At 40.3% G+C, this 72,057-nt stretch overlaps 1 protein-coding gene across 2 annotated transcripts; it reads left to right on the forward strand.

Moving 5' to 3' along the window:
* Nucleotides 1-30,293: 30,293 nt before the first annotated feature.
* On the forward strand, nt 30,294-53,586 carry PRDM1 (PR/SET domain 1). Of its 2 annotated transcripts, XM_004372430.2 has the most exons (7): nt 30,294-30,579; nt 32,131-32,370; nt 38,953-39,072; nt 42,771-43,023; nt 48,240-49,348; nt 49,862-49,990; nt 50,399-53,585. In XM_004372430.2, the coding sequence occupies exons 1-7, from the start codon at nt 30,538-30,540 to the stop codon at nt 50,972-50,974; spliced, it is 2,469 nt and encodes an 822-aa protein (XP_004372487.1). In that variant the 5' UTR covers nt 30,294-30,537; the 3' UTR covers nt 50,975-53,585. The 2 variants fall into 2 exon arrangements, with proteins under 2 accessions (XP_004372487.1, XP_004372489.1); XM_004372432.2 differs by lacking the exons at nt 30,294-30,579; nt 32,131-32,370; nt 38,953-39,072 and adding an exon at nt 42,241-42,554 and having other exon boundaries at nt 50,399-53,586.
* The last annotated feature ends 18,471 nt before the right edge of the window (nt 53,587-72,057 follow it).

A 72,057-nucleotide genomic window follows, 5' to 3' on the forward strand; every position in this document is an offset into this window, starting at 1 on the left:
GCCTTCGTCAGTATGAGTAAGTTTTAGAAGCTACAACAATGCATGTGTCTGTTATTTATCTTGTGAAGGTGCCCAATGTATGCAGAGACCTGGTACATGAGAATGCAGGCACATTGGGTGTGGCCTTTGTATTCTGAATGTGGATTCAAGAGTGCTCAAGACATGAATTCAGCAGTGCACGTTTAGTACAGCCAGAAAAGTACAGCAGAAATTGCAGACGGTTGCTTGTGTTAAGTGCAATTTATCCTTAGAACTAGACAAGGAAATTTGTATTTCCTGTTTTAATTAGAAGGGACTTTCACAACATAAGAATAAAAGGCATACTTTGCCCCAAAGACACGCATATGCTTTATGTAAAAATAAATACATTGTAAGTGTGAGAAATTGCTTGAAGATGGCCATGATATTGAGAATATGCCGTGTATTTACTTTAGAGTCATCTAAGGTTTTCTTTTCTAGTAAGGTTAAGAACCTCAAGAATTTTTATGAGTCATTTAGAGAAAAGCATATTCAAGCACTGCTGTTCATGTTATATTTGTATAGCAAGGTGAAAAGATGTCTTTTGCCTTATATACCTCCGAAATATTTTCAGATACATGCAACTTTTTCTTGTAGACCCTGAGAGGTAATGGTCTTTAATTTTTCACCACAACTGTTGGTTTGGGATGCATACTGGGTGGAGTATAAGTTGATAGGAATATATATGTGTATGGGTGGGTGTGTGTGTGTGTGTGTGTGTGTGTTTACAGACAGCCATGCATCGCATAACATGTTCAGGCCATGTTCAACTGCATCTACATCCATGGTCCCATAAGGTTATAGTAAAGAAATCACGATTGGAGAACTGGACATAGCAAGTGCAACCCGTGCATCTCGTATCTCTTTTATACCAAGTGATTGCACTGCCAAGCGTGTAATGGTACATTACATATATAACCTATAATACATGTGTCTTGATAGTCATAATAAAGGTCTATGTTACTGGCTTATGTATGTACTCTTCTGTACTTTCTGTCATTGTTTCAATGTGAACTTTGTCTACTTACAAATAAAATGCTTACTGTATAACAGTGTATGCGTCAACTCATAGACAGCAGCATTCAATTTCACGTATTGCGTGTCTCTTGAGTGTTGTGGTGTTATCTCTGTTTAATTTTCTTTCGAAAATATTACTGTGAAGTGCCTCATGGCTCCCAAATGCAGCAAAACCAGTGCTAGTGATAGCAGCAGCAAAAGGCAAAGGAGAAGTGTCGATTTGGAAGTGAAACGAAGGTTATTAAACAACACAGAGGTGGAAAATCAATGAATGCTGTTGCTCACAATTTAGGCATGTTCAAACAACGTCCAAATCACATTGCATCCTATTTCACAGAACGAATCATGGCATTAAGTGACGTATGACTATGTGTGTGTGTGTACGTGTATATGTGTGTGTGTATATATATATCCATATATATATATATCCCTTAATTTTTAGGGTAATTTACTGGTTTATTGCACAATATTGATTTTTCTTTTCAATAAATTAACTTTACATATATCTGCAGATAATGCTAAATTCACTGTGTTTCAAAGGAAAACATGTCAAAAAACCATTTTAATTGGAGTGACAGGATTCCTAGCAGAACCATAATCAACTTATAAAATGACACTGATTGTAATAAGCACTAGATTGTTGCTTTATTAAAGCTCACTTTTCATTCCCATACCCCTCGTACGCTAAGAAACCATCTTGTTGTTGCTGTGTGCTGCTAATAGATACTGACTCATAGTGCCCTATATGATGGAGTAGAACTGCCCCCATAGGGTTTCTTAGGCTGTAATCTTTTATGGGAGCAGATTATCAGGTCTTTTCTTCCACGGAGCAGCTGGTGGGTTCCAACTGCTGACCTTTCAGTTAGCAGCTGAGCACTTAACCATTGCACCACCAGGACTCCTTTAGAAAATATCTTAAATCTTAGATAATTCATTATCCTTTAAAATACAGAAATATAGATAAGACCGATAATAAGGAGATGTGTATTCTAAAAATCATAGATCAACTTCTGCTGAAAATTGGTAGAACGAAATGCAAATTAATTTATAGTCTCTCCCCTCTCCTCCCCTACGCATGCCAGTTCCTCCTAACTTTCCCGTTTGAGCAAGGGACATCTCTTGGTTGTATAGGTTTATATTCTTGAAATACTTTGCGACTCTTCCTCTCTTTGGCCCCCCGCACAATATATACCACCCTGCAATAATATTTGGCAAAAGTTCTTTTCACTTCTCAAGTGATTCTGGAACAACCTCAGAGCAAGTGATTCTGGTCTCCATTTGCTTCCATCTTAGCATTCCCACACAAGTAGCTATCATATTTTCTAGCTCCATCTTCATAATGTCAAAGTCCTGTTTAAGAAATCATTGTGCTCAATAATCACTTTGTTGTTGTTGTTTCCTGCCCTCAGGTTGCCCTTGACTCATGGTGACCCCATGTATTACAGAGTAGAATTGCTCCGTAGGGTTTTCTTGGTTGTGATCTTTATGGAAGCAGTTCACAAGGCCTTTCTTCTGCGGAGCCACTGGGTGGGTTCAGACTAACAACCGTTAGGTTAGCAGTCAATCACAAACCACTTGCGCTATCCAAGCTCCTTCAATAATCATTAAATGAACTAAATTTAAATTTTTAGCCTTCAAGTTCTCCATTCAATCATTCAATCATTTTTCATTCAACACATATTTCTTGAGCACTGACATGTACCAGGTGCTGTGAATATAGCAGTTAACAAAAAAGGCATCCTCTAACCACAGTGAGAATTACATTTTAGTAGGAGAGACATATGAATTAACAAACAAATTAATTAATACAATTTCAGATAGTGATAAGAGATAGTGGTAAGTAGAATTAAAGCAGGATAAGGGAATAGAGAATTACTGGATAGGGTGCTATTTTAGATAAAGGTGGGCAGAGGAGATCTCTGAAGAGGTGACTGTAATAAAATGAGTAAGTGATCCATGTATGATCTGGTGGAAGAATGGTACAGAATCAAAGATAGGAATGAGCTTGTTTGTTACAGGAACAACAAAAAGACCAGTGTGGCTGGAGCTGAAGAGAAGAGGGAGAGTGAAAAGGAGATGAGATTAGACAGGAACGTAGAACATGGAAGGTCTTTGTACACCACAGTAAGACAGGAGTTTTAATTTTATTCTGAGGATGATGGAAAGCCCTTGGCAGGTTTTATCATTGGACTGATATGATCTGAATTGTGCTCTAACAGGATCTCTCTGAGCATTGAGTGAAGAACAGATGGTAGGGGAGAAGAGTGGAAGAGGAAGACCAATTAGCAGGTTTTTTTCAACAATCCCAGCAAGAGATGATAGTGTCTTGGGCTAGGATAGTAGTGGTAGAGGTGGTACAAAATGGTTGGAGGATTTGAGATATATTTGGAAGGTAGAGCCAGTAGGACTTGCTGATGGATTGGAAGTGGGAAATGGGGATAGAAAGAAAGGAGGAAATCATAAACGAATGATGATTCCTAAGTTTGAGCTTGATAAATGCAGGTGCCATTCGTTATGATTAGAAGACAGGGAGAAGAGCAGTTTTAGGAGGAGAGAGTCAGTTCTGTTTTGGACTGTTAAGTTTGAGATGTCCATAAAATGTCCAAATAAAGATGGCAGATAAGGAGCTGTGCTCAGCATAGTGTTCCAGACTAGAGATTAAAGTTGGGAATTGTCAGCATATAGATGGCTATTTAAACCAAGCATTAGATGCTGTGGCTGAACCCTAGGTCACTCTACCATTCGAAGGGGAAAATAAGGAGCCAGCAAAGGAGACTGGAAGTAGTGACCGGTGAGATAGGAGGAAAACAGGAGAGTGTAGTGCTAGCAAGTCAAATGAAGAATTTTCTCGAGGAGAGAGTGATTGTGTCAAGTCCTCCTCGGAGATAAACAAGATGAGAACAGGGAATTGCCCATTCATCTGGCAAATTTGTGAACATGTGGAGTGATTTCAGTGGAATTGTGGGAATTAAGGCTTGATTCTGGTAGTTTGGGGAGAGACTGGGATGAGAGGAAGTGGAACCTGTAAACATAGATAATTCTTTTGAGTACTGGATGGTTGAGGTAAGTATGAGAGAAGAAGAGCCATGTAATTGAATATTATATGCAAGGGAGGATGGACCATAGACTGGAAGTTGGATGGTCAGGGAAGTGAGGACAAAAGGTATATATTGGAGAGTGAAAAAGTAGGGCAATTGGTCATTGGATTGGAAGATCTAATGTGATTTGAGGAATTTTTGGTGTCAGGGTACTAAAGGCAATGACTGGGAAAACTGAAAAGGTAGAGGTTAGAGAATGAGGTTTTGGAGGAAGTACCCTTCATGGGGAAAGGAGAGGAAAAGACAGGGGAGAAAAAAATGGTTGGCTGTTGAAGCCTGGTGATTTGTCAGAGGTGACAAGTAACAGCAAAGAGGAAGACAGTGAGTCAAGTGTAAAAGTTTTCAGCCAGTAACGGGGATAGACCAGGAGATCTGTGGATGATTGCAACAAACAGAGGTACAGCAAAAGTGCAACAAGTGCTGGACGTCATGTGCTTCAAAAGAACTGGGGTTTGGAAGTCAAGAGAAATATCTGGAAGCAGTCAGGAGACACAGGAAGACTCCACCCCCAATGCCAATCCAGACCAGTTAAATGGTTCCACTAATCTGTTCTGAATGCCTTCCAGCAATTCAAATAAGCCTTGTTCCTAAACCCCTGTCTCAGGATACCACCCTAGCCAGGTTGTCCCTGGCTTGCCTTCAGACTGAATTCAGCTGCATTGTGGCATGACTATCATATCCCATGTTGTTGTGTGCCACTGAGTCGATTTTGACTCATAGCGACTCTATAGGAACTGCCCCTGTGGGGTTCCTAGGCTATAATGTCTGCTGAAGCACATCATCACATCTTTTCTCCCATGGAGTTGCTGGTGGGTTCGAACCACTGACCTTTTGGTTAGAAGCCGAGGTCTTAACCACTGCACCACCAGGGCTCCTGTGATAGCTCACTATTATTTCAAATCTATATTTAAGTACACAATTCGATTCTGAGTGCTGCTACTTCATTTCAGCCACCCTGGCAGCAAGTACTGTGGTATGCGGACACGCTACTTCTTGTTTGAGTCCAAGGTCTTAATAAGGAAATAGAGGCTCAGAGACATTGAGTGATGGACTCAAAGCTTTCAGCTAATTAGGGCCAGAGGTCTTCATGCTTTTCAGGGGCACTGGGAGATTTTAATGATAACCAACAGGCAAACTGCGCTCTGGCCAGTCCGTGATCAGTTTCTACTTTGGAGAATGGACTTAGAATTTAGACCTGTCCAGAAGGCCTGGGAGTGAAGTGGACAGGCTTTAAAGCACAGTCACAAGATCTATTCAGGAGATGATCTATCCTGATGTAGAACTAATGATCCCATACCATTTTGCTTACCAGATTGGCGAAGATGAAAATAACTAGAAAATGCCAAGTATTGCAAGAATGGGGGAAAAACAGCTATTGGTGAAGTTGTAAACATGTTCATCAATAGTGGGGAGCAAGTAGGACATAACAAAATAGAAAACGAACCTACTCTTTAACCCAACATCCTGTAGATACACTTGTATACGTATGTAAAGTATATATACAAGGATAGTCAATGTAATATTGTTTGAAATAGGGGGGAAAAAAAACGTAAATGACTATCAATAGGGAAATAGTATTGTGGTACATTCTTACAGTGAAATGCTTTGCTATCATCAAAAAGAAAACTATCCAGATACATCCTTAGTGAAATAAGTTGCAAAACAGCCTGTGTAAAATTAGAATTATATACATATGTAAATATGTAAGGAGAAAATATGGAAGTTTACCCAAGACATTGGTAACAATGGTTACTTCTGGGAGAATGATTAGTGGGGAGTAGAAAAGTACTTTTATAATCATTTTTTAGTGAAAGAAAAGATTCTCTTAGCCTCCGAAGTCTACATATCTTGTTTTTATAACTCTCAATGATATTTATAAAGAGGTTCTTGATCATTTCAAATTTGAAACTACCTATAGAATTTTAAAAGTACACTTTCTGCTACATGAGCTATGACACATCTCTGTAATTTGCAATATTTTTATTCATTCTCCTTTAAGATGTAAGTACCAAAGGATAATTTTCTATTTCCTATAGAAAGCTGAGTTAATTTTAAATCTTAGTTTTTCTTCTCATAGTGTAGGAAAATGTGTAACCTTTTATGAGGATAATCTAAAACATGGAATTCCATATATTGAAACTGACTTTTCCACTGATTTATACTAAGAAACAATTTGAAATGAATTCCCACAGCTTAAGGATACCACTGCCAGCGAAGTTCCTGCCGGGAGCATGAAGGAAGTAGAACCTAACCTACTGTAATGTATACAGAAAACATTGGCTGCACTAGCCATTTCTAACAGTGAAATATCCTTTATCTCTAATTGCTCTTACAGGAGTTACTCCTGTATAGAAAAGGTTATGAATACTTTCCAACCTTTTAGAACATAGCTCCCTCCTCCTCCCTACAACACACCTATCTATCTACTGTTATTATTGTAGGTTTTGACTCCGTTTTGGCTTGCTGCTGCTCAGCTTGCAATCGTTGATTAACAAACATGGGGACTGCTAATGTGTCCACAGATTGTTGATCCTTCCCTGGGTACTGCTAGGAGGGTTTGGTGTGAGTAACAGGTAGAAATGAATATCACTACTAGTGTCTGTTTTAAAAGCCAAAGGAAATGGCAGCTCTCTCTCTTCCTCCAACCCCCTGCCCCCAGCCAGCAAAGCCCAAATGAAGATGGATGGATTCCCTTCCCCTCAAAGGGCGAAGGGGACGCCCTCCATCTACAATAAGAATGTTGGGGTGACTGTTGGGTCCCCGCGAATGCAGTCCTTTCCTTCACTGTTTTCCTGGGGCCACAATTCTGAGTACTTCCTGTCTGTGACTGCTGCCCAGCTCTTAAAACCTCTACCTCCAGGTCAGGCAGAGGTTAGTGTAAACTAACTCAACACCTCCTTTCCAGATCATTCTTCAAATGGCAGAAAGTACCAGGGGAAATCATGTGCCTGGGTTTCAAAAATGTGCTGCCTTGTACACCAAATATTTGCACTCTCCGTATTTTCACATCTTGGCTACAAGGCACGTAATCTTGGCACCAAGAAAAGTTGTTTTCCTCTCCACCTAGAGAAATGGGCAGTCAGATTTTAAAGCAAAGCATGAACTGTTAACATGTCAAGCATGGGTTTCTCCTCATTTTCAGGTATTTAAAGAATCAGGTGTGATTGCCTGCTCTGTGTGACACGTATTTTTTTCTAAGGCATCCCTTCGTGTATAAAGATGATGAATTACTTTGGTGATTACTGGTTACTTGAGAAATAACTTTAAAAAAAGTCATCATGATCAATGCAAAAAATATTTATTAGCCAACTCTGGAAATTTCATTTGAAGTTTACTACATGCTGAATCAGGTTCTTGATCAAATTCTTTGTTAGCCTGAGAAGGAAGGTGGAAAGGAAAAATGTGTCAAGAAGCTTTATCACTGTGAATTTGGTTAATTTCCCCCTTGTATGCTAGTCTTATTTAAAGTAAATTCTCCATGTCATTGTGTCAGTATAGCTTGTTGGGATATAGCATAGATTCTGTTTGGTTCAGCATTTTAACAGTAGAGAAAACGTGCAGTGCAAAGGGCAACTTTGATTTTAGAACTGTTTCAGAGTTCAGAGCCCACTCATTCTGCACAGGGTAATAATGCCCTAGTACTAAATTTTACCCAAAATCCAGCATCTGGAATGGCCCAGACTGCAAGAGGAAGTACATTTCTCCCGAATGAAAGGGGAAAATCACTGTCTTGTCTAAAAATAGCATTCTGTTTTCCACCAGTTAATATCAGCTGGAGGTAGGATTAAACAGTAGTTGTCAGGAGAAAGAGACAATAATTGAGTGTGACTGTTTCTCCTCTCCAAGCCTGGGCCCAGGTGGTGAAAGTTAAGTATTGTCATTCAGATAAGGCCCGAAAGCAGTTTGCCTCAGCGTCTATCTGGCTCTTCTGCAAAATGTTCTTTCTGGGTGTTGAGCCGTGGACAGACAAAATCCAGGCCTGTTCACAGGGCAGCAACTGCGATCGCTCTCGCTGGTTTTTGGTGGGATACTTAGATGGTAGGGAAACTGCTGGGGCTGTTTAAAACAAAGGTGGATGTTTTAGCGAAAGTTCCAGGTACAGGGACTTGAAGGCTATTTGTCAAATGGCTTGAATCTGATGTTTCAAACATCTGAATAATTCTACTTGTGTGTGAAATTGGAGAAAGAAAGCAGCACAAGGAGCCCTGGTCTTCTGACAGCATACAGGCAGCCTCACTTTATCTTGACCTCTATTAGCAGGAACATTCTCTCTCTGATTTCCCTGGCAGCATAGGCGTAGGTTGGGTCCTTACGTTTCAGATGTTTCCAGTGCTGGTTCTCCTTAGTGAGAAGGAAAGAATGCACACTTAGCCAAAGTTCTCACAGATGCTGAATTAAAGCTAGCCTTGACCAGGCAACTTTCTGCTGGGAGTAGTAGTTCACAAAGCAGTTCCCAGTGGACAATGCTAGAGGGACAGCAGAGAGCGGTGGATAGAGTCACTGGAGCCTCACAGTGGGATGCCCAGTCCAGTTACTGAATTGCTTTTCAAACTTGGGACAGTTGCTTAACTGAATCACCGTTTCCTTATCTGTAGAAGAGAGATTATTCAATGCTCCTTGCTGTTACTTTACCTGGTCTTCGATAGGACCTCAACCAGCCTTAACCAGTAAACCAATTGTGACCAAGTCGACTATGACTCATGGTGACCCTGTGTGATCAGAGCAGAGCTGCTCCACAGGGTTTTCAATAGCTGATTTTTCGGAAGTAGATCGCCAAGCCTGTCTTCCAGGGCGCCTCTAGGTAGACTAGAACCTCCAACCTTCTGGTTAGCAGCTGAGCCCATTAACTGCACCACCCAGAGACTCCTTAGCCAGCCATAGCTGTCCTTAATATGACTGACCTTGCATGAGTGCCAGAATGGCCAAGGACTCCCACCAATGAATTTATTCTGATTTCCAAGACACTTGTAGATTGTCTTCATGCATCTGTGGTTTTAAATTCTTTTCATCTATCTTATTTCTCCAACAAGTATTTCTTGAGAACCTTCTGTGTGTAAATGTGGGGTCACACAAACCAATTCACAAGAGCTAAGCCCTATGTGATAGTACCTTTTCCGAGAGCATTTCCATAATTTAGATCATTTTACAATGCCTTGTGTTGTTGATAAGCTTAAATGGACAGTGGCTAAAAGTCTTGAAGGAGGAAATTGTAACCAAGAATTCAGTTTTTCTTACACGTACCGTTAGCATCTTGTATCATTAGTAATATTCATGTAATTAGGAATATTATTATAATTGTGTGCTACACTTTTTATATACAGATAGTTTTCAATTATGGCAGAAAAGATAATATTTGATAGGCTGCCTGCACAATAATCTCATGTAAATATTATAGAAAACAATTATAATTTCATCTGTAATATATCAGTTTATTTTAAATAAAAAAAAAACTAGGTCAGTAGGCCTTCGGATAAGAGGTTGGAGAAAAGAAGATTGAGACTTCATTGCTTCCATAGATTGAGCCTATGACTTTCAAAATCAGCGGCTGCTCTGTAATCCTAATGGATTGACTTCCAAAATTCCTTGGATTTGTCCTGCTGTACTTGCCTCTGTAGAGCTTATCTGGATCCCTGCAAATAGATATTATGGTTTATATACAATAATTCCACTTAGCCCAGCAGTAAACTTATGCATTAAAAAGGCAGCCTTGTTCATGTCCACGGAAGCTGAGCCTTTTAGATATGTTTAGCAGAATATCAAGGATTTTCAATTAGTTGGTCAGGGTCCGCTGGAGAAACAGCCATCCTCCCTAACACATTGTCTATGGTTTCTGCTTGTACCTTCCAAATGGGACAAATAAACAGATTCTGTGCGTGGTCATTAATGGGCAAGCTTTGCTGGGGGCTTTGTTCTTAAATGGGGGCTTTATCTTATCCCTGCTGGTTAAGCCCCGCCAGGCACTCCTCACCTGTCATATCTGCCATACATTTAATTCATCACGCTGGTGGTCAGGAGCTAGCTGATCATGTCCAAAGGCAGGAGGGAGCTGAGCAGAGGGCTCGGTCAAGTCAGTCTCAGAACTTTACCATCAAAGACGATTACCAGATTTTAATAAAGATTTTTAATAAGATTTTATTGAATTAGGCAGTTTTGTGAAGGAGAATTTTCTGCTTCATGATTCTCCCTCAGAGAAGGTTTGATTTCAAAATCTATCACATCTGAATGTTTGTTGTTGTGTGCCATCAAGTTGATTCCGACTCACAGCAACCCTATAGGATACAGTAGAACTGCTCCATAGGGTTTCCAAGGCTGTAATCTTTACGGAAGCAGACTGCCACACATCTTTCTTCCTCATCTGCTGGTGGGTTCGAACCGCTGACCTGGTTAGCAGCCGAGAGCTTAACCACTGCCTCACCACGGCTTCTTATATCTGAACATAAGAAACAAAATGTGCCTAATTTTAGGAATCCAAATTGAAAATGCAATGGTTATTCAAAAAAGGGTATTTTTCTGTTCCTCGTCTATCTAGTTCATAACTCCTTTCCTGATTATGAAAATATTCTTTCTTGAAAATTTGAAAAATGCAGAAGAAAAAATATGTCACTAGGGTTTCCACCACCTAGTTATAATTGATTATTAATATTTTGTGTATATATTTCTAATGTTTTTTCTGTGGATACATACACATATAAATGTTGCTGCTAATTGCTGTCCAGTTGATTCTGTCTCATGGCAACCCCATGTGTGCAGAGTAGAACTGTGCTCCATAGAGCTTTCAAGGCTGTGACCTTTCTGAAGCAGATCACCAGGCCTTTCTTCTGAGGCACCTCTGGGTGGGTTCTAACTGCCAACCTTTTAGCTAGTAGTCAAGGGCTTAACCATTTGCACCACCCCGGGACTATATAACTACCCAAAAAGGACCATAATTTCAGCTATGAGCCCAAATATTTTCTCATCATTATTATCTTCTGCAACACTGTTATTAATTATAAAAGTAGGACATGATTATGGTAAGTTATTCAAGCCATAGGGGACATTTATTAAACACATTCTGTGTATCAGGGCTTTTTCTGGATGCTTTGTATGTATTAACTGATTTAGTCCTCACAACCTCCCAATGAACTTACACTGTTATCTACAATTTTTTTTTTTTTTTTTTATGAAAAATGTGAGAAGCAGAGAAAGTAATTAACTTGCCTAAAGTCAGACAGCATGTAAATAGTAGAGCCAGGATCTTAGCCCTGTCAGAGTAACTCTTGAGCCAATTCTCTTAACTACCACCCTGAATGACCTCATAGAATTTGCTTTAAAAATAATACACTTAACTCATTCCATATAGCTGATCATTTGGCTTGTTTCCAGTTTTTCAATATTATAGACAGTGCTTGTGGGCAACAACCTAGTGGATGATTCTTTGGGTGTATTCACAATTACTACTCTAGAATACATTTCTACAAGTGTAATATCTGTGTAACAATATATGATAAATTTGCCAAATTGCCCTGCATTGAGATTTAGCACATCTTCAGCAACATTATTTTTTAAAAAAATAAAGCTATTTATCTAAATTATATTTATTTTTGTGTAGGTAAATATTCACATAGTTCAAAATTCAACCAGCCACCCAGTTCTCTTCCTCATAGGTAACCACTCTTTTCAGATTCTTGAGTAGCTTACCATATGTATATGTGTGGATAGTATGTATATTCTCCCTTCTTCATTTTAACGTAAATTATAGTATTTATAAGGCATTCATTTTAAATTTATATTTATAGTAACCTCTTCCACTTCAACCTGTGTAGTTTTTTGTGTTTTTTTTTTTAAGTGTGATTAAATTTGGTGGCACAGTGGTTAAGAGCTTGGCTGCTAACCAAAAGTTTGGCAGTTCAAATTCACCAGCCGCTCCTTAGAAACCCAATGGGGCAGTTCTACTCTGTCGTATAGGGTCGCTATGAGTTGAAATCGACTTGACAGCAACGGGTTTTTGGTTCCCATTCACAGTCAAACAATTGAATGCACAGGCTGTACTGAACTGGGTGTTTGGACAAAGAGATGGACATCCTTGCCTGGGAACACAGTGTGCTCTTGGGATGGTCTTTCCAGCTCTAGATACTATAACAGCCTCATGTCATCTCCTGCAAAGAGAAGGGTACGAACAGTCATTTTCTTTCCCCACATAAAGAAATTAACATTATCCTCTCAAATTTGTTTCCTGATGAAAACAGTCAATTTCCATGGGGACTTACACTTAAATGAACTTTCTCCATTTAGAAGCCATTATAAGTCCTTCCCTTTTGGCCATACAGGGTCGCTATGAGCCGGAATCGACTCGATGGCAATGGGTTTGGTTTTTTTGGGTTTTTATGTCATTATAGACATCCAGCAAGAAATGAGACCCCATCAGTCACTGATCTTTGTGCCCACGGGGCTTGCAGAAGGCACACCAGATTTCAGATCTGGCACCACTTCTACCTCCACTAGCCACCACCTTTGGCAGGTCACTTAGCTTCTATGGACTTCTTTCCCCTCTATAACAGAAAATGAAGGAGGAAATGATCCTTAAGGTCCTTTCTAGCATTTGGAGTCTGTTTAGTGTTTAGTAGCTTAGTGCAGCATCAGGTCAATAAAAACTTGAAACATACAAACCTGGGAACAAATTTAGTGACTTGATTATATATAACTCCCAGTAACAACATCTATGTTAAAATAAATAAAATAACAGTTTCTCATAAAGCCATAAATCAAGAAGCCAAAACTGCCTTATGATGCAGGGCTTTTTTTCTTTTTTTAGATTAAGGTTATTAAAAATGTTCATAGTCTTATGCAATTCCAAAGAGGTGTGAAGAGGAAAAATATGAAAGCATCTTTAAAATTTAGGGAAAACATAAGCTTTTTCTTCCAACAGTGATAGATACCTGGAATGTTATTTTATAGTTGTATCAGTCATGGAAAGAAAGCAAACTGGATTCTGAGTGAGATGTCAGATCATGTATCTTACTAGAGCAGGAAGTGACATTACTCTTCCTATAGTTTGACAGCCTTCTCTACTGCTCAAACACCATGGAGAAGGAGAGACAAGCTCCTCAGATACTCTAAATGACGCGTGCCAAACATGTGGAAGGTAAATCCCCTAATTCAGTCCATTCTTCCAGAATTCCCTGGCAGACAGCCAAGCTAAATATTTCTGCTGGATAAAAAACGTACTCTTGTGTGCTAGACTCTTAACTGGCTGCCTGACTTCAGTGGGAAGGGTGTGCTTCAGTGAGGAGAATGGAAATAAGGAATTGGCATCCAATGACCTGTGTATGTTTTCTTTTTCACCTTTTATAAAAATTCTCTAAGTGCTTTATCAGCTGTGACTGGATTAATTTACTTAGGTTTGAAGGAAGGAGAAAAATCAGAAAATAGGTTTAGTGCAATTCTCTCTCTCCTCCCACCACCTCCCCCTCAATTTGTTTTTAGTAATTATTTTTTCAGATTTCCTAGATGGCTGTCATTTTGTGTCCGTTGAATGTTTTTTAGCTAAGTCAGTTTTCAAAGACTATTACATTTGAGAGACCGAACATATGGACCAGCAGGCTTGTGTCAGATGGGGATTATAGTTAATTGAAGTTTATGACAAAACTGCTGGCTTCATTAAGACTAATTAGAACACAATTGTGAATCAACATTCAGATACCCCCTTCTAATTGTTCATAGTGTTTTTCTTTTATATAAAAAAAAAACAGTTTAGTAGTTTTAGAAAGAATACAAGTGGAATCGTATCATAGTACAGTTTTGCCTCTTGCTTTTTTCATCCAGTGTTAGGTATATCATGAGCATTCTCTCATACCACATTTATTTAAAAACTTTTTTAATGGCTACGTAATACTCAGGTGTTATGTTAGATTCTATCATAATCTGTTTAGCAATTTTTGTACATTTGAATATTCAGGCTGTTCCCAGTTTATCATGATTATACATAACATTGCAATTAATTTGCTTATATCTCTTTCTCTGTTCAAATTATTTTCCTGTGGATATATTCCAATAAGTATATTTAGTCAAACATTATGAACCTTTAAGGTTCTTAGTATATATTGCTAAGTTTCTTTCTAGAAAAGTATAGTTTGTAAATATCTAGATATTTAGATTTAACTTGAAAGTTCAGTAATTTCTATCTTGTTATACTTTTCTCTGTGAAAGTGTGGTGGCTTTATTAATACTTGCAAAATTATCCTATGACATACTGCTTCTATCATTTGTTCATTTGACTAACACATATTGAGCTCCAACTGTGTGCCCCATGCCATACCCTAAAGAGCTGCATTTGATAAGAGTGTTTGATACGAGTGATAAAATAAAGGCCAACAAATAAAATCGATATACATGGATGACAATACTAACTGGCTTTCAGTAGAATGTAGAATTTTGAGTTGATTTGCTGGTATTTGGTCTTAGATTGGTGTTTACCCACACTCTTGGTGGTGGCTTCCTTTCCAAGCCAAAATGTACATCCATAACTGGAATTAGGGATACAACCTGTGGCCAGAGACCCAAGCCAGCCTGCATGACCTCTGTGAATACAGAATTCATGTCCTTGGCCTCATTGCCCAAGGTCTTTGTTAATCTCACAGGCCAATATTCTACTACAGAGTGATCAGCCCAAGTCAAGTATTCCTGTGCCGTTCCTGTGAATGTTCCACAATCATTTTCTTTGCCAGGGAATGGTTGGGAAAGACAATACTTTAAGTAGATGTAATCTAAAAGGTAGGCATCTGATTAAGTAAAGCAGCGGTTCCCAACCTTTGGTGTACATTGGAATCACAGGAGTAGAGGGAGGTCTTCAAAAAATACTGGGGTCTGGCTCCACATCAGCGTCCAGATTTAATTAGCATGAGGTGTGACCTGAGCATTGGATATTTAAAAGCTCCCAGGCCATTCTGCTGTGCAGCAAAGGTTGGGGACTGCTGAAGGCTTGCATGGGGCGTATTTTTATGACCTGCTATCAGTGTGTTCTAGAGTTTTCTGATACGCTGGCCTATGCCCTTGCATTTATGCCCACACCAAATAAGCGATTTATCTTCTTTACCTATTGTGAGGAAGAGACATATTCCATAAATCTTAGCTATTTCTTTGGGGGAGTGGAGTGAGAAGTTAAGTTTACCTTCTAAAAGGTAAAGCAACTAATTCAACCTGGGAAATTGTTCTGCAGGCATATTTTGGGGAGTAATGTATGAGTCTTAAGCAGAATTCCAGATTATAAATGAGGTAGTTCTGGGAATTATGACATTCCTTATCCTACCTATACTGAAGTACAGCACAGAATTGGGTGTTAATTCAAGATATCTATTATATTTATTATTGCATATACTAGATATACGATATCGTGTACATACTATATAATTATATATATTGTATAATTGTATATATAGTATATATAATCCAAGATAATGATTAGGGAAATTCTAAACTTAAAAAAAAAAAAAAATCACTGGTTGTTTTTCCTTTCTTTAACTACCAGGAGAAGAACTCTGGGAAGGGGGTTAGGGTAACTAGAGTGACTAAGTAAGGCAAGGAACTCACTGCTACTGGGTGTCCAAATGCAGGCGTTTAGGAAGCATTTTGCCTTGCCTGAGACTACGGCCTTTTAATTCCCCAGCACAACTTTCCTGTTTTTGTTATAGAGCTTGAGTATTGGTTCAGTAGAGGGAGGGAGAGATGGAGGGAAGCAGAGAAAGAGACAGACAGAAAAGAACCCCCCTCCCCCAAATTCCCTCGTACTTCCCACAACCTAGTTAGCCTTTTAGCTGTAACCCAGCCCTAGTAAAACTCAGCACCAGATCACCGATTTGAACGTGTCACATTCGGCAACTCTGCCCAGATGTGTGCGTGGCCTCTCTGCAGTCTGTGGCGCTGCCTGCGTGGGGGATCTGCAGGGAGACCTTGTAAACATTTATGTCGTGAGCTGCGGGTAAATGAGAACAGAAACATGGTGGGGCGGATTTAGCTCTTCCCTGGAAAGGGCATGGTTTCAATACTCCTCATCCCACACAGACTTCCAGGGGTGCTTTGAAGGGAACCTTATGCCAGCAGGCCTTTGAGCTTCCCCCGGAAGCGGGGCCTGTGTTGTGTACAGATTTGACTCTGGTGGGCTGGGAAGGGGAAGTGGCTGACTTACAAGGGAGTAGAAGGCGTGAGAACTGGCTGCTAGCTGTTCTCTTCACCATGAGGCAACCAACAGTAAATACACATCTAAAATCCCAGTGGTAAATGAATTTGCAGGCCTGTGTGCATATATATCATTTTATACCTTCAGTATCTCTGATTTCCTTTTGTTTAGGGATGTTAAAGGCAGTTATAGTGTCACCATATGTTCTATTATTTCTTCAATAAAAGTAGAGGTTCTAAAAAATGTTTAAGCCGTTTTATTGTCTATGTCCTATATAGTCAGCGGAACAATTTTAAGAAGTATTATTTATATTTAGTGTTTTGCCTAGATACAAATGTGGCTAAGTATCTTCTTATTGTTTTCAAAAAAAAATTGTGTTTTTTTAGTTTCTGTGAGAAGAGAAAGAATCAAAATTTCATAACTGATTTCAGTAGATTTATGAAATGTTGGGACCATGATCAGTCACTGTATTTGTTCAACTGGAATTGCAGGCGCAGTGACCAATGAGGAAGGAGAGTGGCCCCAGACTTGACCCTGATGCAGATCCCTACTCCCCTGTCAGGGCTGGATATGACTTGGAATTCAGGATTTTTCACAATTTAGAGAGGTAGTATTAATATTTATACCTTCATTGAGGTGTTTGCACTCAAGCATTAGTGTTTCTGCAGGAGAAAACAGAATGAAGATTTACTGTAAGTGAGGTAAAGACTACAGCCAGCCTCGGGTCAGCAGCTATGGGGAACTGTCCGAGTTTTCAGGGGAGGGAAAGGATGAACATGGGAAGACTGATTCAGAGGGATCGTTCTGGGGCAGTGGAGGTGGTGAAAATTACAAAGGAGTGAAGCTGAAGCTGGAAATGGAGAGACCAAGTAGAAGGCCATTGCAGTAGCCTTATTAGTGAGAGCTGAACTACGGCAGGGAGAATAAAAAGTGAAAAAACTTTCCATTTTCAGAGGTTTTGGGATTGGGGATTGCAAGTAAGATATTGTGGGCATATTATCAATCAGAACAAGGCCAGGGGCCCACGGCAGAACAGACCAACAATTGCTCATATTCAATTTCAAGTTGAAGCTGAAGAAAAGTAAAACAAGTTCAACAGAGCCAAAGTATGACCTTGAATATATCCCGTCTGAATTTAGAGAACGTCTCAAGAGTAGATTTGACACATTGAACACACGAAGACCAGAACAGTTGTGGAATGACATCAAGGACATCATACATGAAGAAAGCAAAAGGTCATTAAAAAGACAGGAAAGAAAGAAAAGATCAAAATGAATGTCAGAAGAGACTCTGAAATTTGCTCTTGAACATAGAGTAGCTAAAGCTAATGGAAGAAGTGATGAAGTAGTAGAAGAACTAAGCAGAAGTTTTCAAAGGACGGCTTGAGAGGACAAAGTAAAGTATTATAATGAAATGTGCAAAGATCTGGAGTTAGAAAACCAAAAGGAAAGAACATGCTCTGCATTTCTCAAGCTGAAAGAACTGAAGAAAAAATTCAATTCTCATGTTGCAGTATTGAAGAATTTTATGGGCAAAAGATTGAATGACCCAGGAAGCATCAAAAGAAGACGGAAAGAATACACAGAGTCACTGTACCAAAATGAATTGGTCAACATTCAGCCATTTCAGGAGGTAGCATATGATCAAGAACTGATGGTACTAAAGGAAGAAGTCCAAGCTGTACTGAAGGCATTGGCAAAAAATAAGGACCCGCGAATTGACGGAATACCTATTGAGATGTTTCAACAAAGGTATGCAGCGCTAGAGGTGCTTACTCGTCTATGCCAAGAAATTTGGAAGTCAGCTACCTGGCCAACCGACTGGAAAAGATCCATATTTGTGCCCATTCCAAAGAAAGGTGATCCAACAGAATGTGGAAATTATTGAACAATTTCATTAATATCAAAGGCAAGTAAAATTTTGCTAAAGATACTTCAAAAACAGTTGCAGCTGTACATCAACTAGGAACTACCAGAAATTCAAGCTGGATTCGGAAGAGGATGTAGAGTGAGGGATATCATTAATGATGTCAGATGGATCCTGGCTGAAAGCAGAGAATACCAGAAAGATGTTTACCTGTGTTTTCTTGACTATGCAAAGACGTTTGACTGTGTGGATCAAATTATGGATAACATTGCAAAAAATAGGAATTGCAGAACACTTAATTGTGCTCATGAGGTACCTGTACATAGACCAAGAGACAGTCATTCGAATAGAAAAGGGGGGATATTGTGTGGATTAAATCAGGAAAGGTGTGTGTCAGGGCTGTATCCTTTTACCAAGCTTATTCAACCTGTATGCTGATCTAACTGTCCGAGAAGCTGGACTATGTGATGAAGAACACGGCATCAGGATTGGAGGAGGACTTATTAATAACCTATGGTATGCAGATGACACAACCTTGATGCCTTTGAATTATGGTGTTGGTGAAGAATACTGAAGAATAAAGAAGCATAGACTGCCAGAAAAGGAACTTCTTGGAAGTACAGCCAGAATGTTGCTTAGAAACGAGGATGACGAGACTTTGTCTTAGGTATTTTGGACACGTTATCGGAAGGGACCACTCCCTGGAGAAGGACGTCATGCTTGGTAAAGTCGAGGGTCAGTGAAAAGAGGGAGACCCTCGAAGAGGTGGATTGACACAGTGGCAGCAACAGTGGGCTCAATCGTAGCAACGATTGTGAGGGTGACGCAGGACTGGGCAGTGTTTCGATCTGTTGTACTTAGGGTCCCTATATGTTGGAAGCAACTCCACAGCTCCTAACAACAACAATTATGTAATTTAATTAAATATATAAACCAATGAAATGTAAGTATTGAGTTGTCTCCATTAAAATCAAGTAGACTTCTTTGGAAAGACTTGAATACTAGTTAAAAAATCCTGTAATTGAAATAGGTATGGGTGGAACAACTGTAAAATATTGAGGGGATGATATAAATCTGGGAGGATTTTGTGCTGTGGTTACTTGGAATGAAAGGCAGTGAATTATGGGAGGGTTTATGCAGGAAAGACATGTAAACTGCAAGCAGGTGAGGTCCATTCTCAAAAGAAGGCCTTGGTCCTGCACCTAAAACAGGAAAATTGACACTCACTGACATGTTATAAGTTTCAAATACAATGTTTAAAATTAGTATTTATCACTCTTTTATGAGTCTCTGATTTAACTGTTTGTATAATTTTAAAATTCTTGGTCCCAGCTGCATTGAATAAGAAAGCGTCGACTGTATTATAGACTATCAACCAGTTGCGGGGGGAGGGTAATTTTGACCATCATGACAGAACTTGATTTGTATTCTCAATCTCTATTGATATATCAGTCTACCTCACTTTTAGAAATTTTCTCTAAAACCAAAGTTTTGTCCGTCAAGCCATGTTTTTAAAGCAAAAACAGTTTACCTTTTAAAGGACTCCTTCAGTGGCTTCATTTCTAAAGCAAACAATTTTCAAAAATTCTCAAATTTCTATACTAAATTAGATTTCTAGAAGCTGAAGTCATATTCCAGCTATGGTTTTAGCTCCAGCTCTTTCCAGTTCTATATATTTTGAGACAATTGGATTTTTATTTCCAGTGATTCTGTATCTTTCCATATAAGAACATAATAGCTAACAACAGTGATTTTTTGAGAAATCCAAAAAATAATAAAGCTTTACATAGGCTTATAATAACCATAAAATTTCCCTGGTTTTGTTAAGTCTGTTCCCTGGACCTCAGAGGCCATTGTGTTTGCTTTCCTATAGATTTGTCCCAGTTTTAACACGCTGAGAGTTTTATTACTGTCAGATGCTTGTCAGAACTTTTAGTGGGAAGAAGGCATACTTTTAATTGAATGTAGAATTTCCCTTTTTAAGTAGAGTTGCAGAAAGCTCTTTTATTCCTTCATCACCATATTCTCATTCCAAAAGTCAGGGTGTTGGTAAAAGACTGTCATATATATCAGGTGAAATAAAATTAAAGTATATAAAACTCCAAATATATGTCTAAAATCTTATGTGGCACTAGAATTAATAATAAGCAAAACATTGGAACTGTGCTACATTTTTTGGTGTACAGAAAAAAAATTACAGCAGTATTGGCTGTGGAAAAAGTAGACGAAGTAGTAATATTTTGTGTACAAGGCATTCAGGAAAATGGATGGTGTTGATCATCTTTACATCAGTCCTCCATTTTAAAAAACACAAAGAGCTGGTACTTTACCTATTAGTAGAAAAAAATGGGGCACTTTTCTCTGAATCATTTAAAACTCTATATAACACTAGAAAAATAATCCAAATTGTATTCATTAGATCGGAATTAATATTATATGAGGAAGGCAACATGGTTAGTAAAATGTAGCTTAAATATAAATGGTAATCTTAGACTACATTATTTAAAAAACGGAATTATGTCTCATATACACAAACAGATGGATTATATGCAAAATGGTTGCATAACTTATTTATCTTTGTTGTAAACTACTTTGCACATCTTAAAACAATTTTGCAATCAGAATTATCAGCCCACTAAGCAGCAAGAAGTTTGTTTTGTTAATTGCCCTTGTTAAGCCTAATTACTGTGGGGTGCAGTGGCTGTGAAGGGGAGGAAGGCCCTAAGACTGGCAGGGGAAAAATATTCGGAAAAGATTCAGTGCTGGGACGTGCATATGTGGGAGAGTGGACCAAAAGCAAGCTCCACAAGAACTCTGTACATCAACTTTTGCTTGAAAAATCTATTATGTTTGTTGTTAACAGATGTACTTATTTCCAAGCGCTACTGTCAGAGGTAGGTTCCTCTCTTCCCTCATAAACATACATATTTTTATGTCCGTGGCTTCTGTCCTCAAACCTTTTTTAAGTTACATGAACAAGGACTGAGCAGTATGCTTTTTATAGTGTTTCAGAGCCTACCACAGTGCCTTATTCGTAGGTGGGACCTGAGCAACATTTGTAATCCATTCATTCATCACACATTAATCAACAATCTAATACATGTCAGGTACTGTGCTAAGTGCTGCATTTTCAAAGGTGCCAGTGGCTGCTCACAGCCCTGGGAGAGAAGACCCTGGACACAGATTCTTGTCCAGTAAGATGAGTTCATTTGTAGAGCATGAGCAAAAAAGAAGTATAGTGAGGAAATGGAGCCAAGGCCCCCTGGGCATCAGAGGCACAGCCAAGGCTGGAAATCAAGTGTTTTGGGTCCATGCTTCGCACCGTTGCACCCGGCAACTCCTTAGTAATGAGTATATTTCAATAGCCCAGTACAATATATTGACTTCTGTGCTGCTGCTTTCCTTTCTGAACTTCTGAAATTAAAAATGTTTCAAAGAGTGTCCAAAATTATAAGCATGAAAATATAAGTTTAATATGCGTAACAATTTGAAGAATAATTTAACACCTGCTTTTTCTTTCATAATGGCCTTTTGGAAAACCTTCCCTCATCTAAGGAATGGAGGAACATTATCATCCAAGAAATCTTTTCTTCAAGTTTGACAGAACTTGTCAACTAGTATTAATGTAAACTAGTTGTTAACAAAATAGAGGTCAATAAAGGAAATAAATCTTTGTTTTGTTTAAATAAATTCTGGGTAGAGCTTCAGGACAATTGGGGTTGTCTGATGAGGCGAAAAGCTTTGAGGAGAACATTGAGTTAAGCAGCAAGGTACTTGTGATTAGTCCTTTCTTGCTGGGTAAATGTGTTTACTTTTTTCCGCTGGTATTTATATTAGTTAATGTGTTGCACCAGATAAATCTACTTCCTGAGTCCCTCTTTCAGCTTGTTCTCCTCTCTTTGGAGCTGACAAATGGTTTGAGTTTGACAGAGTTTATCAGTTGAGCCCCTGCTGGGTGCTACGAGTGCTTGGTCAGACAACCTGGAAGGAAAGTGAGTTATCTGTGATATTTTGTTCCTAGTTCTTCTATCTTAAGGAGAGCACCTCGCTCAGGAACTGATCAATGGCTGTGAGGAGTTCTACCTCCTGCAGCACATGTATTTTCAGCCAATAAAGTTTCCATACAAACTATTATTTGTTGTAGGCTGCCTGTAGCAATCGTGAAAACTGCCTGGCTAGGGGTCACTGTAAAATTATATCAAATGTGACACAATTTTCATTGTTTTCGGAAGGGCAAAGTTAAATGCATTTAGTAGCTGTTGTCATACCTCTGACAATGACGACCACTGAGAGTGCCTTAAATTTGCCAAGTACTGAAAGAATTTGTCTCAAAAAAGGGTTGCAATCCCAGCAACTGCCTCTATTGACAGGGACAAGACAGCAAACAGATGCCTGCTTCATTTTCTATCAATGTTCCTAAATTTAACATTCATTCACACTAATGCAAAGGTGACAAACTTGAGTTAAACAGCGTGAAAGCCTAGATTGGGTCAAGTAGGGTTTCTGGAATTTAAAGCGTTATTTTATTTTTTTTTTTTTCAAAAACTTCTAATTATAAAACATTTTAAAATACACAAAAGTAAAGATAATAGTATAATGCACTCCGTCACCCAGTTCCACAATTATCAATTCAAGACCTGTGTTTTAGCTATTCTCCAACCCTATCCCTGATGATTTTGAAGCAAATTCCAGATAGCGTATAATTTTATCTGTAAATATTTCAGTATGTATGTCTGAAGCACAAGAATTTCTTTTAGAAACAACCAACAGCACATCATTGTTGTATTGCTGGAATTATTATAAATTCCAAAGCTTTATTTCTTAAGGACAGATTACTATAGCCTGATTAGGTGACTGAGAGAGAAGGGTTGGAAAAGATGGTTCTATAAAGACTTTTCCACATTAAAAATACAAAAAAAAAAAAAAAAAAAAGGTTGGGGGAGAGAGAAGAAGAAGAAATATTTACTTCAAGGGCCAACTGCAAAGCTGATTTTGCTCCTTTCGTGGATTCTGGGAAGGGTGCACACGCGTGTAGGCAGGCATCAAACTGGCATTTAAAGCTCAGTTGTTTAGATAGAATTATATCCTTTGGGGTGTTCGGGGAGAATGAATGCTTTACTCTAGCTGGTGGTGACAGCGTAATTAGTGAGACATCAGCTACGAATAGAATCACTGAAGCATATACTCTGCACATATAAGCACATGCCAAGTTTGGCAGCTAGCAGGGATCTAGCAGTTGGATCTAAGAATGCCCTGTACCACTTGTTGAGCCTAATGCAAAGTACAGTTTAATCACTGGTGTGCCATCCATGATTAGCTGTTACCACGATTAGTGAACCGTCCGAGGCCCCAGAGTTATTGATTGGGATGCAGCCTTCTGTTCCACGCCTGCCTGCATCCTTCCTTGTCGTCCCCTCAAGCCACGAAGAAGAGGGGAGAAGTCGCAGAGGAAAAGGGGTCCAGATGGGAAGAAAATTGGGCTGAAAAGATCCTGTAGGAACTAGGTCAGATACTTTGGAGATTAGAGTAGCTGCTTCATCACTGAATGCAGGAGCCAGGGACAAGTAGCATACAATTAGGAGGAATTAGAACAGCAACAAGTAGCTTGGATTTATCAGCTTTAATTGTCTATTGTCAGGACAGAGCTCTCCTCCGGAGGATCATGGTGGCAGTCTACATCCTAATACTTTTAATGGACCTCCACTGTGGGATTACCTCTCCTAAAGACTGTGCCTGTTCTTTTAAAAGGAGCTAGCTGTTGGGAGCTGTTGCTTTCTCTGTGATTGGTCCCCATTCTAGAGTATCGCAGTGTTGCCCTACTGTCTCCAGAGGTGCACCTTAAAGGGGAAGATGCCTATTGAACTTTAACGCCCCTGCCCCTTCTTCGCCTTTGTGGACTTTCAGGAAACAATGGGCTGTAGATGGAGACCTGATAAGCCAGGGCTGAGGACTTCAGAATCTCTACACTATCTCCTCGTTAAAAGGTTTCCTGCTTTATGCTTACTCAACATTAGAGTTTTTCAAAAGATAAGGTGCCTATTAAATGCGGTTTTTCATTGTATTACCGTTGCTGCCTTTTTCCTCCATCACCCCTCAACTGCCCAAGTGAAAAAGGACACATTTAAGGGGCCAGACACCTTCCTCCAAACCGAGGCATTGAATTGTTCTTGTTGTGTGTACTGAAGTCAATTCTAGCTGACAGAGTAGAACTACCTCATAGGGTTTCCTAGGCTGTAATCTTTATGGGAGCAGATTGCCAGGTTTTTTCTCCCATAGAGCTACTGGTGGGTTTGAACGCTGACCTTCAGGCTAGCAGCAGAGTGCTGTAACCATTGCACTGCCGTGGCTCCTTAGGCACTGAATTTGGTGGATTTAATTTTCTTTTATGAGTCCTTGGGTAGTACAAAAGGTTGGAGGTTCTAGATCACCCAGAGGTGTCTTGGAAGAAAGGCCTGGTGATCTACTTCTGAAAATTCAGCCACTGAAAACCCTATGGAGCACATTTCTGCTCTGACACACATGGGGTCACCATGAATCTGAATGGATTCGATGGCAACTGGTTGATTGATTGGTGATTTCTTTTAATGTCACCACCAGTGTAACATTTAAAATGTTCTACAATAGGCAGGTCCCTTCTCTCTCCCTTTTCTACCCCACTTGTATCTTGGGCCCAAACAAAAAAAACCCATTGCCGTCGAGTTGATTCAGACTCATGGTTATGCTACGTGTTTCAGAGTAGAACTGCTCCCGTAGGGTTTTCTTGGCTATAATTTGTATAGAAGCAGATTGCCCGGCCTTTTTTATGTGGTGCTGCTGGGTGAGTTTGAACTGCCAACCTTTAGGCTGCACCATCCAGGAACCTATATCTTCAGCTCAATTGCTGCTTATACATACTTAGAGAACCAATACAGGAATCCCGGCTAGAAATTCTGAGAGCCGAGTTCGATCTTGCTCTCTGCCTGAGCTGCAGTGTGCCTATGGGTTGGCCTTACCCAGGTTCGAAGTTGTACATAACATGCATGTATACAAAGGAGGTTCAACTTCTTGACCTCTGATCTTCAGTTTCCTGAACTGGATCTGTGGTTCTCAACCCGGGCCACACTGAATCCGCGTTGGCGTGGAACTGGGGGGTTCTGTCTGTCTTTAAAGAGATTACTAATGTCCTACCTTTTTTTTTTTTTCTTTTTCTTTTTCTTTGATGGGGAGTTGAAACGACTTCATGATTAACCTTTATAATTTGTCTTTGTCTTCTCTACCATGCCATCCTGGCAAATAAAAATCAAGTCTCTACAATCTTGAATCTTCCCTTAGAAAGGATGAGAAGAAATATACAATTCCATTTTAAAAAAAATAAAAAACTTTTTTCTCCCCTTCATCCCTTTTTTGAACATTCTGTAGTTCCAGGGAAGCCCGATGTGGCAGGCACACCCCTGCTGTCCTTTTTCCTGTTCGATGGTGGCTGCTCCTGCCCACTCTGACTCTCCTGGCCTCCGCGCTGCTCTTCCCTTTGCTCTTTCTGCTGCCCAAGAGCTCCTCACACTGTTGTTTTTAAGCTGACTAGCAGCCTCTCTTTAATCTTAATCTAGTAAAGGGTTCCTATCTACACCCTTTCTTTTTATTTCCACCCTGCATCCTCCCTTCTTTCAGTGAGTCGCCCCTCCTTTCACTGAAAGGTGAGAGAAACAAACATTTGGCCACAGCCTTCCATTCTCCTGTGTGGAAGCTGATGAGGAGAAGAGGTAAGAGAAAGACGAGTTTCCGCATGTACACCTGTCCTGTTTCTTTCTTCCTTATTTCTAGTCATGTTTTGCCATCTCTTAATTAGTTTTATTCCTCTTTTCCACTGAATGTAAGATTAAGAAATGTCTTCTGGGTTCAGAAAGTATCTTCCTCCTCACGTTCTTTCCCACAGCCTTTTCAGAAATTAAAATTCCTGTCATTTCTGAATACTTGTCTAAAAGAAGAACATAATTAGGAAGAAAAACGAACTTTGGATACCCACCTTGGTTTCCACACAAGTCATGTGGGAAAGATTATTATTGCTATTGTTATTTATGAAGTTGGTGGATGTCAAACTAAATGAATAATTTAAAAATACAATGTATAAATGATTAAAACTGTCTGTCCAAAGGGAAGGCTAAAAAGACACTTGTGTGATTCTGTAAATACTTCAGACACTGTGTGTGTTTTATAAAGTCGTGTGTATGGCACTTACCATATTTTCGTTCCTAAGGAGGCAGAAGGAGCTAGACTTTTGTTCTTCAATTTGCTTAATGTTTGTTTCCCTTATTTAGGAAGTCAAAACACTGACCTCATTTTAAAACATCCACAGGGCACTAGGAATCACCATCCCAAAGATTAGGCCCTGAGTAGATTTGCCAGAAGTGCTAGGGAGGTGAGCTGTGTCATGAGAAGGAGGGCTTGTGCTATTTTTAAAATGATTTAACACATCATTGAAATATATCATATACATATCATACCAGTGACACACGCGCTGCATTGTAACATAGCATATGTCATACATACATTCTCTCTCACTCATACACACATACTTGCTCTTCTTGTCCAGCTTTAAAAGAAGAAGGCAGCCGGAAAGCCGAGCCCAGTGATTTGAGTTGAAAAGGCTGTTCAAGTTTAAAAACCAAATGGCCCTCTAGTTCTCAGCCTGGCTCTGAGACATGTGGGAGGGCTTCAAAGGCACAGTGCGGTGCCCCTCTTTTAGAGTTCAGGCTTGCAGTTGGTCCCCAAATGTTTACCAGCATGAAGATGCCTAACTTACAGGAAGTGGGAAATGGGTGTGGGGCGTGAGGGTGGGTGGGTGGGTTGAAAGTGCGGAGAAGAGGGTGGGGGATGTTCTCTTGATGTGGTTAGTCTGTCATTGACCTTGTTTGGGTATAGCAGGAGTTGAATTAGAAAATGAGACCACGTTTCATCTTGGGCATATTTCATCCCATTTTTTACTTTCCTTAGGGGAATACTTTTTTCCCCAAGTAGAGTCAGGTCTCCTCAGTTTCTCTTCATTCTACAATAGTCCTTTCTCCATATAGTCATCGGGCCCCCTACATTGCAATTCCTAACCCACTCAAGCACTGGGGGTCAAAACTACCCCAGCAGCTGAAAGCAAATAACATCGGCTTGTTGAACTGTTGTGTTGATACCATCAGAGGGAATAGCTCAGGATTTCTGTGAACTATTTGGATCTTTCATGATTTGCTGCTGTTGTGAACACTCTTAATGACAACTCTGCCTGAGAAATGCTGATTAATAACGGTAACCGAGGTTTTTTTGGTGTTCTTACAGGGAGGGAAATAATATAATGACTAACAACGCACCAAGTTACTACTTAGAAATAAACATTTTGAGACTTAAGATTCCAGGCAGCCTCAGCCTGAGATAGTTCTCTCTGCACAGCTGTACAAATGACAATGTCTCCCCACTTTAGTCAACATTCCAAACGTGCGAGGCTTGGACCTTCTGGAAGGGGTGAGGTTCTGAAGGTCAGCCCCCGCCCTTTCACCCCTTAACTTTCTTTTACTTGGACAATATTTAAACATTATAACAAACCAAATACCAAACCAGTTGGCGTTGAGATGATTCCAACCTATGGTGACCCCATGCGATGTGGGGGTAAAACTGTGCTCCATAGGGTTTTCAAAGCTGTGACCTTTCGGAAGTGTATCACCAAGCCTTTCTTCCAAGGAGCCTCTGGGTGGGTCTGGACTGCCTACCCTTCAGTTAGTAGTTGAGTGCTTAACAGTTTGTGCCACTCAGGGACTCCAAATATTATTTGAGGAACTTGTTAGGAACATGTTTTTTCTTGTTATGAGGCATGCTTCCTTTCCTTTCTTTCTTTTTAAATTATATTATTATCTATCCTTGACCTCTTTAATCATAGTCAGAAAGTTGGTTTGGTTTGGAGTTTTTTTGTCTTACTTCAAGATAAGAAGCAAACATTTGGAGGATTTTATATTCCACCTTTGGTGTCTCAGAAGTTACTTTCCTTAAAGTTCCACTCATGGCCTTATCCAGCTCAGCTGGAACACCTGGAACTAATTTTAGGGTTGCCTGGATAAGCCCCACACTGGTATTTGAAGTTTGCGTCCTCCCTAGATTCAAGCCCATTTCACCACCTCTGAAGGTGAGTGCAGGCTGATATTAATTAACAGTGAGTTGATTCACTGGCATCTTCCAGTCATTAAAGTAAATATTTGGCTTAAAATAGCCCTCTTCCCACCTCAAATATCAAAGTTCTTGCCTATTCCCTTACTCTATCATGGTTGACTCACCAGCACTTTCATGGTATACGTGGCACAAGAAGAGATTTTGATTCTAAAAGGGAAGTGAAATACTCTTTAACATCTGCAAGCAAGACTGTTTGAACAGCAGGCCGGCCTTCAGTATGACTAGTTGTTTTTGTGTCCATTGTGGCGCTGACTCAGCATCAGTTAATAAACCCTGTCTAGAAGGTTGGATTTCTTTTGTTTAATTACCATCTTGGGGCTCTCCGAGAACACTTATAGAGGAATTCTGTGTTCAGTTTTATACCCCCAGCGCACATGCCATCTAAAAGTCGTGTTTTCTCTTGGTGCTAGCGTCCCTTCTGGCATAACATGCAATAACAGGTGGACCAGGCAGCAAGCGGGCTTTGTGTGTTACTCATGTCCCCTAGTGGGAATTGAATTGTTCTATACTATAGAGATTGTAGTAAGACTAGCCCCAGATTATCATTTCCTGGAAATAATCTTTTGTCTCCTACTCCCACTCCTGCAAAAAAAAAAAAAAATCCAAAAAAGTTTCTCAAGAAAGGAAGAAGAAATTAAAAAAATAAACAGGCATATTTTTATGATTGCGAGTTGGGATTTTGTTTTGCTTTGCTTTGTTTCTTCCTGTAAACAAATACTCAAATGTCCACTTCATTGTATGACTAAGTTGGTATCATTAGGTTGGGACTGGGTGTGTGTATGTGGGTGTGTGTGTGGGTGTGGGTGTGTGTGTATGCACACATGTATTTAAAATGTTAGAAAAGACATTGCAGCCTAAGGTGGAAGGAAAGATGATTTTCAAAACAACTGCATATATGAAGCAAGCAGGAAAAGTTGGAGACTTGTGTTTTCAGTGATCTAAATAGGAATTGTAATGGGTGCTGGCTATAAATGGACCCTTTGCATCATTGTTTCTCTGAATTAGAGGATTCCTTGCTGAAGGCACAAAACCATTGAAGGAAGTAAAGCATCTGGTTTGTTTTGTAATGAGAAGCAGGAATGCAAGGTCCACGCTCTTAATAATAAACAAACAGGACATTGTATGCCATCATCACAGGATGTCCTTCCTTCAACAGAGGACTGACTGGGGCTGGAGGAAAAGCCTTATGGGGCTCAGAACCCAATAATTACTGCCTCCGTCCGCCTTCCACTTGGAGTGATCAATTCAATATTCTCCTTAAGTGTGTGAAACGATTAATGCCCCATAGTTCACTTACACACGGCTCTGAAGTCTGGCTGTGGACTGTGAGAGGAGAGGAAAGGCAAAGTAATGTCAATCTGTAAGGCTACAGCGTTTTCCTATTCCCCTGTTTACTACATATTTTAGAGACGGAAGTTTTAGTTTCCCCAAGTTCGAGTGAATTTAGTTAGCAGGAGAAATAGAATCTTACCAGTTTTGGGGGGGAGCAGCATGTCTTTCATAGGCAATAGCCTGAGTCCTAGACAGCTACATTTGATTAAATTAGATGCTCAAAATATTTTAGTTTGCTCTTTCCAAGTAGGATCTTGTATAATCTGTAACTGGGAATTTGAACTGAGGGATTACAAAATTTGGGGTATTTTTTTTCTCTTTAAAGAATGCGCGCCCCTTTACCTCAGCAGGAAGGAGGGTAGTCTGTTGTATTTAGAATACAGTACAGCTCAAGTAAACGTTGAGGTTAAGTGCCTTCAAAGGGAAGTAGGAAGATTCCAGGAAAATGTTGAAATAACATTAATAATGAGAGGAAGCTCGGCAGCTCGCAGTTGGGGGAAAAGTCCTCGGCTCGGCTCGGCTCGGCTCGGCTCGGCTCCGCGCGGCTCTGCCGAGTCCAGGTGTGGCCACGCCCCCACTTCAGGCAGCTGGTAGGAGTGAATCAGACGGCGAGTGGCTAATCTGCAGCAGGGAGGGGAAAGGAGCCGCTGGTCCGGTTAACACAGGCTGAAAGTGCTGCCGTGACACTCGGCCCTCCAGTGTTGCGGAGAGGCAAGAGCGGCGCACGGCACCTGTCCGCCGAGAGCCGGAGCCGGCGCCTGGGCGGCCGTAGAAAAGGAGGGACCGCCGAGGTGCGCGTCAGTCCTGCTCAGCCCGGCGACAGGACGCGGGAAGCAATGTGGACTGTGTAGAGATGAGCGAGACTTATCTCCGATGTTGGATTTGTGCTTGGAAAAGCTTGTGGGTACGACCTTGGTAAGGAACTTGATTTTATTTTTATTGTGAAATTGATCTGAAAACTTTTTTTTTTTTTGCTAACCTAGTCGCAGTAGAAACAAATGCTTCTGGTTTACTGCACTTAGTGCTGTCCAACAACATTTATAAGACTTTTTCCTTATGAATCATTAACCCTTTCAGTTCTAGACGTATTTGTCAATTCATTGAAATTGCAGTTCCTGCCCACTCCCATCAAAGAAAGTAAATACTCCGGGTTGGTTTAATTTTTAAATTTTGCTTTTAAAGAAAAAAGCATTTATTTAAGATCATGACTGTACATGTTGGAACTAAATAATAACAAGCAAGTTTGTTTATATTTTAACTGAAGAAAAGACAGCTTTGCATCTGATGTATTTTTTAAAGGAGCATCCTATGTAGGGAAGAAGTGGAAGAATATAAAAGTCACCTTGAAGGACTTCCAGAGTCATGTTTACATTCTAACAAGTACACGTTCTTACCTGGAAATGATACTCGTATTCCTGCTTGTTACAAATATGTACATGAATGGGAAAACATCGCAGAAGTTGTTTATCTTTTTGAAAAGCACTTTTCCTGAGTGCAAGGGAGGAATTTGGGGAATATCCTTATCAATTTTCAAGTGGAAGTGGAGCTTGTCCTCTGAGCCTTCTAGATTTTTTATAACTTTAGCTACCGTAAACTGTAGCACATCAGTGACTTCTGGGAATTTGTATACTTTCAGATTTAAATGGAAAGTGCTATTTGTAGCCGAGGGCTCCTCAAGGAATTCTCTCAAGGGAATTCTATTGAACAGTTTTATGTTTTGTTTTTGCTTTTTTCAGTTTGGCGTGAGATGCCCACAAGTCAAAGGAAACGGCAAGCTGTTTTCCCCCTTCACCCATTTCTCCTCTAAATGTTCTTCTGGTCCAAGCAATTTCTGAAAGGCTGCGGCTCAGTGATGCTGGCAGGATGCAGCCTTTTTCAGTCTTCCATGTGAGAGGATGAAAGAGAGAGCGCGCAGCAGAAGGGGGGCCAGTTGTTTTGAAAGTTGTTTTGTGTTGGGAGCTGGTGGGAAAGTTCAGTCTTCCCCATTTGGAAAAGGCAGGCTGGGTTCCGCTCCTGCACCACACGCGCTTTCCATTTTTAGCTTCATTCAGAGGCAGACAGAGCTCCTTCCTCTTCCTCTCCTTGTTTGTGACACTTTTCTGAGGCAGCTTTTCCACAACGCTGAGGGTCTGGCGGCCATGACCCCAGGCGTTCTTGGACATAGGACTGAGTGCCCACAACATTTTTCTGCCGTGAGAGGTAAAGCCAAGGATTCTTTGGAGGTGGTTTTTTTCTTCCTCCAGTAAGGTTGCCACTTTTTTTTTTTTTAACTAAAGAGTAGCATTTAAAAACTTTGCCTCTTCAAGGCAGTCGACTTCATACGGCTTTTTGGCTCTTACTCAACTCTACCAAGCACTCTGCATCTGCTTTTAAAGTGTTCAGACTACTGTATTAGTCATAGCCTTTCAGAGGGAGCCACAGAAACAGCAGGACAATGGGGATTAAAGGCCTTTCCTTCTCTTCCAGGCTGCCCCGAAGTGTAGCTCCAACGCTGTGAGGATTCAAGGGTTGGCAGAGGGGACCATGAAAATGGACATGGAGGACGCAGATATGACTCTGTGGACAGAGGCCGAGTTTGAAGAGAAGTGTACATACATTGTGAACGACCACCCCTGGGATTCTGGCATCGACGGAGGAACTTCAGTTCAGGCAGAGGCATCCTTGCCTAGGAATCTGCTTTTCAAATATGCCACCAGCAGCAAAGAGGTAAGCCTCTGATTTTTTGCCAGAGAAGATTGGCACCTGACGCCAAATCTCCCTACTTACCCGTGACATCTATCTGTGAGAATCTCTAAGTATCAGTAAATAATCGATCATTCAATTCACTTCTCTCATTGCTTTCTTTTTCCCTAAGCTAATTCCGTCTCGCTTCTGCCAGCCTGCAACTCTTCCATACTAATTAGTAAACAGTTAAGTCTTTTGGCAATTTGACACCCGACTTTGCAGCATGGGGTGGGTGAATAGTCAGTGAGCTCAGAGAAAGCAGCTAGCGGCTCTGGACCCACTGCCCTGAGTACCTCTCTTGTTCAGTAGCTTTTCAGGGCGAAAACTTTTTCTTAGAGAAAGAGTTTTTAATATTTCTTTTGTCTCCCTTTGGTCATTAGATGGCTTTATTCTTTTAACGAGCCGGCTTTATTAGCTGGGTTTCTAAAATTATTCTCAAAACCTTGATGTGTTTATGAACCAGAGTGATGGTATAAACCGAGAAGAGGTTCATGTAAAAGTGTCCTCTCTTAGGATGACTTAAGAGCTAACCACTGTTTATCTGTGGCATCTCCTTGGCTCTGGCTGGGCTGGCAGTCCGATTCCTTATTGGACTCTGAAGCGGGTACACTCTTTGTTGTTTCAGAAGAGGCTGAAAAATCCGAGCTTGGAATGAGCAACTGATTTTTGTTTATCCTTTTATATAACAATTATAGCTAGGCGTGATATTTAGCTGTGAAATAGCTTGCAGAACCACTTCTTGTTTTGAGAATTCGGCTACTGCAGTTGCTCTCACCAGTTTGCACCAATCGACCCCTCTACTGACTTCGCACCACCACCACAGATCACTGTCAATTATATTACTGCCTTCAGAAAGTAGTGAAAAGGGGACCCTTGGCTGCAGGAATCCAGAGTTTGCTACTGGGACTATTTATTACAACTACCTCAAATCACTTCCCCTTTCCCTAAGGAACAGTATATGAAGGAGTTGAGAACCTGTTTGGGAAAAGCTTTGTATCTTTCCTGTTTGTGTCTGAGTTCAGTGTTTTTGGTGAGGGGGAGACACAGCAGTCTAAAATTAAATAGAGCCACTCTGCGTTGAGTTTCATTAAAGCTCAACCTTTTTTTTTTTTTTTTGCTGCTGGGAAAGTAGAGGTAGATTTTATAAAGGGCAAAATTTAAACTGTAGTCATACATTAACGTTACCAAAAATTTAACCCCAGAGGTTGGCCTTAGTTATACCTCTTACTGAAAGTCACTCTGTTCTCAATAGAAAGTCTCATAATATGTGGCCCGTGGAATCAGTGTTGGATTTGTTTTTTGGGTATATAAGGTTTGGCTATGGCTTTAAAAGGTGGAGTTTGTTTTTTCCCCATATCAAATTTGACCAAATATTGGTTTGTTCCCAGGGTTAATTTGTATTGTCCTGCACTGTCCAGACCACTGGGACTGAAATAAAGATCTCTATTCTGTGGATCATCTTTGCCTTTTAATTCTGTACTGTCGTTGTCCTCAGTTTAGCTCTGAGCTTAAGAGTTTTTCAGTTTCCATTATTCTACTTAGAATTATAGCTAAGTCAAGGAATGTTCTTAGATCATTTAGTTCAAGGCATATGGTTAGAGCCAGAGTCGGGACTGGGAGCAAAGTTCTGACTTCCTCAGCCAGTGCTTTTTGATTATGCTACACTGGCCCCTCTGGGTGTCACTGTGGTTTTATTTATCGTCTTAACATATTTCAGAGCGATACTTTATTAAGCTTATTTGTATTTTTCTCTGAACTTGTAACTCTCTATTTCAGTATGTTAAGCAACCAAAAAACATTCAGTGCCCATGTTCCTAAAGGGGGGTCCTTCAAAACTAACCTAGGAGTTCAGGAGTCTCTTACTCTATTTTCCCCTATTTTCTTTAACTGAATCATTTGAATAAGACAGTATATTTTCAGTCCCTAATCATAAAAGCAACCAGGAAACAAACTTATTTGCAATACTGTTTTAAGCTTATTACTCTGGAATTTGTACCTGTTTTTCTGTTCCTCCCTCCTTCCTTTTTGAACTTTGGGAAAGGACAGCTCCCTTTTTAAGTGGTTGAAAGAGAGGGTGAGGTTGAACTACTTAGGGTATGACAGCTGCAAACTAGTTCCAGAACAGAAACTTTTAGAGTTGATGAAATGTTTACATTATCATTATTCAGTTAGCCCTTTAAGTCCCACGAGCCGTGGAAATAGGAAAAAAAGCCTTTTTACATGTAGTTTTTATCTGACTGATTTATCTTGCCCTCCCTAAAATAGCAGGAGATGTTACATTATGTACTGTTCTGCTGACATACTGGGGATTTTTTTTTTAACAAGATCATTTTTCATTATGAATTTGTGCTATGTGTCAGCACCTTTTTTTTTTTTTTTTTTTTTTTGGTTTAAAAGCAAAACATACAAACTATATTTCTGATCTTCACCCTCATTTTTAGATTTGGTTTAGAATCATTTTGCACATTTAATGAAGCTGTTCTTACTTCCTATTTCCAGAACCCAAACCAAAGATAGACATACTATTCAAAACTTTTTCAAACTGATGGGTTATTCTTTTATGGGGTTTTTCCCCTTGTCCTCCTGAAATAATCTTCTATGAACACTTGAATGCAGAAAAATCAGTTTAGACGTTTATATTTTAGAAGCGGGAGCCTGTACAAGTTTCTGCCCTCAGCTGAGGTCACTTGTATTCAAGAGGCGCTGTGGCTCTGAGTCTGACCTCCCAGTGTCGGGTGGTGATAAACATCAGACTGATCATGGGGACTCAATGTCCATTTTGAATGAGGTCCATTATTAACTCAAGCCATCTGTAAAAAAAGTATCTTGCCATAACATGCAATTCTCTCTTCTTCATACTACCTTTTATTTGCTAGACGATATACTGCAGCATTACTACGTTTCCTTTAATATAAAAATAATTAAGGAGGAAACCTTCCAAAAACATCTCTGTTCACTCCACCCCTTTAAAAAAAAAATGGGATGAATTGCAGGCTGAAAGCCTTGGTCCACTACAGAGTACTAGTCATCTCAATGCAAATATCCTTATATTCAAAATAGAATTTTAATCGAATGAGTCACTTTTACAGGGTGGGATTAGGGGAAGGAGAGAGAGAGCTAGTAATTAAAATGATCTTAATGTAATTTGGGGTGAGGATGCTCATACCACATTAGACCTGGATAATGTTTGTGCTTAAAACCCACGGCTGTGGGTTGTTTGTTTGCATACTTCCCAAAGGAAGAATTTGCTTTAGCAACAAAAAATTCTCCTTGCTACGGGACTTTCATTCAGCACCCCACTTAATGCGTCCTAAGCTGTAAAATCTACTTCATTTTGTAAAAATGAAAACGAGCCCAGTAAGCCCTGTTTTTTGTTTGGAAGCCACAGATGTTTGGGTGTCTCTGTAACCGAGGCCATTGACAGAGACAGATCTGTCCAAGTGGCAGAGGGTTCGGCTCTGCACATAAAGCATGGCGGAAGGGCTTCTGTGGGGGCAAGTGAAACAAGGAAATGTTGAAGCCCAGCGTCCTCAAACTGTTTATAGAAGGCACACAGCAGCCTGTCCCCAGCCGTGATTCTTTAGGACCCTGGTCAGTTCCACCAAAGTTTCCTTCTTAAGTTAGGTGAACACAGTCTTTTTTAGCACTGTGAAATGCAAGGCACACACCAGGTTCCTTTGTAACATTAGCTTGCTCCAATAATAGAGTGTTGTCAGCAATGGGTTACGCAGCAGATAGGGTTGGCCAAGATAGAAACCCATCTAGATCTTTCCAGGCCCAGAGAAGAGCTCTGACTTGGTCTTTCTCTTCCCATTAAAAACAGCCCGGGTTCCTATCTCCCTACCAAATTTAACCTGTGACAAGCATCATAATCTTAGATTTATGGTTTTTGTGTCCTCTTTGAATAATGCCTCAGACTTGGATTTGAGATGAAGGATTTTATTGTGTATTAAGAGTGCTGGGCTAGGAATGGATATAGATAGCATTATAAGGCACAAGATTCCCTCCAACCTCAAAATTTGATGATTTTGTGTTTATGTTTATATGTGTGGGCTTATCTTACACCGTATAGCTCTGCATATAACAGAAATATAAATATTAGGGTTCTGTCCCACTCCCGAAGAGAATCTAATGTTGAGGCTCTTTTATTTGTTTGGGATTCTAGCATTTTCATAGACCTTTCTTTTACCACAGACCCTCCTTTTTTTATTGTACTCACGTCTTGACTGCTGCATTGGATTTGTAAAGTTGTAGATGGCAAGAACTACTTCCAGTACAGCTTTATATCGTCCCCAGTGACTTGCCCATAGTTGTGCTCAAATATTTGTAGGGTGACCATGTCCTCCCAAATTCCTTTGTTGGATCAAGATCCTATTTGACTTCTTTTTGGCCACGAGAAAATGTTGTGTTTTCTTAGTGTAAGATTGATAGCTAAAAACCAAGAGGCCCGTTCTGGTAAAAAAAAAAAAAAAAAAAAAAAAAGCACTTCGGAAGAAAACCCCTGACCTCAATGTAATGCTACTTGTTGGTAATCAAGCTCTGACTCCCAAGACACTGTCTGCAGGAGACTATAATTTAAAACAAAGTTGATGAACCAGTTGAGTACCTTTCTTAAAATTAATGCTTCGAAGTGGATATGTTGAAAATATCAACTGCTAATTATTGGCTGACCAACAAATGGCATTATTTGTTTTTCCTTTTGTCATTTTAATGTTATAGAATACTCACTCAAATATGAATGCCAAATAATTTGCATGTCATAGAAGTCAATTCCATGAATTGTCGAAATTAATTAGGTTCAATAATAATATATCTAAACACTGAGCCTTTGAATAAGTAAGTCTGCATAAGCTTTAAATATAGATTTTTATCTCAAAACTGCTCTGAAAAACTCCCCTTCCCAATAGTTATACTGCCAACAAATACCAATGATGACGGACTATTATTGAAAGGGCAGATAGATGTAAATGAAGGCAGAGGAGGAGGATGAAATGAACATCTGCTTTTTTCAGCTCTCTGCCAGAAATTTATAAAGGACCAAAAATAACACTCTAGCCCACCAACCTTGTTTCAACTTGTGTTAGGTGTAGGAAATTTTTTCTTTTTTTTCTCTTTCCAGTCTGGGTATGCTCCGTTGACTTGTATACTGTATTGAATACTAAATTGTTAACTAAAAAAAAAAACTTTGATAAGAAATTTACATGAAAAAGACTGGTCTATCACAGCCATGTAGGTGTGCTTATTCCATAATAATTTAAGCAGAGATTTAAATTCTTAGTGAGAGTTAATGAGATATCAGTGTATTTAATAACTAAAATCTTAACATTTCTCTATGAGCAATTTGTGAAAATGTATTGATTCATATATTTGGATCTACCGTCTCGGGAAGAAATACATAGAAACCAGCAGGAATAATGAAAAGCTGGAAAAAAATTATTATCTCCCCTCCACCCCCAGTTCATGTTAGTAAGTTATTCAGTAAGTAATTGGTAGGCTGATTTTTGAATGAGAAGAAAATAAAAATGGAAAAGTGAGTGAATAAACCAAAACAAAACTGTAACTGCAAAATGTTGTAAAGAACTGCTTCACAGAGGAGTTCTTTTGAGTAGTGATGAATTGCTTCCTGATTTGTGGTTGGTGATTTTTAACCCCCCCCCCCGCCCCCCAAAAGAAATTTACGATCAAGGAGGAACTGGCATAGTTAACGTGTTTCTTTAGCAAGGCGCTACAAAGTCAAATGTGTGATACATACAGTCTGAGAAGGTCATTTCCTCAGATCTTAGAACCCACAGCTCTTAGAACCTACAACACTCCTCAGTATAAATTCTATTTCAAAGGAGGGCTTTTGACCACTGCTGAGTAGAAGATACTAGAGAAGAACAAAGTTACTTGGAAGATCTTTCTTCTATTAAAGAGAACTATGAAAAAAACCTCATTATGAATGAAAAAAAAAAGAAAAAAACAATGTGTTTGGTTTCTGGTTCCTTAGGCCTTGTGGAAAAACCAAAGAACATTATTTTGGTTTCTGAGGTTAAAACTATTTTATTTCCCTCAAGCACACAGTGTTTATGGTTTGAGGGAGAAGGAGAAATGGGAAACTAGGAGCAGCCTGAAATGGTCTACTCTTGATCATCTAATTCATCCTGCAGTATCTGATTCTCATTCTAAAACAGTGGTTATCTGCTCTGTTCTTCTAGTGTTTAAAAAGAAAACAAAAAATAATTTTTTTTTAAGTAAAAATACAAGCCCCTTAGGTACTGGAGAAGAGTTCTCTAGACTATTTGAATGCTTGGTTGAGTATTTGCTTATGATCTCGAGTTTAAAAGAGGGTCTCCCTTTAAGGTGAAGCTGTTATTAATTAGGTAGGCCCCATTAATGTCTGCTGTCTGTATCGTAATTTTGTGCTTGTTTGGTTGTATTAACCAAAAAAAAAACCCCAAGCCTGTTGCTGTCAAGTCGATTCTGACTCATAGTATTACCACTTAACAATTCAATTGGTTGAAATAAAAAAGATTGGTTAACATTTTACAGTTAAAGTAACTGCATATGTGTTACCCTCTTTAGGTTATTGGAGTGGTGAGTAAAGAATACATACCAAAGGGAACACGTTTTGGACCACTAATAGGTGAAATCTACACCAGTGATACTGTTCCCAAGAACGCAAACAGGAAATATTTCTGGCGGGTAAGTACGGAAAATTTTTCCAGATTCATTAAGTATTAGGGGAAAAATGGAGCTAAAAGAGCTGGGTCAGTTCCTTCTTCAACCTATCCCGAGAAATGCTGGGGCTCACCCACAAGTATTCAGGGAATTCTGAGCCAAGAATTGGTTAAATTTGTGGCTCTGGAAACATAGCATATCAGTGGTTAATGATGCAGATATGGACTCTATGTGAATCTTAATTTTTGCAACTCATTAGAGCTTTGTGATGAAAGGAAACAGTTTGCTGCTGGCTTCAAGGGTAGGTTCATTTGCATTTCTCTGCAAGGAAGTAGTAATGAGTCACCCAGCCTTAGATCTCACCCCTTCTTGATTTCTTGCTGAGTTAACTTTAATTGAATGCAAGAGTTATCATAAATGAATTGTCTTGAAAATAAATGCCATTAAGAAAGGATGAGTAGAAAATGGGGCTTAGGGAAGATAGAGCTTAGGAAATGGAAAAAGGACCACAGGACTAGTCCTATAGAAATGAGTCTGTACTGGCAAACTATTGGATTTGACAGTATGTAGATTACTCTATAGCACAAGGAAAATGCTTACAAACATGTGAGATGATAAGTTTTCCTGTAACATCCAGTTAACAGACCTGGCCAATACAATTTCCTTTGGAATATCAGGGTTAGAAAGGACTCCAGAGGTGAACGAATGAGATGAAATCCGTGGAAAAAAAGACCTTGGATTAGGAGTGAACAAAGAGAAGTCAGGCTGTTTTCTCCCTTCCCAGCATATCTTTCCAAGATGTTCCCTTTCTTCATGTAGAAAATAAAGATATGCTTACTAAATTTAAAAACAAAAGTTACTTTTATACATACTTACAGAAAATGTACATGAATAATGGGGAACGGTTATTTAAATTCTTTTAAGAAATGTCTGCATGATAACAACAAGAATTAGATGATATTTACCTTGGCCAGTATTTTTGCCTAGAACACGTGTCTTTTGTCGCATCGTCATTATAAAAGACTTCTGTTGGGGAATCACTCAGAAGCTCTTCCTAAGAAACAAGTTGTTGTTTTTTTTTTAATCCAGAAAGTTTTGTGTTTTTAGAAATTTATTTTACTGTTTTTCAAGCAAAAGACAGCCATTACATATTCACTAAAAATTGAGTGCTCACAAGTTCTATTTAATAATTACTCATGCTTAAAATATATTTACATGATTTTTAATGGGGAAAATGTCAGTGACTGCATTTTTGCCTTTATTGCCAATAAATTCTCAGAAGTCAGCCATTAAAAAAAATTAAAAAAGAAAAAACCCGTTGCCATCTATTCCGAGTCATAGTGACCCTACAGGACAGAGTAGAACTACCCCATGGGATTTCCAAGGAGGGGCTGGTGGATTTGAACTGCCGATGTTTTGGTTAGCAGCCAAGCTCTTAACCACTGTGCCACCAGGGAGGTGTAAATTCTTGGAGTCAAAGGTCTAAATTAAAGACATCCTAAGTCTCTTTAATTCATGGTCATTTTGAAAAAGGAAACCCTGGTGGCACAGTGGTTAAGGAGCTACAGCTGCTAACCAAAAGGTCGGCAGTTCAAATCTACCAGCAGCTCCTTGGAAACCCTATGGGGCAGTTCTGCTGTGTCTTATAGGGTCGCTATGAGTCGGAATCAACTTGATGGCAACGGGTTTGGTTTTTTGGATTTTTTTGAAAAAAGGCAAAAAACACATAAGACCCTTCCATTACTGTCACAGTTCCCTCGTTCATTATAAAGATTCAGGATAAGGAACTGAAAGAATTTCCTTAGGAGGGTTTATTTGAATCAGCCTTTCACATGCAAGAAATATTGTAGGAGATATCATCCCACATGTTGTTAAAAAGCATCCTGATTTTGCTGGCAGGAATATGAACATCTGTTGTGTGGAAAGAAAAAGTTTCATGCAAATTACACAGTCAAAGGAGAGAGAAGGGATGTTCAAGTTGAGAAACCAGGGACACTTTCTTGTAACTGTACTATGAGTCAGCACATTTTTAATCTTCTAGATAATATATGGAAATGTAGTGAGGTGATAGGGAACAGCGTTCATTTTACTTTTGCATTATTTTATTTTCTTGTGGGCGTGCATACGTGTAGCTTCATGGCATCGACGTTTCTGGTTTTAAATGAGGATACAGTAAATTGTAATCTGTGGAAGGCTGACTGGAAGCAGCAAACCCGTAGCTTTAGAAAGCAGCTTCCGCCCCAGCGAAGAGTGCAAGAGCGATGGAACCCCATGTTCCTGGAAGTTTGCACATCAGAGTAAACAAACTTGAAAACCCCTCTTGATAGCAGAATTCACCCAGCCTTGTTCCATTTTCTCTTAACAAAACACACCGCAAAAGCTCTCACAAGCTGCTTTGATGAAGCCACATGTATTTCCCCCTTCACAATTTACAGGAAGTTACTCTTAAAAGAAAGTGATTCTGGTGTTTACCGCCTGTGTTAAAGGGACAGAGTTCCTTTTTATTTTTGATAACGTTTCAGTGAAACATAGAAACAAGTTATAGACCAACATAGATGGTGTGTGAGTAAGAACAAAGCAAAAACCTGCTGTCCTGTTAGAGCAAAATTTCTGCTACAAACAGTATCCTACTACTTGGAGACTTCAAGTCGAAGATGACTGGGTATTGATTGTATAAGAAAATCTCATAAGTCTAAAGAAAAGGCGATACCTCTTAAAAAGAGAGAGAGAGAGAGAAACTTTCTGTGGAGAAGGATAAGGAGTGTCTAAAAGTAGATTCGGTAAGAGTGTATATTTTAATTTGTCCTCTTCTTACCTTGGCCTTTTCACCCAGTGTCTTTAGGGCAAACTCTGAATTTTTCATTATTCCTTGCCTTCAAAGAACAACATACTTTCTTGTTGTTTTTCCAAAAACACACACCTATGGCTCTGTGTGTGTTTTAGCCAACCTCCTCAGAGATAAGGGGGTTCCTTCTCCCCTTTGGCTTGAAAGAAAAGTGCAGGGCTGAACATGTTTATCAAGAGGAAAAGTGACTTCTCAGTAGACTGTCGAATTCTGGCTTCTGTCCCGGTGTTCACTTTGTTACGGCAGGTGAAGTTCACCTTTGCCCCACCCAGTGTTTCCACAAAAAAGGCAAGGTTCCAAGTATTCATATAAACAAGTGTTACTTTAGGACTTGGAGGGTTGGGGGTGGAGGATGTTTGCATAGTTTAAGCCTTGGGCGGGGGTGTAGGAAACGGCAAGTACAGAGGCCATAGAAAAACTGAGAGACTCAGTTTGACGCAGTCAGTCGTCTTAGTCTTACCCAGGTGACTCAAAGCATTAAAAATCAGCATAGTCGGAACTGAAGTTAGTAGCATCGCCCATTTGCCATTCACCGCTGTAGCAAAATAATACTCTCTGGTGGTTTAATCAGCCAGAGGCAGCTCCTTAAATGAAATTTTGTGTTTCATTCTTCTGCTATTTTTCCCGAACGTGAAAAGACGATAAAACTGAAATGGAAAAGGTAACTGACAAAGTGTGCCTTAACTGTAACCACCCTTATTTCTGCTGATTCAAGACTATGCTGGCTAAATGGATTTGATTATTTTTCTAACTAGGCAATAGGGGACCAGAAATCACACATGGTACTTGCTGTGTTTATTCTTAGAGGTGCTGGGGGAAGCTTTCCACTGCTTTGGGGCTGACTTCCTTTTACATGTCTGTCTTCTCTTTTGGACAGATCTATTCCAGGGGGGAGCTTCACCACTTCATCGATGGCTTTAATGAGGAGAAAAGCAACTGGATGCGCTATGTGAATCCTGCGCATTCTGCCCGGGAGCAAAACCTGGCTGCGTGTCAGAACGGGATGAACATCTACTTCTACACCATTAAGCCCATCCCTGCCAACCAGGAACTTCTTGTGTGGTATTGTCGGGACTTTGCAGAAAGGCTTCACTACCCTTATCCCGGAGAGCTGACAATGATGAATCTCAGTAAGTGGATTACAGAACAAAAAAATTAAAAAATGCCAGTAATGTTAGTTCTGTCCATATGAGCTAATAACATGTTGTTTAATTATACAGCTTCATCATCTCTTGGGCTACAGTAGGTGGCTTAAACTAGTGACTAGGAAGAGGAAATCTTTGTTTTTTTTTTCAGTTCCTATTCCCTATTATGAAACTTGATCATTAGAAAAGAAATTAAGAGCTGCTTTGAGTGTTTAATTCAGAAAGTTACAGAAAGAAATAAATGTCTAATTCTAATGTGGAAGGGTGGGAAATACATAAGGATTGGTTCTGACATGCTGAGTATGCAGATAATAGCCCCTTATTTGTGGTAATTTGTTGGGCTTAAAACATGCATTAAAATAATGTGGAGATGTGCGTTTGGTTATCAAGTTATACTCTGATGTGGAACACTGTAAGATTGTTCCTAGAAAAAGTCTCAGTCATGATTTCTCAAATATTATTCTAAATGGATAACCTTAAAGATTTCATATCTTCATTTCCTTCCTTATGGTAAAAACCTAATTATCTGATCTCTTAATCAGTATTACAGTAGCTGCCAATCACTTTATCTTCATAAATTCTCAGTTCCATAGCTTTTACTTTCTTATTTGGTGAAAATTACTGTCATGACCTCTCTTTGCAAATGTCTGGTTCATTTTAGTCATTCTCAAGTACTCTATGAATGATTTAGGAATTCCCATAAAATCCTAACCTCTGTTGTTACCTTGGTTGTATATTCTTGGTTATATAGCAGTTTTTAAAAAATTAGTTCTTTTTTGGTTTAAAAATTAAAACTGAATGCAGATTTTTTGGTAACTTTTTGTCTTGCTGTAACTTCAAACTTAAAGAAAAGTACTATTCCTTGTACAAGAATAGTACAAAGAATTCCCATATACTGTTTATCTGCATTCACCAGTATGCTGTCTAATTTGCTTTATCTGAAGGTTAAATTGTTTTAGTTCACATTTTTACCCTTGAGACATTTGGAATAAATATCAGTTTTAATATAAATTGGAATTTTGACTTAGACTTTAGGACCAATTAAAAAACCGATTACTTATCCTAGTTGCATATAATCCACCTCTACAGCTATTTGGTGTTCATCTGCACTGTCAGACTTACTTGATCTCTCGGCAATTGTGTATTTGCAGTTTTCTGAAAATCTGGGACTATAAAAGCATGAGCACCTCCCCCACAGGGTTGCCTTTTAAGCATTCCACCGTTTGGTTCTGTGAGTTTTTGTGTTCATGGTCCTGTAAGGTAACACACACATGCACACACACAGGGCACCCTTGAGCTTCAGGAAAGGATCTTAGAGCGCTTAGAAACAAGCTGGCTTCCAAAATGAGCATAATGGGTATAATCAAGTTCTGACCAAAGGTGGTAGTTCTTTCTTTCATCTCTCTTCAGCGCTCTGGTGATTGATTCTCTCTGTCATATCTCTCATGTGGAGCACCCCAGGAGCCTTTCAGATATTTTGGCCATCTGTACGTGCCAGGCCCAGTGCTAAGAAAAAACAAACCAAACCCATTGCTGTCAAGTGAGTTCTGACTCATAGTGACCCTATAGAACAGAGTAGAACTGCCTCATAGGGTTTCCAAAGAGCGGCTGGTAGATTCGAACTGCCGACCTTTTGGTTAGCAGCCGAGCTCTTAACCGCTGTGCGGCCAGGGCTCCCTAGTACTAAGACTTGGTGATGAAAGACATAGACACACAGTCACATTTTCATGGAATTTATATTCCAGCAGGGCATCTCACAGGAAGATCTGCTGATTCCTCCTAACCTTCTTAGCATAGCAAGCCACTTCCTCTGGAGGGTCTCCTTACATTCCTTGAGCTTAATCATTCATGGAGTCAGAGAAAGTCTTTAATTTTTTTTTTTTCTTTTAAAACAGTAACTCTATTTGAGGTGACCCAGCCCAGTGACTTTGCACCAAGCATGATGAAGCTTTGTCACGTACTTCCCCCACCCTCTGTCAATCACAAAATATTTTAAAGTCCTTGCATTTTTATTCTCCGATGAAAGGCTTTGCACAGTATTTTAAGTTTCAAATGCGTATTCTTTGTGTTGAGAAACAACTTTCATCTATACTATGAAATGACACGTTTGTTTCCTCATATATCCCGTTTCTTTTATGCAGAATCTTTTCTTTAATTGCTATAAAATGATGGCTGAACATTTTCCCTAACCCTTTACTCCTCCAGTAGTCCTAGTGAAGAACAGAGTTAACAATAGCCAGTCACATTCAGACAAGACTCCTGCTGCCAGTTGAGAAACCAGTTGTCTTAGGTGTGGCAACTGATGATTGAGACTCTGATCAGGAAAATTTCCACTATTTCATCAGGTCTAATAGGTAGATTGTGTCTCTAAATGAGTTGTGTTGGGTTTCCATGCTTAAAGCATAATGGAGTTCAGAGCCAGAATCTCCATGAGGGCTTGGATGGCAGTGTTGGCTCAACTGCTTTTAAGTTTTGAGGAAAAGGGATTTGAAGTAAACTAAGATAAGGAAGAGTAACTACCAGAGATCACCAATTCTGAATGGCAGATTTAAAGAACAAAACAAATTGAAAGAAAAAAAAAGGGAGCAAGAACTATTAAATTAAATCCCTACTCCTCCCAATTATTTTTCTATCTATCTATCTAGCCCATCTAGAAAACAGTTGACCAAATTATAGACTTCTAAATGTTAATCTGCTTTCTCAGTTTCAGTTGAAAACAGGCTTTGTTTTGCCTACTGCAGAACTTCTAGGTTCTTTCTTGTAGTCTTGGGGGTTCTTATTATAGATCGAAAATGTGAGTCGGCATAATTAAGCCATTCAAAGCCTTCAGAAGCAGTTCACTCTTGAAATGACTCCGTCCGCCTACAGCCATTTAAGATTTAAGAACAAAAACAGATCTTGATTTTCTTTTTTCATGTTAACTCAAGCTGCTGCTGAGTGGGAGAGTCAGAAATGACACCCGCTCCACTGATTACTCAGCTGCTGTTTGAGGGATGATTTTTGAAAATGTACCTTCATATAGACTCCCTGCGTACCACCTGTAGAGATCTCAGAGAGGGTAACATTCCCCTCTGGATATTGTTTTAGAATAAGATATCAATCTGTTTCTCTTTCTGAAGTCATAAGAAATGGCAAACATTTATTGTGGATTTGCTATGTGACAGGTTCTTTTCTAAATATTTTTGCACAGAAAATTATAAATCCCAACTTTTTTGTTTGCTGGCCCTATCGTTAGTTTTGTTTCAGTTCTGTAATCTAACTTGATTAATGTGCTTAATAAGACCACCTTCCTGAATATGAGGTACAGTGCTGGGTATGGGCTTAAATTTTTATGCTTGAGGCTTTATTATGTTGAATTTTAGAATGAAGGGAGTATCGAAGCCACTGGGAAAAAAATTATGAGACTTAATAAATGTAATTTGCTGTCTAAAAATGGCAGCAAATTATGAGTAAAATTTCTGTATTTCATGTTATTAAGGTGGCTTTTTTTTTTTTCCCCCTTAGTTTGGGCTTATGTGGAGGATACCTCCAAATCACTCTTTTTCACCTTCGTAAAATTCTTCCTGTGGCTGTGAGATGCCTCGCCTATCAGTTTTCCAGCTTAGTTGTCTCTCTCTTCCTTTACCATTTTAGCTTTAAAAAACAAAAGTGACAATTTGAACTTCCTGCCTGCTGGGCTTCACTGAAAGACTGATATTGGCCTGATAAGGTGATATTTATTTTGCTTTAGTGGCTTCAGAAATCTCTCTCCGTCAACAATCTTTCCATCGCTCCCCCCCACCCCCCCACCCCAGCATCTTGCCTGATAGTGTCGTTCTCCCTGTTTATTCTGGGGCTGCTGGCTTGCCAAGGAGTAACTGATAACAGCTAGCAGGAGATAACATTCTCTGAGGAGCTCTCAAACTGGAATCGAATCCCTCGAGCCTGTCAGCCAAGAGAATGGATTTGGAGAGTTCAGAATCTGGAGTTCCACATAGTTAATTTCTAGACCTATCAGATATCAAGCCTGGAGTTCTTTCTCAGTTAAAGCAAGCAGGGACATTTTAAGACGATGGATGACACTTGACAAAAGCTTCAGCACTATGCCCGGAACCTGTCCTCTGCTAACACTGAGGCCAAGAGCACTGCTGCCTCTCAAGGCATCCACATACACCAGCTTTCTGGTTTGACTGGTGGCCCTCCAATAACCAGAGCTCAAACTAAGCATCATATGTTTTACTTTTGATTTCCAGGGAATGCTGAGCAGGGAGTTTTTGGTTTTTCCCTGCTCTGACTGGTATTTTCCTGAAGGCATCTTCATTCACAGAAGTTAAGGATTTGCTCAGTGTGTTTACGGGGACAGAGCTGGCGGTGGCATGGGTAGTCTGGGACTGTTCCTCCTCATTGCTACTGTTACTGAGCAGTATATTTACCAAATAATCGTATACCTTCTTTTGGAGTAAATGCTTTCATCTTAACTGCTTCTGTTTTCTTTGGTGTGCTGTAAGTAATTGAACTCGTCGGGGAAGTGCCTGTTGTGGTTTGGCAGAGGTGACTGTGTCACGCCTTGTGATTCCAGGGGACAGCCTTGCTGGGAGCCTGGTTCTACCGGACCAAGCTTTGGAGAGATTCTTGGGTTGTCGGCAAATGGAGAGTAAGGGGTGGTATCTGCGTTGCTCATCTGCCTGTTAGGCGTAGGCAGTTTGAACAGGGTTTTATCAAATTCGTATTAAACAAGAATCGAGGTGAAAATTGATGACTGCTTATTACTTGAAATGACTCTTAATCTCTCACATCTAGCTCACAGGGTGTGCTGATTTCCTTTAGGTGAACCGTGAACATCAGAATGACTCTATATTAACCTCTGACACCCCCTTGCCCCAGCCCCAGTATTTTCCACCCCATTTTAATGGAAGCTGTCTGTGCAAGCTTGAACAGCACTTTTCTATCATCAGGTTTTTACCAGTGGAAACAAAATGATCCAGACGGTGCTCTTCCTTTGACAGACACTGCCATTATCTCTGTTTTGCTGAGAGGGAAAGGTAGCAGCAGTTTGTAGTGAGTGGCACAGACTCTAGAATGAGCGGGAGTTGAGGGAGCAGGTGTCTAACTCATGTCGCCAGTTGGTGCTCTTGTTTTCTCAAGAAGAGAGAGCAACTCTGGCAATTTTACTTCAGTTCTCTATATCCCTTTGAGTAATCACCCTCTCTTCTTCGTTTCAGCACAAACACAGAACAATCCAAAGCAACCGAGCACTGAGAAAAGTGAACTTTGCCCTAAAAATGTCCCAAAGAGAGAGTACAGTGTGAAAGAAATCCTAAAATTGGACTCCAGCTCCTCCAAAGGAAGGGACTTGTACCATTCCAACGTTTCATCCCTCACTTCAGAAAAGGACATGGATGACTTCAGGAAAGATGGTAGCCCCGAAATGCCCTTCTATCCTCGAGTTGTTTACCCAATCCGAGCCCCTCTACCAGAAGACTTTTTGAAAGCGTCCCTAGCCTATAGGATGGAGAGACCGACTTACATTACTCACTCCCCTATTCAGTCCTCCACAACTCCAAGTCCCTCAGCAAGAAGCAGCCCTGACCAAAGCCTGAAAAGTTCCAGTCCTCACAGCAGCCCGGGGAATACCGTGTCACCTCTGGCTCCTGGCTGTCAAGAACATCGGGACTCGTACCCTTACTTGAATGCACCCTATGGCACAGAAGGCTTGGGCTCTTACCCTGGATACGCACCTCCCCCCCACCTCCCACCAGCTTTCATCCCCTCTTACAGTGCCCACTACCCCAAGTTCCTTTTACCCCCGTATGGCATAAATTGTAATGGCCTGAGTGCTATGAGTAACGTAAACGGCATCAACAACTTTGGCCTCTTCCCGAGGTTGTACCCTGTCTACAGTAACCTCCTGAGTGGCGGCAACCTGCCTCACCCCACACTCAACCCCGCTTCTCTCCCAAGCTCGCTGCCCTCGGAAGGAGCCCGGAGGTTGCTTCAGCCAGAACATCCCAGAGATGTGCTTGTCCCGGCGCCTCACAGTGCCTTTTCCCTCACCGGGGCTGCCGCCAGCATGAAGGACAAGGCATGTAGCCCCACGAGCGGGTCTCCAACAGCGGGCACAGCCGCCACGTCAGAGCACGTGGTACAACCCAAAGCTACCTCAGCAGCCATGGCAGCCCCCAGCAGCGATGAAGCCATGAATCTCATTAAGAACAAAAGAAACATGACTGGCTATAAGACACTTCCCTATCCACTGAAGAAGCAGAATGGCAAGATTAAGTATGAATGCAACGTTTGCGCCAAGACTTTTGGCCAGCTCTCAAATCTGAAGGTAAGCCTTGAGATAGAGCAGTCAGCTGTCTGCTAGTATCTGTGCGTGTGTGTGTGTGCACTCTCATGTCTATTTAGCTCACTCTCCACAAGTCATAAATTGCATTTTCAGCAGTATGAGACCTAGTGAATGTGAGTTCTACTTTTGCCACTTCTAGCTGGGTAGCTTTGGACAAGTTACTGCCTGTCTCCTGAGTTTCTTCTGAATAAAAACGTGGGGTTTGGCCTACAAGATCAGTTTGAAGTCCCTGCTAGATGGGGTTCTCCATGAGTCAGAATCAACTCAATGGCAACTGGTGTGGTTTTTTCAAAAAACTTTTTAGCCTGTGATTTTTGTTTCTTTTGCTCAAACAAAACAAAGCACTCTGAAAATGGGACTACATTTGTTTTGGTTAAGACTGTCTTGATGCTTTTCTTAAGTTGTTTGCATCATGAATGCCTGAGTCTTTGACGGAAAACATTAGGTCTCAGAGCTGGTTCTAGAGCAGAACTAACACATGCACTTTCTTCCCAGGTCCACCTCCGAGTGCACAGTGGAGAACGGCCTTTCAAGTGTCAGACTTGCAACAAGGGCTTTACTCAGCTTGCCCACCTGCAGAAACACTACCTGGTACACACGGGAGAAAAGCCACATGAATGCCAGGTGGGCAGTGTTTTCTGGGTGAAACTTTGGACTTTTGTAGAATATATCTGTGGTGGTGCCCTCCCATGTCATGCAGCCCGTAGTGTAAACCAACACGGAGAATTCTGCCTTGCCCTGGGCTGAGGGCACTGTGGACCTCCCAGAGCTCTGTCTTTGCTGACGAGCGGAGATGATGACACAGCCAGCTTCCAGTGGGTGGAAAATGGCAGGCGAAATAAACACCACCTGATGTGCAGTATACCTACCTACATCGCCCTGTTTGCTTAATGCCACACCGTAGGTGCCACAGGGAGGCTTCTCACTGCCCAGGTTGCTGGGTGTTGATTTTTAAGCTTGCCCCTCCCATTGGCAACTTTTAATCTTCTGGTCTTCCTGTCTCCCTTGTCTGCCCTCTTCCCCACACTGCAGGTTTGCCACAAACGATTTAGCAGCACCAGCAATCTCAAAACCCACCTGCGCCTCCACTCGGGAGAGAAACCTTACCAGTGCAAGGTGTGCCCTGCCAAGTTCACCCAGTTTGTGCACCTGAAACTCCACAAGCGCCTACACACCCGGGAGCGGCCCCACAAGTGTGCCCAGTGCCACAAGAGCTACATCCACCTCTGCAGCCTCAAGGTCCACCTGAAGGGAAACTGCCCTGTGGCCCCAGCCACCGGGCTGCCCTTGGAGGACCTGACTCGCATCAACGAAGAGATTGAGAAGTTTGACATCAGTGACAATGCCGACCGGCTTGAGGACATGGAGGACAACATTGATGTGACCTCTGTGGTGGAGAAGGAAATTCTGGCCATGGTCAGAAAAGAGGAGGAAGACACTGGCCTCAAAGTTTCTTTGCAAAGAAACATGGGGAATGGACTCCTCTCCTCAGGGTGTAACCTTTATGAATCATCAGAGCCGGCCCTCATGAAGTTGCCTCACAGTCACCCACTACCTCTGGTACCTGTAAAGGTCAAACAAGAAACAGTTGAACCAATGGATCCTTAAGATTTTCAGAAAGTGAAAAGTGTTTTGTTTTAACTTATGACTTGGCGAGTCAGGGTGCCTGTAGCAAATTGCTTGTACATATTTCCAGTTCTGCGAAGCTCTCCTGACAGCAGATGTGAGGGAAACCTCACCTCTCTGGAATTAAAGAAGGAACTCCAAAGTTACTGAATTCTCAGGGCATAAACGAGGCAAAGACTATATATATATATATATATATATATGTATATATATGTATATATATATGTGTGTATGTATTATATATACTTATTTACACCCACATCAATATATTTGAACTTGTGTATTTTGAGTATGTGTGTGGATATTTTGCATAGCCTTCCCATTAATAAGACTATTGCCTAGCCATAATTATTTTTTCAATGATAATACTTCATAATTTATTATGCAATTTATCGTTCAGAAAGCAATAATTAAAAAAGTTTACAATGACTGGAAGAATTCCTTGAATTTGAGTATAAATGTTATATTTTCGTCTTGTGGCCATTCTTTGTAGATAATTTCTGCACATCTGCTTTAAGTACCTAAGATTTAGCAAACAAATACATTACTTCAGTCAACATTCCCTCTACAATGTTTGAAAATGAGGTTTTGATATTGCCAAAGTTAGGTAGGCAGTTAATGTGTTAATGCAAAGGATCATATTATTTGAATGGCACTGTATAACTTGGGGGTATGTGTGCAGCATTACTCAATAATAACTTGAGTAGAAGAAACAAGAAAAGAAATCTTGTATGTTTCTGTAGATCATTCTGATTTTTTTCCCCCCTAGTCACAATTTTACCCAGAAAGGTGACAGGAAGGCTTTGCCAACCTGCCTCTCTCTCCAAAAAGCAGGGTCTCCCCACATCCCTAGAGTCACGTGACCATTCAGAGTGGCCACATGGTTTTTGCATTCCAATGTATTATCTAAAAATGTGAAGAAGACACAACGCCATGTTTAAAACCACTGCGAAACTTTCCCAAAGCACAGGTGGTTTTGTGTGTGTGAGGTTTGGGGGCTTGAGTCTGGGTGTTGTTTTTGTTGTTGGTTATTTTATGTCAAAATTGCACAGACATGGTGCTCTACCAGGAAGGAGTTTGAGGTAGATGGAAGGAGTTTGAGGTAGATAGGCTCAGGCCACACTTAAAAAAAAAAAACAAAAACAGAAAAACGGGTATTCTCGTCTTAGGGTAAAAGCGGGTAATGAACATTCCTATCCCCAACACATCAATTTTATTTTTTTCTGTAAAACTGTCCTCAGTATTTGTGTTTTTACATTTATGGTTAATTTAATTGAAGATGAAAGGGCATTGCAAAGTTGTTCAACAACAGTTACCTCATTGAGTATGTCCAGTAGTGCAGGAAATGGTGTCTTATCTAATGACTTGCTACACTCGAGAAGAAACCCCAGTGTACTCCCAAAAGATAAAATGTATGTCATTTTATCTTTTATTCTGCTAAACCCAAAGATTACATGTTGGCATTCAAGGTGTAGCAAAGAATGATGTATATTTATAAATCTATTTATACCACTATACCATGTGTATATATATTTATAACCACTTAAATTGTGAGCCAAACCATGTAAAAGAACCTACTTTTCCTAAGGGCAAAAAAAAAAAGACCTTTTCTGAGACTTTGCTTAACACTCGATGACCTCAAAATCACATTGGTGTGCTTGGGCCTTGATCGCAACATTGGTGCAAAGGTGGGGACCGCATAACAACCAGGGAGACAGAGATAAACGAATAGTTTTTTACTAGTAAAGGACAATCTAAAACAGCTTTATCTTTGTTTTGCCACATTGTGATTATGTGGTCACACCCAAGTCACAGAAATAAAAATCCTTTTATTTACTCTGTTTGCCACCATAATTTCTCTCTTCCTCTCCCCTCTAAATACTGATACATCACTAATAAATCCATTTTATATATTCAGCGTTTTGTTGATGACAATGTCAAGCTGCAGAATAGAACAAATTTAGGATAATCTGGGGAAACCTAAGAGCCTTACTGATCTGTTCCTTTAAATAGCAAGACTGACAAATTCTTACGTATCAGTGTTTGACAGGCGTAGTTCTTAATCGTAAGTAAACCAAAGCATCGCTACCCTGACATCGACACCAAATACTCTCTATTCTCAACCACTCATTTGTTCTCTTTTCCTTTTGTGCTTTCTCATATTTGAAGATTTTTACAATGATGTGCTTGAGACGTCCTGCTTCTCTTTGTTTCATGTCTTGACTTTCCCTCTTAGGCCTCTTACATGTGAATGTTGACCCCGCAAGCAACAGTGGTTTTGTTTTTTTCCTCTACTCAAAGTTAAAACTGACCAAAGTTACTGGCTTTTTACTTTGCTAGAACAACAAACTATCTTATGTTTACGTACTGGTTTACATTGTTATTTATGTGCAAATTGTCAAAATGTAAATTAAATATAAATGTTCATGCTTTACCAATGCTTGTCTAGTGTCTTGAGTGAGGGGCCAGTGAGTGACATCTTACCCATACTGTAAGGGTGGTCCTAGAACAAAATTCGGACACAATACAATTTGTTTCCACCCTGTTTCCCTTTCTGTTTCCAGTAACCAGCAATGATCCCAACCTCCACCGCCCCCCCATCCCACCCCAAATCAGGGGCTATACTTGTGAGTGATGTGATACCATTGCTCTGTTGTGTCTCTCAAAACAGTCAACAGTGTAAGATTTTTCTTTAATTATGAGCTACAAAAGGGTTCTCTAAGATATTTTAAGCAGTAGCCTATAAATGGGGAAGATTTGTTTGCTTTTGTTAGACTTTGTTTTACTTTGTTGATGTTGACAGGCACGAAGTGGTAGGGAGGTAAAGAAGACTTGGATTCATTCCAGGAATGCCATCCTAGGCTTGGGCCAGTATGTCTGTATGTGGAGACCCAGCCTTCTCATGGGAGAGGGGTCTTGGGGGAAGCCTTTGGAAGCTGGATCAAGGAATACTTCTCCATCGGTGACATCAATTTTGCTCAGTAGCTCACCACAGGGAATAAGGAATTTTGTGCTTCTGCATAGTCTTCCTGTCCTACAGCCCATGATAATATTTTTCCATCACATCTTAACTCATGAAGTAGATTTATCACTGCATTTAAAACAAATTTCTAGAAAGCTTCTCCTTTACCAGAATCTGGGCATTATTAGTGTCAAACTCAAGGATCATGGTGGCATGGCCACGTGGTCCCGAGAGGCATGTGGTGGGAATGAACCTACTTGCTTGTCCATTGATGCTCTAGAAACCAACCTGTCTACAGAAAAAAAGGCACACATAAATTGGAGTCTAATTTGATAGATATGAATAAGAGCTTTTTCTAGAAAAGTGACAGTGCCTTCAATGAAAAAAGATGTAAACTTTTGCAAATGATGTTCCTTCTTGCTGTTCCATCCATTACCAACTTCATGGTTCCATGCTACCTTCATGTTAAGAAAATAATGCTCCTTCTTACATTGAATACTCAAAGCTGCCTGATTGTTTTTTTTAATGTTTCTTCTTTAAATTCACTTAAACATCTGTGCCAAGAATTTGAAATGCTGCCAAAGACACGTAATTGTGGAGTTAAGAAAACCAGAACCCTATTGTCATAAACATGCCAAATGGTGCTGGTTGCGCTCCTAAATTCTACAGAACCATTGTGGTAATAATTTTTCAAAACAAAGCCCAATAAGATCAAGAGAGTAACAGTTACTGCCATAAATCATAGTTCTTTACTTGGCAACGAACTTGAGAGTTATAAATCTTGGGAACACTTGTGGACTTAGCCGTTTAATGAAACATTACATGAAAAGATAATGTTCACTAAGCACCCAAGTCCACCAGGCCAAAGTCCACACTGTTGAATTGAGGTTTTGTGCAGCTGTTTGTCAGGTAAGGAAAGATGAAGAGGTCACCTTTTTCTGAGTCCTTCTTCAACAAAATAAATGCTCTGTGTCGAAATTATGTATTTGATTTCCTGTAGGGCAATATACCAGCATATACAGTTCTATGGGAGTTTCTAGTCTCATTTCTAGATTTTTTTTCTTGGGGGAACTAAACCAATTTAGGATCCATAAATTGGTATAAGTGAGCTCATTCCTTTGTGTGTGTGTGTGTGTGTGTGTGTGTGTGTGTGTGTGTGAGAGAGAGAGAGAGAGAGAGAGAGAGAGATTCCTTCCCATAGCATCTTTAAAAGGAGATAATGGGAAAAGGCCAGAACAGAGGAATGAAAGTAATTAGAGGCACACGGTAGAGGGTTTTAATGTAAAACCAGGCCTCTAGGATAATGAGTCTAAAAGAGAAGGCAGTACCACAGAGGGTGACAACTCAAAAAATGACTAGGAGAGAAGCTGGTGTGTCTATTGAACCAATCTAGAAGATGCTTCTGTTTCCTTTAAGAGACTGTAGAGTTGTTTGTTCATAATACGTCCATTTGATTACTAGCTTCTGACCAGAAGAAATCAGATCATTCTGAGCATTGGCTACCTCCACTGGAGTCCACTTTGGGTATACAGCCCCTGCAAGAAAAGTTGTAGGGCCCATGGATAAGCCTCCCTTCACATTCATTTTCAAGCCTCAAGTCCTCAGAGCCCACAAGTCCTTTTGCTCAAAGCGCTGTTGACAGCTGCTTGCTAAATAAATAAGAAGTGATTTTAATTTCAATAGAGTCTTAATCATGTAATTTAGGCAAAAATCCAGCAAGATTCTAAGAAGTTATTTTTAACTTACACAAATACTCTTCATTGCCCAGTTCACAGAATACTATAAACTAACAAACCCCCTCCTAGTTTGGTCTTCCTTCCAGGTTTGAAAAGTAGTGAACCAGAGTTGGCCATGTACAAATTTCCTTCTCTCTCAATTTAAAGTAGGTTTTATTTAACATGAACATGAATGTAATCATCTCGTGCTTTCCTCTAAACCTATCATGAAAGAAAGAGGAAGTATCAGGTAAGGTAATTTTGGTAACAAATTTTTCAGTGTGTTAACAATTCCTAGTGGAATTGTGGCAATACTCCTTATCTTTAAGTATCTGAAGGATTTACCTGTAGATGATGGTAGCCAGCTGTTTTCCATTGCGAATGAGGAATGAAATCTAACCACAGCAGAAGCGACAAAGAGTAATGTCTCCCCTTAGGGTTTGTAACACAATGAGTTCCTTTCCATGGGAAGGAGTAGAGTCTCCTTCCTTGGAGGGCTTAGAGAGGAGTCAGCTTGTTTGAAAGCATAGGATGAACAAGATGCTGTGGTGAGCCCCTCCTAGGTCTGTAATTAAAAGATTTCACATACCTGGGGACAAGATAGATGTAAGATTTTGGTAGAAAATTTAAGTTTCTTTATCTTTCCGGGTAATGCAAATGGTTAACACACTCACTTGCTAACTGAAAGGTTGGTGGTTCTAATCAACCAACCCAAAAAGCCAAACTCATTGCCATCGAGTTGATTCTGACTCATAGCAACCCTACAGAAAAGAGTAGAACTGCCCCATAGGGTTTCCAAGGCGACATCTTTCTCCTGTGGAGCAGCTGCTGGGTTCGAACCACCAACCTTTGGGTTAGCAGTAGAGCAAGTAACCACTGCACCACCAGGGCTCCTTTAATCTACCCAGAAAACCAAAACCAAACCCATTGCCATCAAGTCGATTCCGACTCATCACGACCCCGTAGGACAGAGTAGAACTGCCCCATAAGGTTTCCAAGGAGTGGCTGGTAGATTCGAACTGCAGACCTTTTGGTTAGCAGCCAAGCTCTTAACACTTCTCCACCAGGATGCCAGTCTACTCAGAGGCACCTCAGAAGAAAGTCCTGATGACCTACTTATGAAAAATCAGTTATTAAAAACCAAATGGAGAGTGCAGTTCACTCTGACACACATGGGGTTGCCATGAGTTGGAACTGACTTGATGGAAACTGGTTAGATTATCTTCCTGAGGCCTCCTATGGAATGCTATACATATATATATGTATTTTATAGTCATATGAAAGACATATCTGGAGAACTTGTCTAATTCCGAAGAACTTCCATGATACCATGAAATGAACTGTGCTGTATATTTTGTAAAATGTTTGAAAAACTATCACACATTTGAGTTCCCAGGAATTCTGAAAGAGGATGGAAAATGATACATGGTACCACTCTCAAACAGCGTTGCACCTGGCACTCTGTAAAGCAACCATGAGGCTAGTAGTAGCCTTTCAGGACAGTTGTTACTCGAGAAGAGAAGGGACCATCTCCACCTTCTCCTCTCCCATCAACACTACTTCCCTTGAGTAGTACTTTCCATCTACACAGGCAAAGGAAGTGAGACACACCTTTGTCCCCTCCCAGATAACCCTTTCTTGCCTCCCCAGTTTCAGTATAAGTAACTGACAGCAATTTATTTTGAGACCAACAGAGGAGCATTAATAGAGTGACTTAAAACTATATTAAATGGAGTGAGCTTAAAACTACACCCCAGGTGGGAACTGAGACCATGAATCCAGCTCTCATGGAAAGAGTAGTGAACCAGGAGTTTGGATGTTTGGTTGTAGTCCTGGTGCAGCCCCTCGTTAACTGTGCTCTTGAGAAAGTCCTAGAACCTCCCTGGACCTCAGTTTCCTGATTCGTAAAGCAAAGGAGTCGTATCTGGGTTGTCTTCCAGCTCTTTCAGAAGTCTCACATCTCTTAATATGCTAAAATTCCATATTTCTTTTATTTCCTTTTTGTTTGTTTTCCTTGGAACACTGACTGTTGCTATAGGCAGATATTTGTAATTTAGAGAGCAGATGTCAGAGAAAATGGAAATGAGGGGCAGGCTTGTATGGAAACAACTATTGTGGCTTCTTTTGGCAAAAGAGAGTGGGCCTGCAAAGGTTCTGCTAATTTGTGAGAACCATGAACTTTCTCCAGGAATTAATACGCTCATCTGAAAGAAATCAGGATTCTTTTAATGGAAATAATGGGTTGTGCTTAAATTGAACTTCTGCTGGAATAAAATAGCATGAATTCTAGAATGTTTAGTTTAGTGGGTTTTTGTTTTCTCTTCTTGATCTTTTATTTTTTTTAAGCAAAGGCATACTTGTGAGACGATTGGGAAACATTTAAGCTTGTTGCCACAAAAAGGAAAACCAGAAAAAAAAAAAAAAACAAAACCCATTGCTGTCAATTCCGACTCATGGAGACCCTATAGGACAGAGTAGGACTGCCCCATTGGGTTTCCAAAGAGAGACTGGTGGATTCAAACTGCCAAGTTTTGGGTTAGCAGTTGAGTTCTTAACTACTGCGCCACCAGGGCTCCACAAAAAGGAAAGGGGAACCAAAATACTGTAGCTAAAGAAGAGAATGAGTTAATAAATAAGTACCAAAGAAGACGTTGAAAGAAACATTTCGGTTAGCATGAAAGACACATTTCAGTTAGCAAAGCAATCAAGGCCTAGATACCGTTTTAACGGCTCAAGGTTTAAAAAGGGAGTAAAGAAAAATTAAACACAAAGAGGGAGGAAGAGAGAGGGAAAGGTTAAGCCAAGACAGAAACTGTAAATAGATAGATGTGAAAGGGGTTGAAAATAAGTGAAAAGTGAAAAATTGCTTTATGAATAAACCGTTAAAAAATAGTGAGTGAAAAAGCGATTGTGCTTCCAGTTATTACTGAATCACGAGCTTGTGGAAGCCAGAGCCTGACCTGAGCGGCAACTCCGTGCTTAACCTACATTGCAGCAGTTGGTACATTGCCGTTCCTGTGGGCGGCCTCTGTTTTCTACTTGAGTATTTAGTTTCATTGTGATTACCCTCCTTCACAGACGCATGTGGGCCATCTTACCGCCTTGCACCCAAAAAAACATGACTTGGTCATCTCTCCAACTTGCTGACACTACAAGGCAGGTGATATCCTCCGGAGGATGTAAAAGACCCAGACAAACCAAGCAGTGAGGGCAAGGGGAAGGTAGAAAACCTTAGAGTTAGAAGAAGCCGGGGAGTTCATGAGACCTGAATTCATGAGGCCACGGCCTACCACTGCCTTTTTCTGAAAATGAAAACAATCTGCTTCAGGATGGTTGCCGAATCTAGTATGTGACAGTCACCCTGATTTTGTACTTCAGTGCTCCTTGTCATTCCCTGGTGGATCTCTGATGAGTCTCTTCCATGCTGAGAGCTGACAGAATACCTTTCTCAGATTATTTCTGGGCTGAGGCCTAGCAAACCAAATGCCAATCATAGCAACACTCCCTACACTCCTTTGTGTACTTGAGGAAGTACAGGGAGCACTAGGAAGTGGACCAGTACTACCAGTGTGGCTCACCCTCCAAGCCTTCAGGAAGAGGAGTGATGGAATGGAAGTGTTCAGTGTACCACCAGAGGATAGGCAAAACTGTCATGAAGACGAGCTTGTACCAAGTGTTACAGGCCATTTCTAAAGTTGTAGGGCTGCTCCCCTTCTTATTCCAAATGTAGAACCAGTTGCCCAGTTGTCAGACAGTTGACCTCCGCTCATGGTGACCCCATGAGTGTCAGAGTAGAAATGTACTCCATAGGGTTTGCAATGGCTGATTTTTAAGAAGTAGATCAGCAAGACTTTTATCCGATATGCCTCTGGGTGGATTCCAACCTCCAGTCTATGGTTAGCAGACGAACGTGTTAACTGTTTACACCACCCAGGGACTCCAAGTGTATAACACACACTTCTGTATCTGAACTGCTACCCTCAGTTACTTTTGATTATTTGCTTCAGCCAAAAGGAGGTGTGAATTGATGGCCACAAATTCTAAGATAATTTTCTTGGGAGTGCTTTCTGTGTACTTTGTTGGTGAACATTGGCCCTCTCTGAGTGCACCCTCATCTCTGTAGCAGGCTCCGGGGAGGCAGGCGGCCCTCCAAGCTGAGAAGGCCAGTCCAGGAGAACATTTGACCCAGGTGACCCATGGAGCAAATAATCCACACACAGAGTTGGCCGTACAATCAAATGATGAGGCCCAATTTTAATGAATCTGTTTCATTTTTAATAACCATGGTAAGTCTGTAGTTCATACATCTGGCCAAACGGGCTGAGGTTTTTCTCAAAGCCCCACACAAATTTGGTATGCGCTCTTTGTGTTGCTGCAAGAAGTACCTGGCCTTGTGCAGGTGGGAAGTGTTAAGGTAACGTGCTTTCCTCCTTGAGTTTTTTCATGAAGGAGGTAGATAACGTTAGACTTTGAGTATCTCCATCCTAGAAATGTGAAAATGAAGGCATGGAAGATCAAAGGAGATGCCCAAGCCACCTAACAAGTTCATGCTGGAACTGGAAACTGAATTTCAGCTTCCTGGCTCTGCTTCCTACGTTCGTAGATTAGACAATGCTCCTATGGCTGAGCTGGGCAGGGCCCAAAGGAGTCACTGGTGTTGTTTGTACTTACGGCAGGCTTGCCAAAACAGCAGAGTTTTATAGCATTAAATTACTGTCTTTTGCCTTGTCAGGAGCTTGACTCTTACTAGTTCTGCAGAAATTTCAGTAAAGAAATGGAGGCAATGGGGAGTCTCAGAGAACAACAGCCTACTGTGGCCCGCCATTATTTTGAATACATCCCACTTCTAACTCCACACACAATCTATGTCTTTGAAGCTGAGATCATTCCACATACCTCCCTCATTGAAAGGTTCTTATCACTCTGGGGGTGGCCAGTTCCCCATGAAGTGCCAGAGTGAGGTAGCATTTCCGTGTGTTTTAGCAGAAAGGGGGGTGTCAGGCTTCAGCAGTTCTGTGTCAGCCACAGGTCAACCATGTACCAAAGAGAAAACTGAGGCACAGAGCTAACCCATCTCCTCAGAGCAGTCCTCAGAGACCTGCAATGCAGCTAAAGGACACAGTGGTTCTCAGATAGAAGGCGCTGGGCAACTGCAAAAATTCAGGTGCTATTTTGGATAAATGATTTCATTCCTCTTTAAAGCACAAAGGGTGTGTGTTTTCTACAAAGAAGAGGAAATGTATAAACGGACATATTTTCTGCTTCAAGTGCACATTAAAAAAAAACATTGTTGCTTCTGAGTTTAAGGAGGTATGCTCTCTGTTTTAAATATTGCCCATATATAGTTAACCAATGTACCTGGAGGAAGAGATGAAAGTTGAGAAAGAGCTGTCTGTTCTATCTCCCCCCACCCCAAGCAATGTAATCCCAACAAGCACAATTCGCCTAAGAAGTATCTGAAGACTTTCAGTATGCCCACCTGTGACACAGCCTTTGCAACCAACAGAAACCCTAGAAGATTTATAGTTGTATTGCTTCAAATTGGTAGTTTTTGTCTTCACTAGTTTTGACCTACATGTGAATTCCAGGCTGAAAATTACTTTACCCAAAGCAAACCATTCAGCCCATCTCAGATAGGTTACAGCTGTTTCAATCCTCCATCCAACTTTAATGTAATAACAATATATTATTGCTCTTCTATAGCCTGGGGAATTATATGCTTTTAAAAGGACTGGCTAGAAAAAAAAAATAAGAAAGAAAGAAAAGGAAGGAAACTTCTAAGACTAGCTATATAACTTATAGAAATGAGAGAAGCATCTCTTAAATTTATGTCTGAATCTTGCTCCAATCAAAGGAATGAGAGTTTGAAAGTGATAGAATGGAAGTGAACATTTGCTAATAGGGACTTGCAATCCTCTCTCTCTTTGGGCTCTGCTGAGGCCCACTGGGCATTTGGGCTTCTCCAAAAGAGGAGGCATATATTTCTGAAAGATCAGAAAAAAAAAAAAAAAAAAAAGAGAGAGAGAGAGAGAGAAAAGAGGCAGGGTAAAGCCTGTGCTCAAGGTACACAGACTTCCTTCCGTACTTGGGTTTTTCTCCCTTCTAAGGGCTGTTTGAAAGTTGTTCCTGTGCTTCTAACTGAGCAGAAACCACATCACGCCTTTTGTCGCTGTCTTTGCTCACCACTGGAGACCCTGGTGGTTAGAGAGGGAAAGTCCCTTTTGATGGTGCAAGTGGGGGTAGAAGGTGTTGGGGGCAAGGGTGAGGGGTGTGCTAGGAGTGGGGATAGGAGAGATCATTAAACTTGTGTCTCTGGCCAGGATGGTATATCCACCCTGGCCGGACTCTCCAATCCTCAGAGCAGCAGCAGACCATATCTATTTGGTAGTCCAATATGCCCCTGATCATCTTGGGGCAATGGAGAAATAGATGGTTAAACAAAGGAAAGAACGTTCACTTCAAGAAGCTCTGCAGTTCTGGGAGGCCTAAAGAGTGGCCACAATGACCTCAGTGACACCAGAGAAGGGCTTGTACCTGGATGCCTAGTGCCTATACCAGATGATGGATTAAAAGGAAAAGGAGAGAGGATGGAGTACCACTGTATATCTGGTTTGAGCTGTTTAGGGCAGACTCTGTGCTGACACTTCTTGATCTTGCTACTAATCATGAGTGCTTTTCTTCAGTTAAGTCTATAAACTTGATTTCCATACTGTGACCTATGTTGAGTTTACCCACCAGCTGATCTGTTCAGGGAGCAGTTCAGATTCACTCTGCCATGAATATTCATCACTAGCTTTGGATCACGTTCACAAATGCATGTCCTCAGCACTTCAGCTGGGCTTCAGCAGTTTATGGAGTTGTTATTTGCACCACCAAACCAGTCAGGAATGAAAATAACAATCAACTCTTCAAATGTTTACAAGCCTCCTGGGCTATTGCACATGTAATTTAGAGCTGCCATCTTGTCTCCCTCTCTCTCTCAGTGGAATGGAATGTCCTCTCCAACAACCTGGTGGCAGTGGGAACAAGGGGAGGAAAAGGCCCCTTGTGTTGAGTTTCTCAGTTAAGCCTTGGTTGAGGTCCTCTTTGGTAGCAGGTTGTTTGGATTCTCATTGCTCTGTGACACTTCCTCATACAAGTCACTCTTAAACAAATCCTCCCTGCACATTGTCCTTGGAACCAGAGCAGAAGGCAAGTAAGTACTCTCACCCAATCAGCGCAATCAATTTGTCATTCCTTGAAATAGAGTCGTCCCTCCAGTCTGTCCAGTTCCCCCCCCGGGTGTGCGTGGTTGGTGGGGATGGAGAGCAAGGCCCAACCACCTTTAAGCAATGCCACATTCCAGGGCGAGCGGTTCCTCCACATTCACCGCACACTCGGGCGTGTTGTGCCTCGTGCCTGCAGCTACCCTTGAAGTGTTGTTGTTACACAACAGTCATGAACTCTGGAATGTTTCTGGTCATTTACAGCATGACTATGTCACTCCATAAATGACACTGTCAAGCTTCAAGGCCCAGAATGAGGTTGACTTGTTTTTCAATAGACCATTTTCTCTCACCTAGAACAAAGCTTCCAGGTTTTTACGATGTACTTCTTCCGTTAAGACTCCAAAGAGAATAGAAATGTGAGAGAAATAAAGAACAGGAATAGATTACAAACCACACTTTAATAGTCTTACAGACACTTTAAAACACTGAACAATTTGACCATACGTTTGCAGATGAGAAGCTTTCTAGAAATTAGCAGGGCACTTCGCAGAGTAACTCTTTGTCTTCTCTCACTCTTGTCTTGACTTTTTCCTTCTTTGGTTCATTTCCTTCATGAGATAAATGAAGAGAGCAAGAGATTAAGGTTCCAAAGAACATATGATTCGTGAGTCATGTCTATTTTTAATCTACTGCATTTATTTGAAATGGCATTATGCCAATAGAAGAAACAGAAAGTAAAAATGAACCGTAAATCCTGATTTTGGTGCTGCTGCAATACGTTAATAATTATGAAAATAATGCCTCTCGTTTGTTTTATACTCTATAAGTTAGTAGGCTCTGTCTTAGTAATTATCTCATTTTATCCTCACAAACACCCCTTGAGGTAGGTTTTACTATCTCCATTTTACATACAAGGAAACAGAGTCCCAGAGAGGTTAAATAAATTAGATAATGTAGAGAAAAAACCTTAGCCCCGCGAACATCATAAGTACTCCTCAAATAGTAACTATTCTTAAATAACTTGTTTAATGTCACACAACTAGCTACTGTGTCTAGGGCCTTGACCTTCCTATACCATGGCCACTACTCTCTCTACCTCAGCACAGCAGCCTTAGACCAACCACAAAATACACAAATCTTGAAAAATAGATACAGTTTTAAATATATTCTGGAAACTATACTATGTTCTAGCTATAGAATTTTTGAGGATTCACTAACTATAATTTGCATAGTTGTGTGTCCTTTTGACCCGTTTCCCCAAGGAAAAATACTTAAATGATCCTCCCCTACTCTAATTTTTTAGTGCTTTTATCAGATAGGTTGATCCAATATATGAATCCCAAGATCCTTTTATTTATTTACTTTTTTGTCTAAAGTTGTGGGTTTTTTCATGCTAATAATGAAAGAAAAATCCAGCAAATTTACTTATTCTTTTATGCATTCATTTAATGAACTTTTATTGCCTGTCTATTGTTGTTGTTGTTGTTAGGTGCCGTTGAGTCTGTTCCAGCTCACAGCAACAGAACGAAACACTGCCCATTCCTGTGCCATCCTCACAATTGTTGCTATGCTTCAGCCCATTGTTGCAGCCACTGTGTCGATCCATCTCATTGAGGGTCTTCCTTGTTTTCACTGACTCTCTACTTTACCAAGCATGATGTCCTTCTCTAGGAACTGATCCCTTCTGATAACATGTCCAAAGTATGTGAGACGTAGTCTCGCCCATCCTTGCTTCTAAGAAGCGTTCTGGCTGTACTTCTTTCAAGACAAATTTGTTCGTTCTTTTGACAGTCTGTGGTATATTCAATAGTCTTCTCCAACACCATAATTTAAAGGTGTCAATTCTTCTTTGGTCTTCCTTATTCATTGTCCAGCTTTCTCATTCATATGTGGCGATTGAAAACACCATGGCTTGGGTCAGGTACACCCTAGTCCTCAAGGTGACATCTTTGCTTTTCAGCACTATAAAGAGGTCTTTTGCAGCCCATTTGCCCAGTGCAATGTGTCTTTTGATTTCTTGACTGCTGCTTCCATGGGTGTTGACTGTGTATCCAAGTAAAATGAAACCCTTGACAACTTCAATCTTTTCTCCATTTATCATGATGTTGCTTATTAGTCCAGTTGTGAGGATTTTTGTTTTCTTTACATTGCGGTGTAATCCGTACTGAAGGTTGTGGTCTTTGATCTTTATCAGTAAGTGCTTCAAGTTCACTTACAGCAAGCAAGGTTGTGTCATCTGCATAATGCAGGTTGTTAATGAGTCTTCCTCCAATCCTGATGCCTATTTTTCTTCATATAGTCCAGCTTCTCGGATTATTTGCTCAGCATACAGATTGACTAGGTATGGTGAGAGGATACAACCCTGACGCTAACTTTCCTGACTTTAAACCACACTGTATCCCCTTGTTCTGTTCGAACGACTGCCTCTTGATCCATGTACAGATTCCTCATGAGAACAATTAAGTGTTTCGGAATTCCCATTCTCCACAATGTTATCCATAATGTTATGGACAACATTATGGATAACATTGCCTATCTATTACACTTCAAATATTGGGACAGCCTGGGGGTGAGGGTCAAGTATGAATAAGACCCATGGACCTGCTCTCAAAGAGTTACTTGCCTTAGGGGAGAGAGCTGTGTACAATTTGATTAATGTTATTGGCCTCTTTTTAATAAGCTATTTCTATTATCTGTTAAGAGGGATCAAATTGATTAGAAATTCTAATATCCAGGTTTTGTTTTGTAGCATTTAATTTTACAGGTGTTTTGAGTACTTCACACATGTAATTCACCTTCGGCTCAAAAAGAACACTTAAGTAAGAACAGTATACATTCTGACTATATTTGGGTTTTGATGTCTAATAGGAAATTCCATATTCCACTTGTTATATTTGTACTAGCCCCCATGAGGTAATGCTAGAACAGAATATCAACAAAAAAACATTGTTAAATCTTGCTATGCCCTCAGATTCCAATTGGAAATTTAAGTTGTTCCCAATGGTGACAGTTTAGGAGTAGGTTGTTGGTTGGTTCCTTGAAATAAGAATTCAATATCATGTCTATGTAGATCTTTAGAAACATGAATTTCTAGGTAAGACCATAAACAAAAGAAGCTCTAATTTTTTTTAACATTATACCAAATACTGTTAGCCAAGATGTCCTAGGTTTTACCTTCAACCACCCAAGCATCTCATAAAGATGCATACAATCATGTCAAGTCATTATTTTATTTTAAAAGAATGCACTCCAAGAACAGTAGCAATAATGTGGGGGAGGGGAGGAGATGCTGGTGTCACAAAATAGAAAGAACACTGTACTGGGGGGGAGGGGGAGGATAGTTGGGGGACAGATGATCAAAAGACCTGGGTTTATCCCTGGCTTGACTTGAGTGATTTTAGCAAGACATGAAATTTTCCTAGGTCTGTTTCCATATTTGTAAAACGTAGCAGTTAATCCAGAAAACCTCTAAATCCATTTCTATGGATTGATAAATGTAAAAGCTTGATGCTCATTTTAATAAAGTTGTATTAACATTAAAAGGTCTTGTTGAAACATCAGCTGGTGGCGCTCCCTTCTAGCCACTCTGCCCAGCACCGTGTTTTGGTCAGTGTGGCAAAGGAAAATAGGGTGGGGCTGCCCTGCAGCTCTTGGCTTAGAGCTTTGGGAGGTATTGATGACTCAGTACGTGGCGCTCTGCCCTATGGGTCAGGGGAGCAGGTGCCCAGGTAGGCCTCCTTATGAGGGAGCTGCCAGCATTTTGGGGTGAGGCAAGAACTTGAAAATGTGGACCATTTATAGCTACTCAGATTCCAGGACACTTTACTCAAGCTTAGGAGTGTCAACCTCCATCCCCTCATCAAACTGCAACCTTGGATAATTATGCTTCTCAAATTATTCTTGCATTTCTGTGCTGTGTAGTATTTATACTTCCTATTCCACGGTGTTGTGTGGTTTGCTTATTGTTTTCCAACTCTAAAACATGATGGAAAGATTTTATTTGTTGAGGGCTGCAAGATATATCTAATAAGGGTGAATCGGGATATTCTTCCTAGACCCTATGCTAATCCTTCAGGTGACTAAAGAGAAAAGAAAGAGCAGACAAAATAAGCAATCCTATACTCTTTCCTATTTGAGGGAAGAGGAAACTTAACTATCTCCAAAGAATTGATGTCTACACTTGAGTCATTCTAGGTAGGGGTCTTGGAAATCCTGAAAAATTTTCATAAAGATTAATAGAATGCTTATTTGTATTGAAAACAATTTTTGTTGTTTAAGGGGGAATAAGTTGTGAAACTACAAAGCTGTATGATCTTTAAGCCATGAGATGTCGACATAATAGTTTTGAGATCAGCCAATCAGACCACACATACTATACTACCAGGTTATAATGAGTGTTCATTAAACATCCTGATAACAACACCCGCCTTGTTTGTTAACAAAGGGGCATTCTCTTCATGTATCACTGATGACAGCTGATGCGGGGACGATTAAAGTCATCTACTCATTCATTCTTTTTCCTGATTTATTCCAGAGCTGTCATACAGTCAGAGTGTATTTTTCCTCCTCGTGCTTTTTCCTCCTTCTCTTTTTCGTCTTCCTCTGGGCTGAACTAGATTCTCTAATGTGAGGAAATGTCTCCTCACTGCCCAGTCAGGCACTTTGGGCGATGTTTAGCTTTTCCAGTTCACCGGGACACTGTTTTGTGAACTGGAGTCAACACTAAATGGGATTCCAATGGCTGGAGATGTCTGCCTGCCTCCCAAGATGGCAGATTTTTCCAGAGGAATTGTTTACTTACTTTGGAGGGCTAGCCAATTGAATTATCTCTTCTAAGTGTGCCTGTAAGTGTTGGAAAAGTACTCTGCTTCTGGAACATATTCTCAATATCTGCTTTCATTTCTATTTTTTTGGTGCTTCCTTTGACTGGTTCCCTGTGATTTAGGCAAGTCATTTAACCTTTGGATTACCATTTGTTCATGTCTAAAGTATCATTGGCACAATTAAGGAGCTTTAATGCAATGAATCAATGTTCATTATATCTAATCTATGTGCACAATGCTGCTTTTTGCTTTTATTATAGGACAGCAGGAGACCTACTCTTGTTCTCTAGGTACTTACAATCTAATTGAAAAAATAGACTTTTACACATGAAAATAAAACTAAAAGCACAAGGCAGTAGATGATAACGCCAATCAAATAAGACAATGTTGTCTGTACAAGGATCTTCACTGCAGCATTGTTTGTTGTAACAAAATTTTGGAAAATGTCCAAATGTCTATTAATGGAAGACTAATTAAACAAATTATGATCATCCATATAATGGAATACTATGCAGCTATTAAAAAGAATGAAGCAGTTCTTTGTGTACTAAAATAGAAGAGCACCAAAATATAGCTTTAATAGCATAATAGTGTGTATTATGTTACTATTTGTGAAAAGAAAAAACATATACATATGAAAATTCTTATATATGCATTGTATATCATTGAACAGATTTTTCCCAGAGAATCTGGAAAAGTGGATACTTCTAGGGAAGCGATGGAAGGCTAGGAGACAGAGGTGGGAGAAAGATTTTCTTTACCTTGAATACCCTTTTGTATCTTTTGAATTTTGCAGCGGGTAGATACATTATCAAATTTTTTTTAATAAAAAATTATTTTTAAAGTGTGCCGTAATGCTTGGGCCCACTCTCAACTGTGAGGGCTGGTAAATATTAAGTGAGGGGAAATGGAGTACTTGTTTTGTAGAGGTCTAAAAAAATGGGGTGGATTGTCCTCTGCAAGAGATTTTGAAATTGTTCTACTGGATTCTTCCCTAGCCTCTTCAAGTCACTTCCAATCTGATGCTTTTGACACATATAGCAGGATAAAAGAAGCGGTTTCTAGAACATAATACTACATAACTTTGAGTTTTAGGTCACCATTTTCACCACGACTGTTCAAAGGGTGTAGGAAGTGTTGACTAAGAAGATTTGGGGAACACAGGAAAGCAAGGTGGAAATGCTGTTGGCAGAGTCAGAAGAGTCTTCCTTCCCCAAGAACCTGTGCTGACTCTGTCACGTAATTGTGTCATGCTTGTGGGTGCCCTCTGTTACCTGGACTCATATCATAGGGAGAGGATCATGTCTTTTCTGTTCTCAGTTCTTCCTGGTACATTCCTAGAGGGCCATTAGGCTTATCAGACCTTTGTTATGATTGGTGAAAGCACTTCAAAAACTAGTAGAATCTTAGTGGGAGAAGGGACCTTGGAGATAATCCCCACCCCCTCATCTCAGAGTCAGGCCTCACTGTATACCCATGGACAAACACATCCAGCATCAGGCGCAGAGCATTTCCGGAAGTACCCTGTAGGTCTCTAACTATGAGTCTAGCACTCTTGTTACAAAACTGTCACATAGTCACAGTCCCCTTGATTTTCAGTAGGGGCAATGCTGAGAGCATGACAGTTGTTCCTCCAAAATTGATTGAACACTGTGAGGGCAAGCATGACAAGCCAGGCTTGGGGCTTTCCTGAGGTTGGACTGTTGAGACAGTTTCGCGAGGGCGGAGAGACCAGGAAGTTCCCTCCCTATGCTCTAGAGAAGGTGGGTGATTACACAGACCTCCCAGCAAACAGTCAGCACAAGTACGCTCAGGGCTCCCAAATCTTCCTTACCCTGGAGCAAATCCAACCGAGAAGCTTTAGTATCAAATATCTCCACTCCAAAGTGTATCTTATAGCAATTTTCATGAGTGGTGGGTTGTATGAAATCTCATATAATCTTGGATCTGAAAACCATACTATAAGAGTACAGCAGTCAGACAAATTGTTAACTTTTGTCCCTTTGTCTCTGAAAGACAAAAATAATAAAATCTCAGTAATTGACTAATTTTTAAAAATATATTAAAGGCCAAATATCCACCTCAGCTTGACACTGTATCTGTTTTTGCTATTCATGTGAGTCGCCCTTGTCTTTGTGATCGAGTTAAGTCTCTGGGCACCAGAGCCCACAGATTGGGTTAGCAAATACTTCATCATTCCTGGGCAATGAGCACTGGCATATCAGAGTCTCACCTGGGTAGCTCTGAGACATTTTACTTTCTATTTACTACAAGTGCACTTCCTCTTTTACATACTGACTTCAGAAAATGGACTGTGCACCACTTGGAGTTTATGATGACAAGAACCAGCTTATCTCAGTCCCAAGCATGAATCACTGCCTCCTCCCACCCATTTCCACAGACACCTGAGTTAATTTAGTCTCGTCTAATTCCTCCTGCTCTTTTCAGTGGGATTTCCACCACTGAGGCAGCATGAGTCAAAAATGGATCATCCTCCTCATCCAACTGTTTAGAGAATTGAGGTATTTGTTTGGAACTGAATGTTTACAACAAAAACCACCAACCGTCTTGTTTTGTCATGTTTTAATAGCCTGGAAGCTTGGCAGCAGGGAAAGGGCCTCTCCTTCCTATTTAGCAGACAGGGATCTTCTTATTTCTTGACTTTTCTTGATTATTGTTTGGCTTTCATTGAATGCTTCGAAAGTTCTACCCTATGTCCAGTGTCCCAGGTCGTGATAAATAAAAAAGTGTCAGCACCTAAGCTAATCTTCGTTCTTCATTTCTATCCACAGCTCAGGATTTTGAACAATTTTGAAGTCTATCTTTGGAAACGACTCATCTAACAGATGAGGGGTTTGGGGGTAGGGAGGACTATGCCACTAAATTAATTATGCCACATCTTCATTTTGTCTTTTCACTTACTGAACTGGTGTTTAATTAACAACTCAGGACAGTACTTCCTTACAGATGAGTTTGTGTTTCTTGAGATCATAAAACTGAAGAAAAAGTCCTTACAGCTAACTGCTTCCTCAGGGAGTCCTGACCCTGCTTACTTTCATTTCTCCTCTTTAAGGCTTGCTTGTATATGTTGGGAAAGTATTCCAGAAAGGGCAGTGGGCTCTTGCACTGTGTTAAGTCACCTTTGAAGCACTTTCCTTGTTGATTTTAACCCCATGCCTATTTCAATATCATCTCACTCATCCTTTCTCTTTTCTGTATTTTTATTTGTCAGGTGTTGGCAGATTATTGAGTTGTCATCAGTATTTCAGTTAGAGAGCGTGCCAGGCTGGTTGCCTCTACCAGTTTCGTGTTGGGTGAGGTTAATTTTACAGACACAAATAGTTACAAAGTGCCCCTATGGCTTCTACCCTCCTTCTCCTTGTTTACTATTCCCTTTTCTCCTTTTTTGCTTTCCCTGAAGCAGGAGAAAGGGGTAAGGGGAAATTTCCTCTAGTTCTGATCCAGAACCAATCTTGAGTCCTGGCTCATTCTTCTCCCTGCCTAAAAATAAGAGTCAATGCTTACTGAATGCTTTACAGATACTAACTGATTAGTACCCGACGACCACATCCTTGTACCCATTTTACTAAGGAGGCGGTCTAGCTCTGGAATCTATTTTCTTAACACTACACTACCTTGACTTTCATCATCTGTCTGCTGTCTGGTTGTCTGTTTGGCCAATTTAAAACAAAACAAATAACAACAAAACCTTAAATTAAAAAAAAAAAAATCTTATGTAATTTGGATCCATGGATATTAACTCCTTTCACTAATTTGACTTTGAGTGTGGCAGTTGTCTACTGTGGTGATGTCTAGTGTGAAGACAACTATAATGTTGGTGAATGAAAAAAGCAACATGGAGATCAAAATATAACACAGAAATGTTATACTTGCCAAAATCAGATAAATGTTTTGATGTTAAGACCTTACCATCAAGAACACTGGCCTCTGGTATCCCAGAAAGGGTTTCATAAGAGTTTTGCACTAAACCCAACCACTTAACATATTAGTTGTCATTCAGAGCCATTCAGACTCTCTTTAGTCTATATACACAATTTTTAAAAGTCCAGTGGTCTGCTTTCCAGTCCACCGAAGACTAGACACAACAAATCAAAAGTCAGGACCAGAAAGAAATAAAGGGCATCCAAATTGGTAATGAAGAAGTTGAACTGTCCTTGTTTGCAGATGATATGATACTATACATAGAAAACCTTAAAGTTTCCATGAGAAATCTACTGGAACTAATAGAAAGATTCAGCAGAGTAGCAGGATACAAGATAAACATTCAAAAATCAGTTGGATTCCTGTACACCAGTAAGGAGAACAATGAAAAGGAAATCAGGAAAATACCATTTTC

Source organism: Trichechus manatus, unplaced genomic scaffold, assembly GCF_000243295.1.
Source record: "Trichechus manatus latirostris isolate Lorelei unplaced genomic scaffold, TriManLat1.0 scaffold00017, whole genome shotgun sequence".
Lineage (NCBI taxonomy): Eukaryota > Metazoa > Chordata > Mammalia > Sirenia > Trichechidae > Trichechus > Trichechus manatus.

Excerpts from the sequence above, each read along its gene's own strand:
- PRDM1 (XM_004372430.2), top strand. The coding sequence starts at position 30,538 with ATGTTGGATTTGTGCTTGGAAAAGCTTGTGGGTACGACCTTG. Across the intron at positions 43,024-48,239 it reads GCTGACAATGATGAATCTCA|CACAAACACAGAACAATCCA; the intron begins GTAAGTGGATTA and ends TCTTCGTTTCAG. Across the intron at positions 49,349-49,861 it reads GCCAGCTCTCAAATCTGAAG|GTCCACCTCCGAGTGCACAG; the intron begins GTAAGCCTTGAG and ends CTTTCTTCCCAG.